This window comes from Mytilus galloprovincialis, chromosome 5 (assembly GCF_965363235.1).
Source record: "Mytilus galloprovincialis chromosome 5, xbMytGall1.hap1.1, whole genome shotgun sequence".
Lineage (NCBI taxonomy): Eukaryota > Metazoa > Mollusca > Bivalvia > Mytilida > Mytilidae > Mytilus > Mytilus galloprovincialis.
Window position 1 is genome coordinate 19,897,220 of NC_134842.1, and position 72,089 is coordinate 19,969,308.

The 72,089-nt window shown below is 32.8% G+C and overlaps 6 protein-coding genes and 1 long non-coding RNA gene across 7 annotated transcripts in view; 6 read left to right on the forward strand and 1 right to left on the reverse strand.

Moving 5' to 3' along the window:
• LOC143075350 (uncharacterized) overlaps nucleotides 1-1,297 on the reverse strand; it is a 3,225-nt gene extending 1,928 nt beyond the window's left edge. Inside the window, exon 1 of the mRNA XM_076250740.1 lies at nucleotides 1-1,297. This exon is cut by the window's left edge and continues 1,928 nt beyond it. Coding sequence (XP_076106855.1) covers nucleotides 1-1,046 — 1,046 coding nt within the window. The 5' untranslated portion in view covers nucleotides 1,047-1,297.
• Nucleotides 1-5,363, forward strand: part of LOC143075351 (uncharacterized) — a 10,875-nt gene extending 5,512 nt beyond the window's left edge. Inside the window, exon 2 of the mRNA XM_076250741.1 lies at nucleotides 3,874-5,363. Coding sequence (XP_076106856.1) covers nucleotides 4,152-5,336 — 1,185 coding nt within the window. The 5' untranslated portion in view covers nucleotides 3,874-4,151 and the 3' untranslated portion in view covers nucleotides 5,337-5,363. The remainder of the gene's footprint in view (nucleotides 1-3,873) is intronic.
• An 11,930-nt stretch (nucleotides 5,364-17,293) lies between these two features.
• On the forward strand, nucleotides 17,294-19,701 carry LOC143077021 (uncharacterized). The gene is given in 2 exon segments (XM_076252909.1): nucleotides 17,294-17,297; nucleotides 19,088-19,701. Coding segments are annotated over 2 exon segments (618 nt in total).
• A 441-nt stretch (nucleotides 19,702-20,142) lies between these two features.
• Nucleotides 20,143-22,808, forward strand: LOC143077022 (uncharacterized). Its single transcript, XM_076252910.1, has 2 exons — nucleotides 20,143-20,151; nucleotides 22,032-22,808. Exons 1-2 carry the CDS (start codon nucleotides 20,143-20,145, stop codon nucleotides 22,806-22,808), a joined length of 786 nt encoding a protein of 261 aa, XP_076109025.1.
• Nucleotides 22,809-28,418: 5,610 nt separating this feature from the next.
• Nucleotides 28,419-32,371, forward strand: LOC143075352 (protein rolling stone-like). Its single transcript, XM_076250742.1, has 4 exons — nucleotides 28,419-28,553; nucleotides 30,579-30,813; nucleotides 31,431-31,541; nucleotides 31,873-32,371. The coding sequence occupies exons 1-4, from the start codon at nucleotides 28,476-28,478 to the stop codon at nucleotides 32,343-32,345; spliced, it is 897 nt and encodes a 298-aa protein (XP_076106857.1). The 5' UTR covers nucleotides 28,419-28,475; the 3' UTR covers nucleotides 32,346-32,371.
• An 11,339-nt stretch (nucleotides 32,372-43,710) lies between these two features.
• LOC143074383 (uncharacterized) lies at nucleotides 43,711-55,010 on the forward strand. Its single transcript, XR_012977826.1, has 4 exons — nucleotides 43,711-43,873; nucleotides 53,332-53,566; nucleotides 53,988-54,098; nucleotides 54,445-55,010. It is a non-coding gene; the product is annotated as an uncharacterized LOC143074383 (long non-coding RNA).
• An 8,640-nt stretch (nucleotides 55,011-63,650) lies between these two features.
• The window catches only part of LOC143075355 (DNA repair protein RAD51 homolog 4-like), a 15,435-nt gene continuing 6,996 nt past the window's right edge, over nucleotides 63,651-72,089 (forward strand). The window contains exons 1-5 of the mRNA XM_076250743.1: nucleotides 63,651-63,817; nucleotides 68,391-68,509; nucleotides 69,477-69,558; nucleotides 70,743-70,868; nucleotides 71,888-71,989. Coding sequence (XP_076106858.1) covers nucleotides 63,674-63,817; nucleotides 68,391-68,509; nucleotides 69,477-69,558; nucleotides 70,743-70,868; nucleotides 71,888-71,989 — 573 coding nt within the window. The 5' untranslated portion in view covers nucleotides 63,651-63,673. The remainder of the gene's footprint in view (nucleotides 63,818-68,390; nucleotides 68,510-69,476; nucleotides 69,559-70,742; nucleotides 70,869-71,887; nucleotides 71,990-72,089) is intronic.

Consider the following 72,089-nt stretch of genomic DNA (forward strand, 5'->3'; position numbering starts at 1 on the left):
CTTTTGCCAGATAACCATATAGCACTGTCATCTGCAAATTGTGACATAGCACAGTATTTTAAATTATTGGATATATCATTTACCATGATGTTAAATAGTGTAGGACTTATACAACTACCTTGTGGTGTACCATTCTGAATTATAAATATTTCAGAGTAAGTATTATTAACTTTAACTTGTATTGTTCTGTCACTAAGAAAATCCTTTACCCATCCTAACATATTACCTCTTATACCTAGTGAGGCCATTTTTATTAATAACCCTTTTTTCCAAAGCATATCAAATGCTTTTTGGAAGTCTATAAATACACCAACTGTGAAATGTTTTTTGAGAAATGCTTTATGAATATCATTATCAATTCTAATTATTTGTTCCATAGTATTTCTATTTTTCCTAAATCCACTCTGATTTGGTGTGTAGAAATTATTTTTTTCTAGATACCACCGTAATCTATTATTTACCATTTTCTCCATAATTTTTACAAAGTTAGATGTAAGGGCTATTGGTCTATATGACTGTGGGTCTGTGGGGTTTTTTCCAGGTTTAAGTACTGGAGATATAATGGAATGCTTCCATTCACTTGGAAGTTTTTGTAAAAACCAAACTCTATTAATAAAAAGTAATAACACAGACAGTGATTTGTCTGTAAATTGTTTGAACATGGAATACGTAATTTTATCTTTTCCAGGGGAGGTATCAGATGTATCACTGATAGCATCTTTTAATTCTTGCATAGTATATGGTTCATTATAACTATCAGAGTTATCCTTATAGTAGTGCAATAATTTACTGTACTCCTTTTGTTCTATATCTTGTTTCTGACTTTTAAAATTGTCAGAGTAATTATCATCACTACTGACTTGAGCATAATTTGTAGCAAGTATATCTGCTTTGTCTTGAGTACATTCATATTTGGTATCATTATATAATAGGGTTGGTAAATTTAATTTTTTAAATGTTTTACCCAACATTGATTTTACTTTTTTCCATACATCTGACAATTTACTATCATTATTTAGCGAGTTACAATAGCTCTCCCAATACATAGCTTGTGCAGCTTTAATAGTTTTTCTGCACGCTCTTTCTTTTTCTCTATATATAGTAAAATCAGTACCAAAACCTGTATGTTGGGCACGGTTTTTACAAATATTCCTTTCTTTAACACTTTTAGTGCATTCAGGTGTCCACCATGGTACTTGTGGTTTTTTGGGTTTATTATTTTTTAATTTGACTGGGATGCACTCCCCAGCTATTTGGAGTATTTTGTTTGTTAGTCTTGAACATGTTTCTTCTATGTTGTCAGAAATCATGTCAGGACTCAAATGTTCATTACATTTGCTGGAGAATGCCTCCCAGTCTGCTTTCTTATAATTATATACTGATTCAGAATCATCAGTTAGTATTTGTTTATGACTAAAATTAATATTTACAACATGATGGTCACTGCCATAAGAACTAGTGAGGTCAACTGACCATGTTATTTTACTAGCTAGACTAGAATTACAAAAAGACAAATCAATAGGTGCCAGTTCTAATGTACTGGGGTTACACCTTGTACCTGTACCATCATTAAGAAGTACTATATCTTTATATTCAAGGAAAGAGAACAACTCTCTTCCCTTAGTATCTGTATGTTTACCACCCCACATAGTGTGGTGGGCATTAAAGTCTCCACACAGTAAAAATTTTCCCTCTATTTGGTCAAATATATTATTATATTGTGGTAATTTGGTATCTGATTCTGTGTCATAAAGATTGACCAGTGTAATATCATTATTATCAAAATTAAATTTAATGCATGATATTTCTAAATTACTATCAATATTCTTTTTCAGATATGGGAGGTTTTCTCTGACATATATTGCTGTACCTCCATGTGATTTAGTATTACGAACAGAAAAATCAGCTATTTTATAACCCATTACATGTGGATGGTCTTGCTCGTTTTTACACCATGTTTCCTGGAAGCATATTATATCGGGCTTTATTTGCGACATAGCTATATACTCTGCAGCATTATTGTGAATACCACGACAGTTCCAATGAACAATACTGAACATTATGTTGTATATTAGTAAACTAGTAAAGTTAGCCATTATAAGCACAGATAGAACATATAACATTACTTCTGTTAATATTTTATGATTTGTATAATACATTATAGCATTTCTGTTGTTACTCTATTGGCCAATTGAAGACCTTTCGAAACATCATAATCAAATCCAAACATTTGTTTGGTTGCCATTGATACGAAACCAATAACTTTTTCTAAATTAAGATCACTTGTTGGGGTTTGGGATGTAAGTATATTAAGCATTGCAACACTTATAATTGGGATTACTTGGTCTATTATATTGGTGTTTTTGTAACCTTTTTTCATATCAGTATGTTCAGCTTCTAGTTGCTGAACAACTGGTCTTGCTTTAGCCTTAGCTTTCACTTGTTTATTTGCCTCATGCAAGGTGATGTTGTCTCTTTTAACTACCTTGAGAGCTTGTTTTTGTTGCTCCCTTGAGGGACAAAGTTTATAGTTCGATGGATGGTCACCTTTACAATTTACACACTTTGGGGATTCTGTGTTACATTCATTGGATTGGTGGTCCTCACCACATTTCCTACATTTTCTTTTATTGCTACAATTACCTGCCATATGCCCATATCCCTGACATTTGTAACATTGGATGGGATTTGGTACATATAGCTTTATTTTGTAACTATTGAATCCAATATTTATGGTTTGGGGTAGTATTGGAACATCAAAGATCAATTTGACTGATCTTGACGTTTTTCTTGTATTACTATTTTTATCATAGTATGTTAAACGTGTTGCCTTACTAACTTTTTGACCTTTCATGACTGATTTTAAGTCTTCATCCTCAATATCGATGTCAAGCGGCACGTTGTATATCACTCCAGCTGATGATGTAGTCGATTTGGGCAAACTTGACCTAATCGACCATTCACCAATGGAGGTTCTTTGTTGGATGTCTTTCCATTGGTGTTTATCTTGGCACTCGATTAGTAAATTGCCGTTTGCGAGTTGCTTTAGATTTTTTGCAACTCCTACCGAATCCGATAGGGCCTTTTGAATTTTAATGGGGTTTTGTCTTCCAAGTTTAATGGATGGGTTTATACTAGCTATTATGAGCAAATATTTGTTGGGGGCATTTTGGAGGGAGGGTACTCTAATAACTGTGTTGTTATGGGTGGTAGCGGGGGAACCTGTTGCTACTCTTTTACGTTTTTTAACCTGGGTTGTCCATGAGTGACCCTGTTGACTTTCATTGTCAGTAGTTTCTAGGTCACTACTGCTCAATGCGTTGTAAAAATCCTCAGTTCGGAACTGAGTATTTTCTGACTCGTCCATCATGGCGGACAAGACAAAGGTAAACAAAAAAAAAACTATATATATACTATAAATAAGGTTAAACAAAATAAATTAGTATCTATTATTGAAAAGATTATATTAATCTTACTTGTATACAACAAAATATAGTCGATACTCAATCTGAAAATGTGAAAATGAACAATAAATAAGTATAGTGCGGTGCTACAAAAAACACGACCGTGATGATCCGGGACTCACAACCCGAATCTTTTGTTTTAAATATAACTCTGTACAATATATATATGCAATATTTCCCAGATCTTCTTTGACACATTATAAAAGATTACTCTAGTTACTCATTCTTTGCACTAATTACTCATTTATTTACACTAATTATTCATTTATTTACACTAATTATTCATTTATTTACACTAATTACTCATTTATTTACACTAATTACTCATTTATTTACACTAATAACTCATTTATTACCACTAATTAGTCACTATAAGAACTAATAACACTCAAATTTTTCTTAATTGCAGTGTCCATAGAGGAAACCTGTCGTCCTTGCATTGTGTTTTGTGCCATCGGGCATAGCATGGACTAAATAAGTGTTGATTGAACCAGGAAAAGGATATATATACTTAGTCCTTGATTGTACCAGGAAGGATATACATTGAAGAGTACGTATGTTGAGTGGGTCATTGGTACAGTCCGTTATACGTTAACAGTCTGACTGTCCGTTAAAAGTGTTCAGTAATCTTTAGAGTTACCTGTTATAAGAGCCGCACATTAACTGCAGTAGCTCTTACAATGAGAAATGTTGAGGCGGATTTTTCGTTGTCGAACCAGCTGTTTAACAGCCCTTCTAACTCTCAACGTCATCGTAGTTACTATACTCATACTGCTACAGTCAGGCGTATTACGGAGCTTATCTGATTCTATGGATAAACCAAGAGATTTACCAAATGAGAACAAACGCCCTAAAGGACAACCAACGTTTAAGTATAACGAGGAAATAGTGGGAGTTCCCCTTAGTTATGACGACATCGAAGAAAATCGCATGAAACAAGCAGGCGGTATCGATACAAACAGATATGACCCTGCAAAACCGATTGATTTTATTCCACCAGTACCAAAATTCTCTGTTTCTGATATCGTTTACCGGTTGTCGGATAGAATACAAAGTAAAAATCTAGAGCTTGATAAAACGATATATTCTTATAAAATATTGATATTGACACCGTTGCATAATAGTGAGAAGACGTTGTTTAGATTTGCCCGTGAAATCCGCGAACTACAATATGCACATGAATTAATATCGATAGCTTTTGGTGAAGACGGTAGTACGGACGGAACAGTAGAGGAAGCTAAACTTGTCATAGAGGAGTTGAGGACGTCTGGGTTTCGTAACATAAGTTTTTACCATTTTGACATTGGGCAACAAGTGAGTGGTGACTGGGAAGATATTCATCAACGTATTCAACAATACAAACGTAGACAACATTTAGCTAAAGCTAGGAATTTATTGTTAAAAAAAGCTTTATCCGACGAAGACTATGTATTATGGATAGATAGCGACATAGGCGACTTACCTCAAGATATAATACAACACTTGCTATTCGCCAAGAAGGATATCGTCACACCCACGTGCTTGATTAAGCAAGGACTAACTGTCAGAAATTATGACAAAAACATATGGCGAGAAACGCCCCTTTCTCTAGAGAATCAAAAACACATGCGCCCTAATTATCTGGTAATCGAAGGTTATGGTTCAACGTCTCGGATATATTTACCCGATCTACGTGGAGAAGGGCGTATTGTTCCCCTAGATGGTGTTGGTGGTTGCACTCTTCTTGTACGGGCAAAGTGTCATAGAGAAGGTTTAGATTTTCCAGAAACTTTGTTTGACCACCATATTGAAACAGAAGGTTTAGCTAAAAAGGCAAAGACAATGGGATACTCCGTTTATGGCATGCCATTTGTAGAAGTGTTTCATTTTTAAATTAAAGTTCCTTAATATTCAAATGTTTATATTTTTATCTCTGTTTTATATCGTCTAAACTCGTCAAACTAAATATTATCGTTATATAAATATACATATACCCATTCATGGATCTACAATCAGTCAGGTTTACTCCTGGTTTGCCCACTTTTAATTCTACCAATTATCTATTAGTTAAGAAAACAAAAAAGACAAAAGGTTTAATGAGCAGACAATTGTATAGTCTGTTCCAACTTAGGTATATAGTTTGTAAGTGTTTTCCAGTTATTCAGGTTGTTTTTTGTAATAAGGGCACTACATGTAAAAGGATGAGAAATACAACCTTTTATATTTACATCAAAAATAACAAAACATTTAATATATTTACAAAGTCACAATTAGCAATAATTCACTTCATTGTTCAGTTCAAATGGAAAAGATGGGATGTTGCGTCAGAGTAATCTACCACGTTGATTGGTCCTTGTTGGTATCTGTATATGAGTCTGGTGTCTATTACTCTGAATGGTCGTCTTTAAGGTGGGCGGGTTCCTCCTGCTGCATACTGGATAATGTTGCATTTTGTTAGTGCCTTTGTCTTTTTCAGTAGCTCAATGATCTCGTAGATGTTTGGGTGGGCGTGTTTGAGTCGCTTATGTTTGTTGTGCCATCCTTCCAGGTGATTTGTGCATGATGGGGGGTCCTTCTGTGTAATAGTGGTTCCATAGAAAGCGGTAGTTTTCAACCAAAAACTCTGTCACCTAATCTATAAATGGAACAAGAGGTACCAATAGTACTGCGGCTCGTCGTATCAGTTAGGTAATATCTTCATTTTTTTTTATAATAGGACTGTAGTCCATATTTCTGTGCCTTTCGCTATATACACTGTGTGAAGTGGAAGAAGCAGCCTTTCACGGTTACCCCTGGACATACTGTCTGTGTTGCGTTGTTTATTGCTGTCTCGTAGTCAATAGATAGTGTTTCTGGTTGAAGTTGTAACTGGTGTTGTTGATCAATGGCTACTGAACAGTTGCATTTATATTCTAGTTGTTAAATTTAATTGGATAATTTTATATTTTACTAAATTTTGAAACAGTGTATTGTATTGAAATTAAAAACAAAAATAAGTTGAATAAATCAAAAGATATTCAAATGAGATTTATTCTATTAGATATTTAGTTTCATTATTTTACTTTCAACCTTTTTTTCAGAATGTACCAATAATTAAAAATATTTGTTGATAACTTGAAATATTTATTCATTTTAGTACATATTTTTCCTTCCTTTTTTTTTTTAATAAAATACATTATCGTGCCAAATATATATAAAATATAGAAAATTTTTGCTTTTCCTTGATTTAATAGCAGAATATAATATTCCTTTTTAATTTTACAGGTAAAATAAAAGGTAAAAAATATGACTATAATTCAGAAATAAACTATAATTGTTAAAACAACAATTCCCTCTTTGTTTACATATACATGTAATTAAAAGTGGGCAAACCAGGATGACACCATCAGTCGATACATGTGTCATGGCATTGCACAAGGTAATGTTTTCACTGACTGTTTTTGATGTCGTTACACTAAATCCATTGGATGTGAGATATGAACTGATTGGTAATTTAAAGTACTCTCAGATCAGTACTTTATGTTGTTGGGATATACAAGTACCCGGCCACGTCCACTTAATGTTTTTGTTATATGTGTACTTCTATTTATATCCATCTGGTGAGTTAATACTAAGTCTTTTTCAACATATTTGTATAGTTCGTTCTTTTGTTGTACAGTTACACTTCTGTCCCAGGTTAGGGGAGGGTTGGGGTCTCGCTAACATGTTCAACCCCGCCATATTCTGTATGTGTGTGCCTGTTCAGAGTCAGGAGCCTGCAATTCAGTGATTGTCGTTTGTTGATGTGTTACTTATTTGTTTTTGTTCATTTTTTGTGCATACATTTGGCCGTTAGTTATCACGTTTGATTTGTTTTTATGTTTGTCATTTCGGGGCTTTTTATAGCTGACTATGTGGTATGGAATTTGTACATTGTTGAAGGTTATACGGTGATCTATAGTTGTTAATTTCTGTGTCATTTGGTCTTTTGTGGAGAGTTGTCTCATTGGCAATCATACCACATCTTTTTTCATATAGGGGGACGGTTTAAATCTAACAAAACTCAGTTTAACGCCACCGCAATAAAATTAGCGCTTGTCAGAAGTATTGTGGTTATAAGTGTCTTAGTCTTATTAAACCTTTTAGTTCTAGACGGTTGAAAATATCTGGTCTACTCGGCTACCCTCATGAACTTCCATCGTATTGTCAATACATAATTACTTATGCAATCAAAATTATGATTCATGTACATGTGCATGGACATTTAAATAGGGGATCCCAATGGTAAAAATGAAGTTATCATAAATGGTTTACTTCCCTTCTCTGTACATCATCATTATCTACGTGTGCATGATTATCTGACTAAATCCCCAAGTTCGGACAACCCTTTTCCTAGTTTGCTTCTAGCAAATATTTATCAAAAGTTTAGTTACATGTAGCAAAATATAATCTTTTCTTTCAGACTGAAGCCGCATATTTATGTACATATATCTGAAGGCATTTTATTTTGAAACATCGTCCGATTTGCTGTTCAAAGTAATGTTCATTGATGCCATGAAGGTCTTGAGATTCGCCAAAATCTCATTCTTGTCAAGTGATAGGTTTTTGTATTTGGGATTATCTGCATCTCATTTATTCCTAATTATTTTACACAACACTCGTAGTAGCACGATTTACATACAAACCATTATTATATGAAGCTTTTTCCGCAGGAATAACAACATACATATCTTGGAAAGGTGATATACATTTTACAGCCACGTTGTCTCTGAAAAAAGACTTTGATCGATCTTTCAAACATTTTTACGACTTATGCATGCGACGTTTTTTCAGAGACATGATTGTTTTGACTCATTTTGACAAAGTGTCCACTCAATCTTCTTGATATTACCTTTCTGAGATATTCATGCTGAATTATGTTTAGATCCCCAGTAATAACATGGCCACAGGGGGCTTTTAATATAAAGGCGAGTGTGAACAGCCTCGCCGGATAATGGTGTGGATTGACAAAGGTTGTCATTAAATTTTCTTTCAGATATTGTAACATCTATATTTGTAGGTTTATACCTTGAACTGAATACGAAATGTCTTGATTCAAAACCATAGCTGAAGTTTAATTTGATTTAATTTGTTTAAATACTAAATTAATCTCAAGGGTATCATATCAGAAGGATATAAGGTTTTGTTCTTAATCAAGGTAATACAATGCTTTCTTATAGTTGAATATTTTGGGTGCCATTATTTTGATGTAACTGTGGAGTACAACAGGAACAGACTAATTTTAAAAACGAAGTGTTGGTTTAGATGTTACATCCTTATGATGTAGAACGTCGCTGATGTTGATTGTGTCAATTTGGTTATTGGTAAACTGAACAGGAAGGAATTTACCCTTTTCCTCATGTAAAAGTTTCCGATCTTACTGGTTGAGAAAGACGGAAAATTAGCTAAATCACAAATTATACTGACAAAACTATATATTGGTTTAGATGTATTTATGCTTCCTTTGTCAAGTGCATAATCTCTGAACTTTTTTTTTTAAATTAACAGGCAGTGAAAAAGAATAGTTCTAATACATATTACGATGGATTATATAATTCAAATGACAGCAATATCAATGAATATTGGAACACATATTGGCTACAAAAAAAATTCCACATCAATTTAGAGTATCAGCAAGTCCTCTTTTTATTTAAAATATTGAATTGTTAAGAAATTTCAGTAGTTTCGATATATCAGACTGAGTTATCAGTGTCGTTTTAACAAAATTATTTGACCGCATCAACCAAAACTGAACTCATTTACACTTTATCATGTAAATATATATGGCCTCATTGTAAACCAATAATATTTCTATGTGAGGACGGATCGTATGATAAAATGACACACTTTGAAACACAAAACACCTTATCGCTAATCCTGGCTGACCCGGCCTCTTGTACTTTTGAAGCATACAACAATCACTTTTCCATTGTGGCGTCAGATATTTTGTTTTATGACGTCAAAATTTTATGGGAACCTGTGTGATATCCAGTAATGGCAGACAAATAGTGACAAGGTGTATTTATACCATATCTAAGAATTTAGCGCGCCGTTATTTCATCTCTGTATCCATAATAATGAAACGTCCCTAAAGTGACTTTTCAGAGGCAGATTTAGGGGGGACAGGGGGCCCGGCCCCCCTTTTTGGGAAAAAATTTGGTTGATTATATAGGGAATCACTGAAGCGTGACTGGAGCGGGCCCCCTCTCAGGCAGTCAATGGGCCCCCACTTATGAAAATTTCTGGATCCGCCACTGCTTTTTAACATGTTTAAGTCAGTATTTTGGGATGTTTTTTTTTTTAAATCAATAAAATTGAGAAAGGAAATGGTGAATATGTCAAAGCGACAACCACCCGACCATAGAGCAAACAACAGCCGAAGGCAACCAATGGGTCTTCAATGTAGCGAGAATTCCCGCACCCGTAGGTGTCCTTCAGCTGGCCCCTAAAATATGCATACTAGTACAGTGATAATGGACGTCATACTAAACTCCGAATTATACACAAGAAACTAAAATTTAAAATCATACAAGACTAACAAAACTATTTAACGGCATCATCCAACACTCACATGACTGATTCATATACTTTATTTAAAAAATAAAATAAAAAGTACAATCATGTATGGGAAGTTCTCTTCTTGGAATAGTATACTGTTACTATAATTTGAAGATGGCAAAGAAAAAGCATGATTTTGTTTGTAGCCGAACGTCCAGGGGCAAATATTTCATTCATGTTCGGATCGAGTATATTTTTCTGAGTTCCAGACTCCCAGATATCCTTTATAATCGTTATGGATAAGTCTGGCTAAATTGACGAGATGGTGCAAATGTATAATAATTATATAGTTTTTTTACGTTGTACAACACTTTTTTCATTAATATCCCATAATTCATCCACTGTTCAATTTTCGTTTGAACATTTGTCAAAACAGAATCTTAAATGAATGTAAATCCAAGACAAACAAGGTAAAATACAATTAAAATTCGCTGAATTAAATGCAGAGTTATATTTGGGAAGAAACTGTTAAAAACGGGGAACGAAGAAACGTAAACAATGATGTTGCGGCGTCACAGAATATAAGTTCCGTCATAATATTCATGTCCAAAGATAATTTATTATGTAACAAAAGTTCCAATTGGAATTATTGTTATGTGATATTCATTCCATCAGCATAATAAAAGGACCGATGACTCAGAATTGTTATCACATAATAAAAATTTCAATAGGAAGTTGTATTACATAATAAATTATCTTTGGAATAAATATTATGGTGGAAATTTTATCTTATGACTGGTATAACATTTTGACTTTTATTATTTTGACATAAAAATTATCATTCATTAAAATGAAAGAAAAAAAAATGAAAAGAATCTTTTGTAATTATTCCGATTGGAAAAATTATTATGTAATATTTATTCCTGTTTGGAAAAATATTATGTAATATTTATTCCAGATTGGAAAAAGTATTGTAATATTTATTCCCGATTGGAAAAAATATTATATAATTTCTTTTCCGACCCAAAAATATAATTATATTCTATCCATTACTACTGCCGAAATGGTAAATTGGTATTTACAATTATTACGGTATAAGAACAGGTATCGTGAATATGGGGAATAATTGAATAATCATTTCTGAATTATCGACAATTACCGGTATACATTTTTGACCTTTAAATGATACTTTTCTCATTATAATTTTAAATTTATATTTCACAGCTGAACTTGTTAACGTGTTTTACTTTCCTTCAACATATGTCACATCATTTAAAAACATACATATTTTCTCATACTCATCAGCCTCCATGTTTTAGTATACATTGAGGTGTTGTGTACAGGTGAATATATCTAACTCATAAATACTTTTCATTTTACATAATAATCAAATAATTAGCATTTAATCTGTTTTGATTTAGAATATAATCAGCATTTAAAACATGTTTTGATTTATATAATAGTCAATCAAGTGTAAACTAAACTTCAGCATAATAGGAACATTAGTTATACTCATCAACATATAAGATAAGTTCCTAATATCAGTGGAACAAATATAATACAGAAGGAAAAAGTATTCCATGACATAATTTCAGCAGAACAAATATTATTATAATATTGTTTCCCTCAGGAACAAATATTATTAGGAATACATATACGTTGAAAGCTGTACGTATGCAATCTTATAAAAATATTTCTCCGATGAGTTGGATAACCTTCTATTCGATTCGATATTTGTACATGTAACGTTTGATCAGTAAAAAAATATAGAAAATCTGTTATTATATAGCAAAGTAATTGGAAGTGATTTATTTCTTCTAAATTCTAAAGTGCCTTTTCTGCAGTGACGTCATTTAGAACTGTTCTACAGTCCTGACTGATTTAGTCAGTTCTGCTGACAGTTCTACGGTTAGAAGTGATTTGGACAGTTCTACCTAGAACTGATTTAGACAGTTCTACCCTAGAACTGATCCTGACAGTTCTACCTAGAACTGATTCTGACAGTTCTACCTAGAACTGATTCTGACAGTTCTACTTAGAACAGTTCTAGGGTAGAACTGTTCTAGGTAGAACTGTTCTAGGACAGGTTAGAACAGTTCTATGACAGATATTCTGACAGTTCTAATGAGAGGTTAGAAGTGATCTCAACTGTACATCCTAAAATTATATATTAATTGACGGTTTTGATGTCAAGTACTCATTGGTGATTACTTATCATAATTGAATATAACATTTGCATACAAATGATGTCAGAAAGAAACAACCCAAACTGTAATGTCAGATGTAAACAGCATAAATCATATCGCCGTAGACAATAAATAATTAAGGTGAGACATATTTGTCGGTGACACACAATACAATTGTAACTGAAAGTGTACTGCCAAACGTCAAACCAGTATTCATATTAAAACGGATCTTTTTTATACATAAAACCCAATAAAAATAAATTCATAACGCACATTAAAGTGTATAAGACAATTGATAACAATAACTGTCCAGGAAATCACATTTAGAAATTACCTAGACAGCGACACAGGGAGATAATAATCATATATAATGTCACGGTACTTTTCTATCCCATATTCAAGTATTTGGGTTTAATGTTATATTTGTTATTCTCATCGGATTTTGTCTAATTCTTAGGTCGTTTCTGTGTGTGTGTTACATTTTAATGTTGTGTCGTTGTTCTCCTCTTATATTTAATGCGTTTCCCTCAGTTTTAGTTTGTTACCCCGATTTTGGTTTTTTTCCATCGAGTTTTGAACAGCGGTATACTACTGTTGCCTTTATGTAGTAACGTTAGGGCTTGTAAAACGAGACAAACTGGTAAATATTTTCTCACGAAACCCTAGAATCATTGTTAAAGAAAAACCTTTCGCTAAAGGACGAGTCAGAAATATACCGGCGTGTTCTGCTGATGACAGACAAATTGAAAGATCTCTTTAGTGTATTGGATTTTTTATTCATAAATTCCATATAGAATGTGTCTTTGTTGACTGTTTGTGGACCGATGTCGAAACGGGGTTATAATTGTAGTGTGTGACCAGACCAATAAAACCCTTTCTTAGATTAATGTTTACAGGCAAATATAATGCTACTGTGCTACATGTAGGGCAAAATATAGGTGGTAAAACATAGTTTTCAAGAAATGTCACAGATCGTTCACAAACTAAAGCAATGTCCAAACGATTGGGTCTGTCGACAATGCAAAAAAAGTAAAATCAAATTTGATTGTACGGATAATTTTAGAAACAATCACAAAGAACCTTATTATGAACAATCGGATCCCAATAATGCAGATACAGCTGAAGACAGAAAAGAATCCAAATCTAATTCAATAATTCATCCATTAACTTCGATATCATTCAGTACGAATCAGGCTCAAGGTAATAAATAACCTGTAAATGAAAATCAAGAAAAGACCTAGCAGATCTTGTAAAGAACCGTAGTAGGAATAGAAATTTTAAGAAAAAACAAAAGCAAGAAGACAAGTTAAACTGAAGGAAATATTGAACCGTATTTTCGTGGATACATGTAAGTATCTAAAAAACCTATTTACACAAAGTAAAAAAACACTGGAAAAAGAAATGCAATTACCCCCAATATATATCAAACATTAAGAAGGTGAACATATACAAAAGACTAAAACTTCAGTCCAGAAACAATAAAGATATGTCACACAGTTATTAAAATAAACGATCATGGTTCTTTATTGTAATTTGGGTATTTAACAAAGAACAGGAGAACCGAAGTGCAACAAAATTAAACACCAACACACATTAAAACGAATTACTTGATAACAATTGCCACATTTCTGACTTGGTTTAGGACATTTAAAAAAAATGGTGGGTTAAACCTGGTTTAATGGCTTGTGACAACTCCCACTTTTTGACAATATTAAAAAAATATCGCTAAAACACTACGTGACAGAAATGCAACACAGACACACGCAACAACATTCATAACAGATAAACTCTTAAACAATCAATATAATAGTCAACACAACATGCAAACCACAGTACAACAACAAAAATAGTTTATAAAATACAAACACCACAGGATATCAAATATTGTCACAATATTCGACCAAACAATAGTCATGACAATGATGATATGGAAAGTCAATTTATAACTATTTGGACTTCAAACGATAAGACATTACAGATTATCCAAACGAAACCATAACAAAAAAAAACAACATCAAAAATAAGTATATGAATGTAATATGTACAAAACACCGAGACATGCCGCAAAGCAATGAAAATATATCTTTAATATTACAGTCATATATTGGAATATGACAATGATGGTATTGAAAGGCAGTTCTATAATCATTTGGACAACAAACGATACGACATAACACAGTATTCAATTGAAACCGTAACAGAAACATAAAAAATGATTACACGAATGTTGAATGTACGAAATACAAAAACACGTCGTGAAGCAATGTAAATTCACTATCGGCATAACAGTCATAATCGGGAATAGGTTCGCTACTTAGCAGACTGACAATATAGATGTACATCCACAATCTAAGACGTGGTAAAAATGTCATTAGTTAGTTTAGACATAGAAACATCATTTATATCAACCAATTCGTGCTGGTGTCCTTAAAATTTATTGAGTGTCATTTGTAATCTTTTCCGATCATAACAGATATAGGAAGATGTGGTGTGAAGCCAATGAGACAACTCTCCATCCAAATAACAATTTATAAAAGTAAACCATGATAGGTCAATGTACGGCCTTCAACACGGAGCCTTGGCTCACACCGAACAACAAACTATAAAGGGCCCCAAAATTACTAGTGTAAAACCAATTAAACGGGAAAAACAAACGGTCTAATCTATATAAAAACGAGAAACGAGAAACACGTCGTATAAATAACATAAACAAACGACAACTACTGTACACCAGATTCCTGACTTAGGACAGGTGCAAACATTTGCAGCGGGATTAAACGTTTAAATGGTACCAAACCTTCTCCCTTTTCCGAAACAATAGCATAACATAACAACATAGAAAAGCACACGATAAAATATCAATTGGCAGGCTTAACTCAATCAGACACCACTGCGAAATATTTAACCCTTCGAAAATAATCACTTTTGAAAAGAAACTGTTTTAATAATACAGGTAAATCTTGAAGTTTATACAAATATAGTACGAATAAGTGAAAATTAGAAGATATTCCACATAATCAAAGCTGGTATATAGACCAGATCCATATTAATATAAAATAACAAAAACGAATTATAAACAGTATCAACAGGTCGAATTAACAAGAACATACGATTTGAGAGTACTCGCAGTTACTGACAGCTAGTTAAAAGCCAAGAACAATAAATAATAAAAAAAATCATGCATCCGAGACTAAAATCAACTAAAACACATCCCAGGGATTTAGTATTTTAACGTCATGAACAGTCAGAGAAGACATGACTTGTGCAATGCCAAAAATAAATGAATCGACAGGTAGTAGGATAGTGAGGAGCGACCTATATAGGGATAAACGTGTCTGTGTCTCTATACATCCCGCCTCAAAAGAAGATACAATTTAGTTATGTTTTAATTTGCTAATGACAAAATCGATATTAGTGTCAATATAAACTGTAGTCAGAGATCTAATTATAATATTGGTACGATAACCCTTACTTATAAGTTTGTTTAAAGGTTCGATGAGTTTACACGGGTCACATATTGATTTCCTCGCTTTAAGTACAATATTACCGTAAAATTTAGGATTTGAAATACCATTTTTAATAAGTTTTCTACAGGTACAGCCAAATTTAATAATCAAATCTTTGTATCTATGAAAGAATTTAGTAAAAGTTTTAAGTAATTTATGGTATCGAAATCCCTGACACAATAATTTCCCAGTGATGCATTGATTACGTTCGTTAAAATTTATGACACCAGAACACACACGGGCAAACCGAACGAGTTGGGATATATAAACACCGTATGATGGAGTCAGGGGCACATCGCCGTCTAAAAAAGGAAAATTAACAATAGGAAATGAAAATCGTCTCTTTTGTCGTAAATTTTAGTATGAAGTTTCCCGTTTGAAATTGAAATGTCTAAATCTAGTAGGACAACTGCTGCTGTTTATGTTAGATTTAAATAAAGTAAGTTCTTTTGGGTAAATTTTGGAAGTATATTTAGAGAAATCTGGATTATTCAACGAAAAAATATCATCCAGATAACGGTAGGTATTATTGAATGTATCAACCAAATATAACAATGATGGGTCTTTACTGAGTTTGGTCAAACACTGAGATTCATAGCAATATAGAAATAAATCTGCTACCTGACGATACTCTTTATCGCCGAAACGTTCATAAATGTTATCTAGCAGAAAATTTAAAGCTTCAATCATATCCTCACATTTCCAGTAAGTGTATCTAGCATACTTTCCTTTTTCGTTACAGAAAAATGCTTTAAAAGAGTTACAGCAAATAAAATTACAATGAGATTTTTCGAAAGACTATTTTATCAAATACAAAAACTTTTTTCTTTATAAGATTGTGTGGAAGTGTAGTGTACAGAGTATAAATATCATAACTGTCAACAGAATTATAAAGACCATCAAAAGCATGTATTTTATTTAAAACCTCTAAAGGATTTTTAAAAAATAACGCTTTTTGTGCTGTTTCGTTATAAGAAGCACACTCCTTATATGAAATTAGTTTAGTTTAGTGTGAACATGCACGAGCATACCGTATCTATTGAGATATTACACACCATACAGAGCACAGTGTATGTTACTGGTGAGAAACGGGATATTGATAATTGGGAAGTTAAAATCATCCCTTTCGAAATAGTTTGTAGTGTGAAGTCGTCCATCTGTGTCAGTATTAAAAAAAAGATTAAGGTATGAATCAGTCCCTTTTCAGTAGTATCCTTAATTGCATGTGCACTAGGATATATGAGATGCAAGTACTAACTGAAATATTGGTTATACAGTGATAAGACATCATCAATATATCTGAACGTAAAATTAATGAACTTTGCAAAAACGTGGTTTTTTTTCTGTTTGGTCTTTTAGAAGTTTCTGAATTAATTCTGCTTCACACGAGTACAAAAACAAGTCGATCAGACGGGGTGCACAATAAGTGGATTCCATTGGAATATCGACTGTTTGTTGAAAGATCAATCCTCTTAACTCAAAAAATATATTGTCAATTAAAAAGTCCAGCATTTTGATAATATCATCTCCATTGTATTCTCTGATAGAATCAGTTTCACAGTGTTTTTTTACAAAATAAGAATTATCATAACTCAACTCAATTTATATCTAAGATTCCCATTTATAGAACAAGCTCTGTGTAATGGGTTTGTGCACTCGATCTATCAAAAGAGTATGAGGATAAGTAGTGTAAAGCGTAGAAAATCAGAGTTCCAAATGTTGCTGTAAAATTGCAGATATTATGATAAAAGATTTATAAGTAGAATTTTAGAGTTTTTAAGAATCCCTATCTGATTGACACCACTGGTTAAATATTTATCATAACCACATTTTGCTTTTACTGTAGAAAGAATATTAGTCATCACTTTTGAACATCTTGGTGCGTAAAGCTATGTATCGTTTTTTATACTTACTTTGGTGAAGTTTTGGTATCCAGTACAATGACGGTAGATTTCTCCGTTTTCTTTGTAAGTATTTCTAAATGAAAGAAGAACAGATTTGTGATATTGTAAAATGTCATCCTATATAAAGGTTGTTAAAGAAAATGTAGGATTACCAGTGGAGCTGTCTATTCTAAGCTCTATTTAAGACATTGCAAATAAAAGTTTTTACATATACGAAGACTCTCTTATTAGAAGCTGTATCCTTAGAACAACGACATTGTTGTCATGCAAAGAGGATAAAGCATCCACAATTCCCTGGTTCTTGAATGGGCTGTAACCCCTTGTGCTCGTAGAACATCGTAGTTTCTGAATGCATGATTGAATAGCTATGTTACATTCAGACAAAGTGACCAGTTACGGTTCATCTGGTTTGCGCTTTAACCATTTTTTAGCATAGTCCCCAACTGCATCCATCAGTAACCTTAAGTTTTTTTCAATTGATGGGCTGGGGAATTCTGTATGTTTGTCCCTTGACTAACAACTCTCTTAGTTGTTTATTTGTAACGATGCCAAGGTCGCCAGTAATAACATGACCAGTTGGACTATAATTGTATTTTGACGATGCACATAAGCAATCCGGGGTTTGAATTTTACATCTTTGAGATGACACTTTAATAGAATATAACTATTTTCATTGTTACACATTTAATTTCACCAAAGTACAGTAACTCATCATTTACACTAATAACGCATGTATTAACACGTATTAGCCATTAGTAAGACAATTTGTTTATATTTTTCTTTATTGCAGTTTTAGATTGAGGAAACTAGTTCTAGGCATACCAAAGATAATTTAGTAGGTAAATGTTGACTGAACGGAGAGAGTTATACTGAAGAATACGTTTGCAAGGTCGTTCGTTTGTAAAATCCGTATACCGTTAAAAACCTGACTGAGCATTTGTAGAATTTTAGTATTCTACGCCATTAATCGGTATAAGAGCCGTACATTATTTGTATTATCTCTTTCAATAAAAAATGTTGAGACGGATTTTTCGTCGTCGTATAAGATGTTTAACAGCCCTACTAACTATTTACGTCGTCGTAGTTTCAAAACTCAAAAGCTTCTCTGATTCTATAGATAAACCCAAAGAGCTTCAAAATGTAGACAAACGCTCAGAAGGACCAGTGTTAAAGTCATTCGTTACAAATCGGCCAATTCCGTACCTTCATCGCGGAATCACCCGAGGGTTGCCGATTTTTTAAAGAATAACTAGAAAATAGTTGGAGCTGGGGTTCATCTTAGTTAACACAATACAGAAGCAGGTGGTATCGATACAAACAGATATGATCCTGCAAAACCGATTGATTTTTTTCTAACAGTACCAAAATTCAGCAGACGACATGAAAATCTTAAGCTTGACAATACTATATATTCTTATAAGATATTAATATTAACACCATTGCATAATAGTCCAAAGACGTTGTTTACATTTGCACATGAGATCTGCGAACTAAAATATGATCATGCATTAATATCGATAGCTTTTGGTGAGGACGGGAGAACGGACGTACAATAGAGAAAGCTAAATTTATCATAGATCAGTTGAAGGCGTCAGGGGATTGGCGGAATATTCATCAGAGAATTTAACAATATAAACGAAGACAGCACTTGGCTAAAGCTAGGAATTGATTGTTAAAAAACGCTTTATCTGATCAAGACTATGTGTTATGGATAGACAGCGACATAGGCGACTTACCTCAAGATATAATACAACAATTGTTGTTTGCCAAAAAGGATATCGTCAATCCCTCGTGTTTATTTAAACAAGGACGAACTGTCAGAAATTATGACAAAAACCTGTGGAGAGAAACGCCCCTTTCTCTAGAGAAACAAATGAAAATGCCTGCTAATTATCTGGTAATCGAAGGTTATGGTTCAACGTCTCGGATATACTTACCCGATCTGCGTGGAGAAGGGCGTATTGTCCCCCTAAATTGTGTTGGTGGTTGCACTCTTCTGGTACAGGCAACGTGTCACAGAGAAGGGTTAGATTTTCCAGAAACTCTGTTTGACCACCATATTGAAACAGAAGGTTTAGCTAAAAAGGCAAAAACAATGGGATACTCCGTTTATGGCATGCCATTTGTAGAAGTGTTTTATTTTTGAATTAAAGTTCTTTGATGTTTATAACGTTTATATTGTATCCCTTGCATATCGTTCAAACACTGGATTTTTAGGGAATTTATTTCTTTATAGCTTCGACTGTAGTGCACATTCACAGATTTAAGTTGTATTATATAAAATCATGTAGCATGTCTGCCACAAATCGAATAAAAATTAAATCACAAAAATACTGAACTCCAAGGAAATTTTAAAATGGAAAGTCCCTTATCCGGCTTATCGATTGGCAAAATCAAAAGCTCAAAAACATCAAACAAATGGACAACAACTGTCATATTCCTGTCGTGATACAGGCATTTTGGTATGTAAAAATCGTGGATTAAACCTTGTTGTAAAGCTAGCTATACTTCTTACTTCTATGACAGTTGTATGAAATTCCATAACATATAGTTTAACATATACATATGTAAATAAAAACGCGAAACCATGGTACTGGTATATAATACTAAGTAATTTGGACTGGAATAATTGTGAAACATGCATGAGAATACATCCTTTTTGAATCGTTTCCAGAACTATGTCCTTTACGATGCTTGTTTACTAAATGTACGTAAAAAAACATCGCTTTTTGCGTCTTTCCTTCTCTAAAAGTTAAGTAACCAGTGGTTTCTACTTTGAAAGCAGTAGAGTTGTTGTGGCCATCACCCTCTTTTAAAGGAAATTTGTTAGGTCACGTGAAATATCGTCGAAAATTAAACTAAAACGATCCCCTTTAAGGCTTTTGATATGTGGAAAGTTAAGAAACCTTCTTTTTTTTTTAAATATTTCTTGAAATAAATTTTACTTTTCAGTATTATTTTTTTTTTTAAAAGTGGAAACCAGTTACATGTTATTCACGCAAATATCCTTATAAAAGATTGAATATGTTAAAGAGAAGAAAAAAAAGGTCCACACCGGTCCTCTAATTCCAGCCCAGCGATTGTAGAACTACCTCGATCTTTCTAAATCGGAGCATGAATTTAATTTTAAGATAACAGGTTAAATATATATATAGAGTTATTATCACAATTGTGGAAGGTCCTGAATTCATGTGGAGCAGAATCTGTTTACCCTTACGGAGCACTTGATATAACCCTTCATTTTGTCTATGTTCGTGATGCTCAGTCGCTAGTTTTCTTAACCTTCTTTAATATTTCTACCCGGAACATAATCAATTGATACTATAATATAATAATTTTGCTATCATGTCACATTTTCTTGTCGTTTCCTTCCTGTATTTTCATCTGAAGAAGGCATCGAGGTGTTCCTAATTGAATTGTTAAAAAGAAAAAGAAAGATGTCCATTTTCTAGAATAGTCCTCAACTGCATCCATCAGTAACCTGAAGTAATTTTTCCAGTTGATTGGCTGGGAAATTCTGTATTATGGTCCCTTGGCTAACAAATCTCTTAGTTGTCCATTGATAATGTCAGGATCGCCAGTAATAACATGACCCCCGTGACTATAATTGTATTTTGACAATGCGGAAGTTTGAATTTTACCTCTTTGAGGTGACACTTTAATAAAATAAATTATTCCTACACATTTAATTTCACCAAAGTACAGTAACGCATCATTTACACTAACAACTCTTGTATTAACATTCATTAGCCATTAGTAAGACATTTATTCATATTTTCTGTTTTGCAGCTATCGATTGAGGAAACCTGTCCTAGGCATAGCAAGGATAAGTTAGTAGGTAAATGTTGACTGAAGGGAGAGATTTATATTGAAGAATACGTATGCCAGGTTATTTGTGTTTGTACAATCCGTTACCGTTAAAAGCCTGACTGTCCGTTTGCAGAATTTTAGTATTATACACCATTAACCGTTATAAGAGACGTACATTAATTGCATTATCTCTTTCAATAAGAAATGATGAAACAGATTTTTCGTCGTCGTATAAGATGTTTAACAGTCCTACTAACTATTAACCTCGTAGTAGTTACAAAACTCATACGGAGTTTCTCTGATTCTATAGATAAACCCAGAGAGCTTCAACATGTAGACAAACAGTCAGAGAAACAAATGTTAAAGTCATTCGTTACAAATCTGCCAACTCCGTACCTTCATCGCGGAATCTCCCGAGGAGTGTCGATTGTTTTAACGAATAACGAGATAATTTTTGGCGTTGGAGTTCATCTTAGTTATGACGACACAGAAGAGAATCGTGTGAAACAAGCAGGTGGTATCGATACGAATAGATATGATCCTGCAAAACCGATTAATTTTATTCCACCAGTTCCAAAATTCTCTGTTTCCGATATCGTTTACCGGTTGTCGGAAAGAATACGACATGAAAATCTTCAGCTTGACAATACCATATATGCTTATAAGATATTGATATTAACACCGTTGTATAATAGTGAGAAGACGTTGTTAAGATTTGCACGTGAGATCTGCGAACTCAAATATGACCATGAATTAATATCGATAGCTTTTGGTGAGGACGGGAGTACGGACGGAACAGTAGAGAAAGCTAAACTTATCATAGATGAGTTGAAGGCGTCAGGGTTTCGTAACATCAGTTTTTATCATTTTGACATCGATCAACAAGTAATTGGGGATTGGGGGAATATTCATCAGAGAAATCAACAATATAAACGAAGACAACACTTAGCTAAAGCTAGGAATTTACTGTTAAAAAACGCTTTATCTGATCAAGACTATGTGTTATGGATAGACAGCGACATAGGCGACTTACCTCAAGATATAATACAACAATTGTTGTTTGCCAAAAAGGATATCGTCAATCCCTCGTGTTTATTTAAACAAGGACGAACTGTCAGAAATTATGACAAAAACATTTGGAGAGAAACGCCCCTTTCTCTAGAAAAACAAAGGGAAATGCCTGCTAATTATCTTGTACTTGAAGGTTATGGTTCAACTTCTCGGATATACTTACCCGATCTGCGTGGAGAAGGGTGTATTGTCCCCCTAGATGGTGTTGGTGGTTGCACTCTTCTGGTACGGGCAACGTGTCACAGAGAAGGTTTAGATTTTCCAGAAACTCTGTTTGACCACCATATTGAAACAGAAGGTTTAGCTAAAAAGGCAAAAACAATGGGATACTCCGTTTATGGCATGCCATTTGTAGAAGTGTTTCATTCATGAATTAAAGGTCTTTGATGTTTATAACGTTTATATTGTATCCCTTGTATATCGTTCAAACACTGGATTTTAGGGAATTTATTTCTTTATAGCTTCGACTGTAGTGCACATTCACAGATTTAAGTTGTATTATGTAAAATCATGTAGCATGTCTGCCACAAATCGAATAAAAATTAAATCACAAAAATACTGAACTCCAAGGAAATTTTAAAATGGAAAGTCCCTTATCCGGCTTATCGATTGGCAAAATCAAAAGCTCAAAAACATCAAACAAATGGACAACAACTGTCATATTCCTGTCGTGATACAGGCATTTTGGTATGTAAAAATCGTGGATTAAACCTTGTTGTAAAGCTAGCTATACTTCTTACTTCTATGACAGTTGTATAAAATTCCATAACATATAGTTGAACATATACATATGTAAATAAAAACGTGAAACCATGGTACTGGTATATAATACTAAGTAATTTGGACTGGAATAATTGTGAAACATGCACGAGAATACATCCTTTTTGAATCGTTTCCAGAACTATGTCCTTTACGATGCTTGTTTACTAAATGTACGTAAAAAACATCGCTTTTTGCGTCTTTCCTTCTCTAAAAGTTAAGTAACCTGTGGTTTCTACTTTGAAAGCAGTAGAGTTGTTGTGGCCATCACCCTCTTTTAAAGGAAATTTGTTAGGTCACGTAAAATATCGTCGAAAATTAAACTAAAACGATCCCCTTTAAGGCTTTTGATATGTGGAAAGTTAAGAAACCTTCTTTTTTGAAATATTTCTTGAAATAAATTTTACTTTTCAGTATTATTTTTTTTATTTAAAAGTGGAAACCAGTTACATGTTATTTACGCAAATATCCTTATAAAAGATTGAATATGTTAAAGAGAAAGAAAAAGGAAAGATCCACACCGGTCCTCTAATTCCAGCCCAGCGATTGTAGAACTACCTCGATCTTTCTAAATCGGAGCATGAATTTAATTTTAAGATAACAGGTTAAATATATATATATAGAGTTATTATCACAATTGTAGAAGGTCCTGAATTCATGTGGAGCAGAATCTGTTTACCCTTACGGAGCACCTGATATAACCCTTCATTTAGACAAACGCACAGAAGAACAAATCTTAAAGTCATTCGTTACAAATCGGCCAATTCCGTACCTTCATCGCGGAATCACCCGAGGATGGCCGATTGTTTTTAAGAATAACGAAAAAATAGTTGGAGTTGGAATTCATCTTAGTAATGACGACACAGAAGAGAATCGCATGAAACAAGCAGGCTGTATACAAACAGATTTGACCCTGCAAAACCGATTAATTTTATTCCACCAGTGCCAAAATTCTCTGTTTCTGATATCGTTTACCGGTTGTCAGATAAATTACGACATGAAAATCTTAAGCTTGACAATACCATATATTCCTATAAGATATTGATATTAACACCGTTCCATAATAGTGAGAAGACATTGTTTAGATTTCCACGTGAGATCTGCGAACTCAAATATGACCATGCATTAATAATATCGATAGCTTTTGGTGAGGACGGGAGTACGGACGGAACAGTGGTGAAAGCTAAACTTATCATAGAGGAGTTGAAGGCGTCTGGATTTCTTAATATAAGTTTTTATCATTTTGACATCGGTCAACACGTAAGTGGGGATTGGGGGAATATTCATCTGAGAATTCAACAATATAAACGAAGATAGGTTGTTATCGCTTTGACACATTCACCATTTCCTTTCTCAATTTTAACACTTAGCTAAAGCTAGGAATTGATTGTTAAAAAACGCTTTATCTGATCAAGACTATGTGTTATGGATAGACAGCGACATAGGCGACTTACCCCAATATATAATACAACAATTGTTGTTTGCCAAAAAAGGATATCGTCAATCCCTCGTGCTTATTTAAACAAGGACGAATTTTCAGAAATTATGACAAAAACATGTGGCGAGAAACAACTCTTTCTCTAAAGAAACACATGAAAATGCCTGCTACTTATCTGGTACTCGAAGGTTATGGTTCAACGTCTCGGATATACTTACCCGATTTGTGCGAAGAAGGGCGTATTGTCCCCCTAGATGGTGTGGGTGATTGCACTCTTCTGTTACGAGCTAAGTGTCGTAGAGAAGGTTTAGATTTTCCAGAAACACTATTTGACAACCATAATGAAACAGAAGGTTTAGATAAAAAAGCAAAGACAATGGGATTCTCCGTTTACGGCATGCCATTTGTTGAAGTGTTTCATTCATGAATTAAAATTCATTGATGTTTATAACGTTTATATTTAATACCTTGTATATCGTTCATACTCCTCTGGTTGTACTGAGCACTAAATTATCGATGTAGCTAACGTTCGAATGCTAGAGAACTATGAACAAAGAAAACAAATGACAAACGGCAATTTCTTTAAAATGATTCGCAGATTAGATCGATAATGATACTACGAAACTAAGGTATTAGTGGTGAAAGTTTTTTAATGGCACTACATGGATAAAACCAGAGGATTCCGAATATTTGGCAAAAATTCAAAAACATGAGAAGCGAACGTCCTTAATTTTATATATAGTCATTTTCTTAATTTACTAGTGTTTTACTGCAGGTGTTCTAATCAACCACTCGAGACATTTTTGGGGGTTTTGTTGTTGTTGTTTTTTCTTAATTTTTCTTTTTTTTTGGGGGGGGGGGGGGGGGCATGTTCACGGCGATAATAAAATCACTCTGAAATATCTCACCCTTACATTAAAATAAAAGTCCAATATGATGCAGTTTACTACCATACTCAACTTTATGGATTTGTTTTAATTTTTTTTAACAACATTATATAATTATTCATCAAATATGCTTGTTACATTGTTACACCAAGAAACCAAGCTTTTCTTGATGCATACTGTAATATTCCACCGATTGCCCAGGTTAGCAATCAGCTGCTGGTATATATGTATATATTATAATAATATGTATAAATTTCTTGAAATACAATTATACAACATTTTAATACATTATGTTTTATTCTATCAATCGTCTAAACTTCTGTTTAGTGACTTTAGTAATGGATTAAGTTTCACTGTTCTGTTTTCGTTGTATCTTTTTATGTATTCTCGAACAAAAATTTGATAAACATTTACCTTTGTCAATTTCTGATTAGATTTGTATATGGAAAAACCTAAGATTGTGAGGAAATAATTCAGACCAAAATAATTTTTGTCAAAAATTTTATATCCAAAGACTAATTGCTTTAATGATACTCTAAAATTTAAATTTTATTTTTATAATTAACTCGTGAATACTTTTCCAAAATTTTTCTAAAAATCGACAAGAAATAAAAAAGTGGTTATAATCTTCTTCTTCGTTACATACATATCATAGATTGTCATTCGTCTGTTTCCATTTAAACAATAATTGTTTTGTTGGTAATATGAATGGTAAAAGTTTTCATCTATATATTTTTAACTTGTTTTCTTCTAAATAATGAAACATGAAACATATAGTTGGTTTTTAAAAATTCTGAACTCCGAGGAAATTTTAAAACGGAAAAACCCTTATAGAATTGCAAAATCAAAAGCTCAAACACATCAAACGAATAGAAAACAACTGTCATATTCCTGACTTGGTACAGGCATTTTCTCGTGTAGAAAATGGTGGATCAAACCTGGTTGTATAGCTAGTTAAACATCTTTCTTGTATGACAGTTTAACATATACAAATGTACATATATAAATAAAAACGTGATACCATGGTACAGGTATATAATTTGGACTAGAATAATTGTGAAACATGCATGAGCATACCTCCTTTTCGAATCGCTTCCAGAACTATGTTCCTTTAAGATGCTTGTTTACTAAAAAAAACATCGTATATCGAGTATATATTTGCTTCTTTTTTCTCTAAAAGTCAAGTGATCTGTGATCTCTTAGACTACTTTGAAAGCAGTAGTTATTATGGCCCTAAAATATCGTCGAAGATTAAACTAGAACGATCCCCTAAAAGGCTTTTGATAGATGGAGAGTAAAAATACCTCCCTTTTTAAAAATATATTTGGAAATGAATTTTACTTTTTATTATTATTTTTTTATCTAAAAGTGGAAAACAGTTATGCATGGTATTCACGCAACTAGCCTTATAAAAGGTTGATCATGTAATAGGAAAGATCCACACCTGTAATTTCAGCCCAGCGATTGTAGTACTACCTTGATCTTTCTAAATAGAAGCATGAATTTTATTTTATGATATTAACATGTTATAGAGTTATTATTAGATTCGTGGAAGGTCCTGAATTCATGTAGAGCAGAATCTATTAACCCTTTATTACGGAGCACCTGAGATCACTCACCCCTACTTTTTGTCTATGTTCGTGTTGCTCAGTCGCTAGTTTTCTTAGCCTTCTTTTATGTTCCTACTTTTAACATAATCAATTGATACTGTAATATTACTTGTGATTAGGGAAGTTCGCTTGTCAAGTTTTGGAATTTTGTTAGATTTTCGGAATTCTCTGGTTTTAACCATTTGAATGCCTTAAAAAAAGTATGCCCATTGACCCCCATTTTTCTTTTTATAAATCTTTTACATGTATAATTATAACCCATCTGGAAAAGTCTTATAAAATGTTTATTATTTAAAGGTAGAATCCTTAGTTAGCTTGCTTGTTAGCTGAACCGTGAAGTCATTATTAGGTAAGGTATACTACCCTCCTTTCGTAGTAGTCTAGTGTTACATACATATAGATTGGTTATCTGTCGGACTAGTCTACTCTTAAAGGAGGGTAGTTTACCTAACCTAATAATGACTTCATGGTTCAGCTAGCAAGCAAGCTTACCAATGATTCTACCTTTCCTATACACTTAATGAAATCGGCTGTAATATTTTTTGAGAACTTAAACTTATCAATGATTTTTGCTCTTTTAATCAATATATTCTAGTGTTATGAAAAGCTTATCTTCTTCTTCTTCTGGAAGTCCACCTTATCTGCAGGGTCACCGCATTTAAAAATTTTGTTTATTTTTAAAATTGCGTTATTTAAAATTCTATCTACTGGTTAAAATTTAAAATAATATTAGCAGTTAGAATAGGATAAAACTAAAAATTAGTTAAAACAGGAACTTGTTTTAACTAATTTTTAGTTTTATCCTATTCTAACTGCTAATATTATTTTAAATTTTAACCAGTAGATAGAATTTTAAATAACGCAATTTTAAAAATAAACAAAATTTTTAAATTTATTATCATTAGCGAACTTCCTTAATTTTGATATCATGTTATATCTACTGATCTTTTCCTTCCTGTATTTTCACCGGAAGAATGTATCGAGGTGTTCATATGTGACTTGTTAAAAAAATATTTGTCTCTACTAACTAAGTGACAATTTAAATTCCCTCTCTATTATTTCTGTCTCTACTGGTGTTTCTTTTCAGAACTTTTTTGCAAACTGTTTTTGTATTTAACATGTTTAATGTATGAAGTGTTTTTTACCCCTGGACGTTCCTTTTTAAAAAATAAACAATTTATAAACAAATACATGCCTCATTGACGGTAACATCACGGTTGGTGATTTTTATTTTATAAACCAGTAACGATCACGTTTGTTTGTGTTATTGTGGTAGCACATATAATTTAAATGTGTCACCGTTTGCCCTACAAATCATCATAGGTCAACTTATAACGTATAAAATATGGGCTGGAAAGATTACTTTTTGTTGAGTGAGTTTAAACTTGATTACTCCAAACCAAATGATTTTATTAAATTTCAGGTAAGTCATTTTCTTAATTAACTAGTGTTTTACTGCAGGTGTTCTAATCAACCACTCGAGACATTTTTGGGGTATTTGTTGTTGTTGTTTTTTTTTTAATTTTTCTTTTTTTTTGGGGGGGGGCATGTTCACGGCGATAATAAAATCACTCTGAAATATCTCACCCTTACATTAAAAATGAAAGATGCATAAGATAAAACAAAACAAAACAAAGTGCGGTTACCGGTATGATAACATTGGAAATGGAAGTAGGCAATCTGTCAAAGGGACAACAACCCGATCAAAGAGCAGATGTCCACTCCCAATGATCTTTAGTTATGAGTTATGGTATTATCTTTTTATTATGAATCTATTATATATTGTTAAACTATTTGGGTTATAAACACTGTAACAGTTTTGTTTCAAGAAGAGAATCCATTTCATCCACATAAAATATCTCTTCCCAAATTATGTACCAATATACATTAGTGGGGGTCATTAGTAAATCAACTTTTAGTCACGTTCATGGAATATTCTTTATCATTGATCTGATTTGAATGTACACTTCTTTTCCCAATATTCAGAAACACTAGTATCCAAGAAAAAATCAAGTTGTATTAGAGTAACAGACTGTTGTTGTTACCCTGCTATGGAAATATTTCAAAAAATAACCTCCCAAAGTTTAGTATGAACAAATTGCATTGAAATCGTATAAGGACAACATTAAGGTTCATGTGGACTCTATGGCTAAAATGGCTGTATTTTCACCTCAAAATTTACTCTGAGTACAGACAAACCTGCGCATCTATAAAAAAATTCAGGCATAGCATGCCCTAGATATATAAATTTCAAACATGTTTTATGTTTGAGCAAAACAAAAACTTACCAGGATTTTGCCGTGCACTTTTTTTCATTCCTCCAGAAGGTGCCAAAATTAACTAAGTTGAGAAACTTCCCCACAGGTAATAATTGACGTGAGCTGTATTAAATGACATGGACAATAGATGGACAATAGATACCTGACAATAATACTGTGTACCTGAGTGGACCATATCAAGGTAAACTCAACTGTTTGTTAATTTTATCATCTTCTGCAGGGACGAAAAAAAGTGTACGTCAAAATCCAGTTAAGTTATGAATTTTCTACATCATACAATGCATTTGAATTCTATTTATCTAGGGCATGCTATGCCTTAAAACTTTTCCAGATGCACAGATTTGCCTGTACTCAGAGTAAATTTTGAGGTGAGAATACGGCCATTTTAGCCATAGGGTCCACATGAACCTTAAAGACACCTCAGTTCTCTTAATACAAACATTTGATAATAATGTAAAATTAATGGGAATGTATTTATAAAATGGAAGTGAAATGTTCGATCTGATCCTGTAATTGGATTGGTTACCTTGATAGGGCATACAACAACGTTCAAAATTCCGTCAAACCGGTACTAGGTGCCGTCTTATACTTTTAGTGAAGTAAGAGTTTTGCTCATTGTTGTAGGACTCAGTGCGACTTTAATATAAATAACAGCGACGTATATATCGCGGGAGCATTTATTCGAGAAAAGAAGATATTACTAGTAGTAGAGATAAATGTCAATCAAACAGCAACTAATATATTCCTAGAACACCGACACTCTTAAGGGAGTAGACCTTGGTACAGGGAAATAACTCTTAAAATCAGTTATGTGTTTGTAAAAGTCAAGTTTCCTCAATGAATTTTAAGCATTTATCTGAAACAGATTGAAAATAATCGATGTAACCTAGAAGCTTAGAATATATTTATGAAAATGGTTGACACAAACGTTCTGATGATTTTAAGAGTTATTTCCCTTAATCTTGGTCTACCTCCTTAAACAGCAGGGTCTCAAGCACGGAAAACAGTCTACTTTCAATTCACTCATTGGCCCAACCGAAAAATATAATTACCTTGACAATTTGATGTTCTTCTACTTCGAATATGCTGTCCTACTGAAAAAGAGTGTTCATTAAAAGCACTTTGTCAATTTTTATATCATTATCATTATCCTAATTTTTTTTTCTCAGTGTGGTTACCACAAGCTTTATCTAGGTTGGCGTATATTTTGGGCGTTGTACCATTTAGTTTGGATTATTTTGACTGGAGTTTATAGTTACCAATGGGCTGGAGATGACCCTGCACAGCAGGTGAAATGGTTTATTTATTTAACAGACTGGGCATACTTTGTCCTGACATTTTCTACCATCATTGACGCTATATGTGTTGTATACATTGCTGTCAAAAGAGATGACATACTTCTAGGTAAGTTTGCTGATAAATTGTTATATAGATAAGGAAGATGTGATATGAGTGCCAATGAGACAACTCTGCATCCAAGTCCTAATTTTTAAAAGTAAACAATTAAAGATCAAGGTACGGTCTTCAACACGGAGTCTTGGGTCACAACGAACAGCAAGCTATAAAGGGCCCAACAAATTACTCGTGTAAAACCATTCAAATGGGAAAACCAACGGTATAATCTATATAAAAAATCAAGAAACGAAAAACACTTATGAACCATAAAACAAACGACTACTGAACATATTCCTGACTTAGGACAGGTGCAAAATTACTGTTTTTATTCTTTTTTTTCTACTTTCAATTTGGCCTTATTCAGTTTCAATCTTGTATTGTCTGATTGAGAATGGTTACTTCAGTATTCATTTGGTAAAATTAATAATCAGAAAAAAGATTTTTCCCCTTTTTCATTGTTATGGAATACTCCCCGTTTTCATTGTTATGGAATACTCCCCTTTTTCATTGTCATGGAGTACTGTCATTTCAAGAATCTTGGATTCACCAAAATCACCAAAAGGACAGCAGATAGAACATTATTAATGATAAAATGAAATTCTTTAATCCTCCATATTCTTTTTCAGGTGCATGTTCTGAAATGCCATGGTATCTGAAAGTTGATTGGGTGTTTTTTAACGTTTCAAATTCAGCAAGTATTTTAGTAACAATGCTGTACTGGGGATTAATTTATTCAAGTAAGTAATTCTATAGTGGATTTTCGATAGTCTCAACCTTTTTAGTCAGCTTTAAATTTGGTCAATTTCTAACTGAAAATCAATCAGGTTTGCAGATGAACTTATTTTTGCTTAATTTCTCGTTTTTAATATAGATAAGATTTTCATGTTTAAATGCTTTTACATAAGTCATTTGTGGGTTTCCTTGTTATTCGGTGTGAGCCAAGACTCCGTGTTAGAGACCTATAATGGTTTTTCTTACAAATTGTGACTTGAATAGAGAGTTGTCTCATTTCATTCATACCACATCTTCTTATATCTATTAATTACACTTTTGTATTTTTATTTTCAGGTTCCAGTACACAAACAGCAGTAAACATAGAAACACACGGATTAAATATGGTGTACGTTTTAATCAACTTATTCCTGACTGGAATCCCTGTGCGTTTCTATCATCTCTTCCATCCAATGGTATTTGGTGCAGTGTATGTCGTGTTCTCTATTATATACAAGATATTAGGAGGTACCAATGCTCAGGAGAAATCATATATATATTCCAGCTTTGACTGGAGCAACACTGGATACACTACCGGTTTGTCACTGATAACTGTACTCGTAGCGATTCCAATTTGTCATATCATCTTATTTCTTCTGTTCCTTTTAAGAATTTTTGTGAACAAAAAATGTTGTTCTCGTACAGAGATTCAAAACACCGCTACATCTGTTGACAATAAATCTTACAGCCCTGAACATCACTTCGAACTAGAAGACAAAAATGAAGTAAAAATAGATATGGATACGCCATTGGCAAACAAGAAATCATGAGCGTGACTTTACAAAGCTAGTTTTCATAACCAAAATACTACAAAATACTAACATCTAGAAGAACCGTAAATACGATTTAGTCAGTATAATATTAATCAATGCACAAGTTTAGGAGGAAATTGTAATTACAGTCGTCCAAAAAAGTTTGAATACATTATAAAATATACAACGAGTACCATGATGACCAAGCACTTGAAGAACGCAATCTCCAACCTAATGTGATTGAATGTATCAGTTTGATATTTTTGGTGTTTTTAAATGTATTTGTTTAACGTTTTTATTATTGTAAGCATATTGGAAACATTAGAAAGAAATTCATGGAGTTCAAGACCAATTAAATAAGGTCTGGATGGGGTCCTTCATTTCTGTATTCTTTAATTGTATATGACATTTTCTATATTTAGGTCTTTCCACTTTTCTTTGGAAAGACCTATTGTTTTTCTTCTGATCATTTTTTTTTCTTCCGCCTAATTTTGTTCTTGAGAATTCAGGGTTTCCGCTGGCGGTCGCCATTTTCGCAATTTGCGAAAAAATAGTAATTGTGGCGATTAAAATTCGTCATTGGCGAAAGAATTTGGCGAAAGAAATATATATATAACGATTTATTTTCAGCCATCTTGTTTATTTACTTTTTTCGGGTTTCTCGGACTTTATCCGATCAGACAATACTCGGAATTCACCTTGAACTCGTTAAGATTTTGACAGAAAATCAATAATCAGCTGATTGCATTTATAGCTATCGACATCAAAGGACTAATTAATAAAGGTGTTGATTGTATTATATAACAAATTGATATGGTATGGTTATATGGCGTCCGTTACCATTCACAAACGGGATTTTGCCACTTTGCGACGCACGTGTTGAAGCAAAATGTTGACGCTTCCTCTCGATCCTTCTTTTAATGATAGTCAAGAAAAGAAAACTGTTGTTATGACGAAAAATCTTCAAAAGCAAGAAGGTCTCTGATTTAAAACTTTATCATTTAACTTTGATATAGATAATTGATTTGAGTGGGTACTTTAAAGTCGTTTCAGTGACACCCGTGTTTCAATGTTTCAAGCATTACGATGGTCTAGAAAAGAAAACTGTCGTTATGGAAGAAATCTATTCAAAAGGTTAGGTTGGCATGACAGTAACACTTCAATGTAATGACTACACCTTACACGAGGGATAAATTTCAAGTGGTAAAATGTTTTGTTTTGTTGTAAAAACCACTTCTTGTTTTGGAGGGGGGATGGAAAATTTTAAAAGAAAAATATATTTGTGTTACTTGGCGAAAAAAATAATAAAGTGGCGAAAAATATATTTTTTTGGCGAAAGAGGTGGCGAAAAAAATAATTGACCCAGGGGAAACCCTGCTTGAGATAAATATTTGTTTCTCAATATGTCGCTTAGATATTTAGTATATCATTGTATATGATATCGAACAGTTTATGTGTTTTTGAAATGTATACTACATAAGTGATAGAGACCTAGGATCTTTTGATTTGAGGTCCTTGGTCCAAAAAATTGAAAATTAGGTCAGTGTCAAATGTCAAGGTCATATTCTAATTTTTGAATTTGGCTTATTTTCACTTATTCCCAAAAACTGTATAAGATATCGACAAATTATTTTTACTAAATTGTTAGTTGCGACATGTCGTAACACCTAAATTTTGATCGCAAGGGTATGTTGAACGTAAAAGGGAGTTTTCTCCCCTCTTGTATTAAAAAAAATTCGTATCGTGATATAACTCATTAACCAAATATAATTAAGACCTATGGTCTTTTGATTTGAGGTTCTTTGTTTATGACCTTGAAATTGATCTCAAGGTCATAGCTTAATTTGACGGTCTAGATTTTGACCTTTGCTTTTACCTCATATGAAAACATGATACAGCCATGAGACTTTAGGCAAAAGGTATCAAACCATTTAACCTTGAAAAAAACAACAGGAAATGACCTTGTGTAAACCGGAAATAGCTTTGTGTTGTACTTTATTAATATAAAAGTATATAGAACCAGATATTTTTTGAATCAGTGTCAAGTAAATATTCAAATATTATCGGAAATAATATTTTTCAAACCGGAAGTAACAAATTATCTCCCTTATTTAAAAAATATTGCATAGAAACCATATATTTTTGGAATCAGCGTACAATAAGCTATCATTTGACGATTGAAATGATATCTTAAACTTAATTTTACAACTTTTGTCTTTAAATACATTGTTTTTGGTGGAAAGACCTTCAATTGTTCTGTGAACAATTGGTTTTAAATCTTCATTATAATTGTTCTCTTTTCTATTACAATCCACTCCGGCTTTCTTGTTTTACCTCTTTTTCTATCTTTAAAATTTATTTTTTTTTTGGTCCATTCTCCTGTATATTTTGCACATTGTTCTGCAATCTGTAAACCCCTTCCATACCCACATGAAATTAGTCTTCCGAGATATGTTAAACTATCGGGAAGACAAGTACAAGTTTTTCAAAAGGCTTGCCTGATTTAAAAACCATTTTGCATTGGTGTTCTGTTATTCATATATTATGCTGATTTTATAGAAAGTAAAATCACAAAAATACTGAACTCCGAGGAAAATTTAAAACGAAAAGTCCCTAATCAAATGGCAAAATCAAATGACAAAACACATCAAACGAATGGACAACCGTGAAGTGAAGGCATGAATACCAGCTTGGTATTTTATAATCAGATTTTTTTTCCATTGATATTTACAACAAATAATTACTAGAAACTATTTACGCCTTCTACTTTGAAGCTGCAATATGAATGTATGTATTATAATTTTTTTATCAGAATCATATTTTAGGTTTTCCTTACCAATGCATCGATTTTGCCATTGCTTTATTTCTGTATCCAAATTCAATTAAACAAAAAAACTATAACGGCCTGGTTTAAGTACAAAACAATAAAACGACAGTCCCTGAATTACAGGCACATATATACAGAAACATGTCTGCAGGCATAAAATCCTCCCTTAATCTAGGACAGTGGTGTAACTGTTTGACATAAGAACTGTTAACAAAATTTTTTATATTTTTGTCCCTCTGTTTTTTGTAAAAAGAAAAGTCTTATTACTAATCGTACCACGTCTACTTATTTTCAAATTCATACAGGAGCTTCTGACGAAGAATAATACACATTCATTTACATCTAACTTCCTATTCCGCTTTATAAATTTAGCCAGAACAGATCTACACTTTGCAAGAAAATATATGTGTTCCCTTTGTGAAATTCTCTTGTTTCGTCATTCGAGGAGCGCTTGCATATGAAATAAATATCTGCCAGAAAATTCATATATTGCGGTTTCCTTAATTTGGGATTGTAGTTAACAGGGGGAATTGTATCTAGATCTCTTAATGGTCAATGATAAACTTAAAGTAATCTCTTTGAAGTTTATAATTTACTTGTGCATTATGGAATATATGAATTACAGATGACAACGGATATGCTCCACTTGCCGCAGCCTCATATCTGTCGTCTTTTCCTCGATTGGGACATCACTAAATACGACATATCGTTTTGATTTGCAACGCGATGGGTGCCCTTTATTAAGCAGGTACTGCTAACAACTATTAAGGTGGTATGGGTGTCTTTGCCATCTTGGATTGTAAAAAACAGAGAATCTAAGGTCCGTATTTTCTATCAAGTTAGCAAAATTTAATGCGGGAATGCAGATATTTTATGTGAATTTTCATTTCTAAGAACCAATTTTTAAGAACATAACTTATAAATATTAATATTGTTACAAGTGTTGATTATTTTTGGTTGTTTTTAAATATTTTCAAATTGGCATTTTAAGGGGAGATAACTCTAAAACAGTGCATTTTCTGAAGGACTATACATAGAATTTTCCTATTTTGTCTTTTAGCCGGAAAAAACGTACGGTGACCCTATCTTTTCTTTTGATATTCTCAAAGCATTGTCTGAAAGCTATCTTTTCCTAGTTTCTATTCACAAAATTGTGTTTTTTCCTGTATAATCCATACAAAATCTGTCATTTTGTCACAACCTGTAGCTTGAGAAAATGCACGGTGACCTATCATTTTTATAATATTTTTGAACATGTATCAATAGTTACTACATTTTGGCAAAGTATGAACAAATTCTATCATTTTTTTTTAGACTCCCATACCACCTTAGAACAAAGAGTTCATTCCCGGTTACCGGTGACGTTCGTGCTGTACAAATGTTAGTTTTTTGTGAAGTGTTAAATATACTGTTGTTTGTCCGATTTCTTTTTTGCTGTTTGGTTGGGTTTTTTTTTTCGACATCTGATTTGTATTGCCCCTTTTTATATTCCCCTTATTTTCTATGTATGCCTAACTGAAGAAAAGTGTATCTGAACCATGTGTTAGACTTGGTATATTCCCCTTATTTTCTATGTATGCCTAACTGAAGAAAAGTGTATCTGAACCATGGGTTTGAAACAGCGGTCAGCAAAGGTAAGTTTGTCGAGAATGTCTCCTCGTCGAAAATACATTGCCAAACTAAATCAATATGTAAACGGAAAAAATGATTAACCGCTCACGGAAAGTGCATAGTGTTTGTGCCATGTGTTCAACAATTTTGTGTTTTATTGGTATACTTACAACATGTACAATGTCCATAGTGTTTGTGTCATGTGGTCAACAGTTTTGTGTTTTATTGGTATACTTACACTATGATGTCGCAGAATTAAAACCAGAGATAACAGTTTGAAGTTCATTAAAAAAGAAAAGAAAATAAAACACATGTAAAAAAACGACTTAACTGAAAGCTACAACCAACATCACATGATCAAATTATTGTATCAGCTTCTTTCAATGGATGATAAATCTTAAAATTACAAATTCTAATGTATGTCTACATTAAACAATTGATAGACTGCCAGTATTTATGTTCTTCTGACAAATGTTCTTGCAATTTAAATATCACGTCAGGGAATAAACATTGTCAAAATACTGCAATTCGAAAGTTTATGCTGATGTTGGTAACTGACATGTTACACTTGTTTCTATATACGTCGTTTCTTTAATGACCAGTGTGTCTCCGTTGGCAGTTATGAATTACTGACTACCGTCTATGGACTATACTACCATATGGTCTACGTAAAAAGACTTTTTCCAAGTTGAAAAACAGAGCCTTCAATTCTCAATGCTGTTGCTCAATTTTCAGTTTAAAAACGTTGTGTTGATTTTCTTTAGGATTTTATTCTGAACATAACGCAAGTTTATATGATCGGCATGCACTGCAATTATGTTGTAATTATTGTATGAAAAATTGCATTAATCTTTGAAGCTATTTCTACATACCAATCGAAAAAAGCTAGTTGTTCTCCTGTATACCATATTTAAACCGCATATTATCACATTTTTTTCAAAACTGAACTGAAATAAGCCTCCTACATTACAAGCTTTAGCCTCCTTAATTAACTAGACAAGAAACCTTTGAAATAGAAATTGCGATTTGTTTTTGCATTTACATATATTAAACATAAATATTGTTGGGTATTTTATCTTGATAGTGATGAGAACTATTTTGTGTGTAAAAAGAAATTGTTTTCAGTGTTTTTATTAAAATAAGGTGTACTGTCAGCTATGTTTCTTTCAGTGCAAATCTGATTCTGTCAACAGTTTATATTTTTCTACTCTGTGTACTACACAGTGACACAATCTTAGTAACAACAACTGATAAAATGGTTTTAGAATAGACCTAAGCCTGTATGATAAAATATTTACTTCAACAGAGATGATTTGAGCTTCAAATTGTGAACTTCCGGCCTTTCCATGTAGAAAAATTACAGCAGCACTATCATACAGAGTATCATATCTGACATATGATACGAAATTGTAAGGCCTGTATTTCTTGTCATGATTTCATTGAATAGAGGGTTTCTGCGCATAATGAAGCTATCAAGACAAGATTTTAGAGTGGTGAAGTTAACATCATACCTAAGACTTCATAAATTTTATGATCGCATTCAGGAGTCGGTTGGCCGTTAAGAAATACCCGTTTCAATTATGAAAACAGATATGTTAAATACAATCCCGTGCCGTTCTTAATTGGAGGGAGTAATTGGTGGTCTGACAATTAAAAACCTTAGTATAACATACCTCAAACAACATGGTCCAAATATTGTATAAGCTTCCTACAATGGATGATAAACCTTAAAATTACAAATTCTAATTTATTTTTGCATTAAACAATTGCTTAACTATCAATATTTATGTTCTTCTGACAAATGTTCTTGCCATTTAAATATCACGTCAGGGAATACATATTGTCAAAATACTGCAATTCGAAAGTGTATGCTGATGTTGGTAACTGACATGTTACACTTGTTTCTAAAGAGTTCAAAATTCATGAAACGTCTTTTCTTTAATGACCAGTGTGTCTCCGTTGGCAGTTATGAATTACTGACTACCGTCTATGGACTATACTACCATATGATCTACGTAAAAAGACATCTTCCAAGTTGAAAAAAGTGCCTTCCATTCTCAATTCTGTTGTGTTGATTTACTTTAGGATTTTACTCTGAACTTACGCAAGTTTATAGGATCTGCCTGCACTGTAATCATATTGTAATTATTGTATGAAAAATTGCATTAATCTTTGAAGCTACTTCTACATACCAATCGAAGAAAGCTAGTTTTTCTCCTGTATACCATATTTAAACCGCATATTATCACATTTTTTCAAAACTGAACTGAAATAAGCCTCCTACACTACAAGCTTTAGCCTCCTTAATTAACTAGACAAGAAACCTTTGAAATAGAAATTGCGATTTGTTTTTGCATTTACATATATTAAACATAAATATTGTTGGGTATTTTATCTTGATAGTGATGAGAACTATTTTGTGTGTAAAAAGAAATTGTTTTCAGTGTTTTTATTAAAATAAGGTGTACTGTCAGCTATGTTTCTTTCAGTGCAAATCTGATTCTGTCAACAGTTTATATTTTTCTACTCTGTGTACTACATTGTGACACAATCTTAGTAACAACAATTGATAAAATGGTTTTACGATAGACCTAAGCCTGTATGATAATATATTAACTTCAACAGAGATGATTTTAGCTTCAAATTGTGAACTTCCGGCCTTTCCATGTAGAAAAATTACAGCAGCACTATCATACGGAGTATCATATCTGACATATGATACGAAATTGTAAGGCCTGTATTTCCTATCATGATTTCATTGAATAGAGGGATTCTGTGCATAATGAAGCTATCAAGACAAGATTTTAGAGTGGTGAAGTTACCATCATACCTAAGACTTCATAAATTTTACGATCGCATTCAGGATTCGGTTGGTCGTTAAGGAATACCCGTTGCAATTATAACAACGGATATGTTTTACAATCCCGTGTCGTTATAAATTGGAGGGAGTAATTGGTGGTCTGACACCTAAAAACCTTAGTATTACATACCTCAAACAACATGGTCCAAATATTGTATAAGCTTGTACATGTTTGTGGGCTGACCAAAACAAAAATATACTGTCTCCAGATTTTATTGGTATCCTTCTTGGACATCATATCTGAATATTTGATGAAACGATGTTAACTAACATATATACTTTAAACATTCTAGACAATTAGATTTATTTTAATTTATTTAATTCTTGTTCTGACTTTGTCGCTTCATAAATATACGGGTTGTCAGTTTCCCTATCGAAGGTCTACGGTTTCTTCCAGTAGTAAAAACTAACCGACACGAAATAGCCAAAAAAACGGCGCTTAAAAGTGACGTTAAACACTAACAATCAATCAAACGATTTTAAAGATAAGAAAGGCTTTCATACATAAACTAAATAGAAAAACCTCCTTGAACGCATGTTCAACACAAAGATCAGTGAAAAAAGCTTCATAGGATGTTTTATCTAATCTTTTTGAATCGAAAAAGCAAGTACAAGCTTTAAACATAGTACAAACGTTTTATACAGTTATTAAGGTACTATAACAAATACGGACCATGATTAAAATTAAAAAAATATACATTTCGCTCTTATTTTCACCCAATCTTAGTTTTTACAAAGTCAATAAGTAAAACTCAATGGAATGTGGTGTTTAAAGTGCAGTACTGATTCTGGTATCTGTTTTCATACACCCGTCTATATTTATTTTTTCTTAAAACAACCCAATTCTCATCTATTTTTGTATGTTCTAGCCTTTAGTCCACTAAGCAGGTGCCAATCAAGCCAATTTTTAAAAGGGTATTCCAACATTTTCAAGTCAAATAGAAAATGGGTGTCCCAACCATATGTCCCTATACAAAAGCATTAGTAGTCAAACAAAAAGGGGGGATCAACCCCCGGAACCTCCCACTCCTTCCCCGACACTGACTAATGATCACTGATTAGAATATAAGTTTTAATCAGAAATATCTCAGTTATTCATTCGTCTATAGAAGAAAGTGATTATATGAAATTGTTTGAACGATAATTTGCTTCGTATACATGTTCAATAATTATATAATAACACAATATTCTAATCAGTGAAATGGTTAACCTTTAGATATTTCTGATCAAAATCAATTAATTGCAACAGATTGCAAATCGATGCCGTTGCATTTAATTGTATGTGCATGTTTTTATATTATAGAAAAGAATATAACAACTTGAATGGATATAAATTATAAAATATTGGGTGCGAGTTGGTAGAAATAAGAGTTGGTAAATATTGGGTACGAGTTTGCGAAGGTACGAGTTGACATGGCTCCACAGCGACCTCGTGTGTAATATTGTGAATCTATTTCATTCTAGACTTGTAAAACTTCTCAAGACTTGTCAAACTTCTTGATTTGTAACATGTTGATTTGTAACTTGTAGTTTTTCTTTAGAAACTGAACTTCTCATTGACTGGCAGCGGTAACGATTATACAGGCGCGATCTCACCAAACGTGACTAAAGTTCTAATTAACTACATTTCACAAATTAAGAAATTTAGAAATTCATGTAAAGAATGAAAAAAAATACGTGAACAAATTAAGACTTTGTTTTTACATTAAGAATTTACATTTCACAAATCAAGAAATGTAGAAATTCATGTAACGGATGGAAAAAAAATACATGTTACAAATTAAGAAATAACATTTTACAAATTAAGAAATTGCATATGTTACGAATTAAGAAATTGCATGTTACGAATTAAGAAATTGCATGTTACGAATTAAGAAATTGCATTTCACAAATTAAGAATTGAATAATTATGGCGGATATTCACTTCCATATCAGTAACATACTTAAAGGTGCACTTCCTGTCAAAGTCATATTCAACGATTTGACTCAAATTCTTACATTTTGATTTTAAACCATGTGAAACACTATGCATTTATCCAAATTCTAAAATTCTAAAAGTCTAAAACGATAATTTATAAGACATGCATGGTTCGATAATATGTAGCTTCGTTTCGTGTGTATTTAAGTCTAGACGCCATCTAATTAACTGTCGAGTTAACCTCCGAAAACCTCCGATGGTCAAATAAGCGATATAAACATAAATAAAAAGAGAAAGAGAAAGAGAGCTCATGCAATTGGATTTTTGTAGGTCTTGAATTTCATATTATGGATTACAAATATATGTAAATCGTCGTTTTTACCTGTAAAAGAATAACTGTTTTGAGTATCGAATCAGTCAGTCAGATGATTTACCATTGTTTCACTTTCAATGTTGACATTATTTTCCTTTAAGTAATCAAACACGCACATTGCATGCATTATCAATGTCTAGTTAATGGGTTCAAATAAAGTTCACATGAATACCGATTCAATGAGGTCAGTCTCTCAGATTATTCACTTGCAAGAGAATAATTGATCATCAATGATTCTTAGCTTAATTTGACAAAATTGAACCATACTGGCTGTTAAAAGCGAACTGTTATTTCACTTTTTCACTTTGATTAATGATTAAACAAAAAATAAATACTGTGAGATTATTTTATCTATCTCGTAGCTAGTGCTCCTTTAAAAAGACAACTCTTTTTCATTGCGTTTGTAAAAATCAAATGTGTCGAATGTATTTTAAGTATTAACTTGAAACAGATTTGAAATAATCGATGTATACTAGAAGCTAAGAATATATTTATGAAAATGACATTTCCCTAAACCTAGGTCAACCTCTCTTAACAATGTATGTTTTGGAGATTATTTCTGAATAGCTTCGACTATACTACAACTTTACAGATTTGAGTCGTATCCTGCAAACGTTTTTATTTATGGTTTCCTCAAAACATGCAGCATGTCTGCAACAAATCGAATAACCTATAGTTTAACATATAAATCTGTAAGTAAATACGTATAGGCTGACCGAGGGGCCTGGGGGCTTTGGGTCCCCGCGCCCCCTTTGTTGAAAAAAATGGTTGAGTCTATAGAAATCACTAAACATGACGTACTTGAGCGCCCATTTTAGTTTAGTCAGCGCCTCTCCCCCTCCCAGTATGAAAAGTTCAGGATCCGCCACCAAACAACATATATAATAGCTGTTTACGTCTTTTTTCTCTTACATTTAGGTTATCTATGGTCTCTACTTTGAAAGCAGTAGTTATTGTGGCCATCACCCTCTTTTTAAGGAAATTTGTTAAAAGTGGAAAACAGTTATGTTATTCACTCATCTACCTGTATATAAAAAAAAAAAAAAAAAAAAAATATCCACGTCAGTCACTTAATTCTAGCCCAGCGACTGTGAACAACCTTGATCTTTCTAAATCGGACCATGAATTTTATTTTAAGATAACAGGTTAATAAATTATTATCGGATTCGTGGAAGGTCCTGAATTCATGCGGAGCAGAATCTGCTCACCCATCCGGAACACATGAGATCACCCCTGCTTTTTGTCTGTGTTTTTAATTGTTGCTCAGTTTCTAGTTTTATTATTTACATTCTCTAATGTTCCTACCCTTAACATAATCAATTGATATTATAAATATTACTGTTGTTAAAAAAGGACATTTTGATACCGTGTTACATCTACTTGTCTTTTCCTTCCTTTTTTCATCGGAAGAAGGGATCGAGGACTTCATAGGTGACATGTTAATTAAAAAAGTTGTCTCCTTTTAATAAGTTAAATGGGCACTTAAAACTCCTTTCTTTTATTTCGGTCTCTTCTGGTGTTTCTTTTCAGAAATTTTGTGCCAACTTTTTCCGTATTTAATGTATATAGTTTATTTGTCCCTGGACGTTCCTTTTAAAAATAAACAAATACATGCTTCATTGACGGTATAATCACGGTTGGTGATTTTTACAGGAATAGGTAATTTATAAGCCAGTAACGATCACGTTTTTCCCGTGTTATTGTAACCCGAATAATTCAGACAGTCGTTATATTCCGCTGATCTACGATTACTTCTCGCAAGTAGGAGAGGTCGATTACGAGGAGGCCAGGGACTGAATTATTCGGGTTGGTGTTATTGTGGCAACACGTATAATTAAAATGTGTCACCGTATGCCCTACAAATCATAATAGGTCCAGTATGGGCTGGAACGATTACTTTTTGTTGAGTGAGTTTAAACTTGATTACTCCAAACCAAATGATTTTATCAAATTTCAGGTAAGATGTTTTTTTACTAGTATTTTACTGCATGTATTCTTTTCAATCATTCGAGACCGTTTGTTTGTCTTGATTTTATTTGGGGGGAGGGGTGCATATCAGTATTTTGTGGAGAATAGTTCAGGTTCGTGTGGACCCAGTTCAGGTTCGTGTGGACCCAGCATTGATTTCCTTAAAAAAAAGTTTATTTATGTAGTTATTTGTTTAAACAAATATAAACATGGACCAAATCACGTACACCTTTTAGGGTGCACTCGACTTTAGTCAGTTAGTTACTCAGCACGATGTGTTTTGGAATTTACAGGTTGCTTAATAGAACATTTTGTAAACAATAAACGGTAGCACATCATAGAAAAGCAAGTGAGTAATCTGTGTTTCAAATTTTATAACAGAAATCTCTGTATTAAAGGCTGTGGATTTTCTATAAAAATCTTGGTCTATTTGCCACAAAATTCTCTATTTCTATCAAATGCAATGAAACAGTAAATAATAATGATTTGCATCATGTTTCCCCTTGGTATATGTACAAAATGGCCTATCTCTATTATTCATTATATCTGTAGTTTTGATACTATTGAACTTTGAATAGTTGGGGAAAAAATGGCTACAGAAGCACCCTGTATATTAACCCCGATACAGATGAAACCGGACGTTGACGCGTTCGAATCGAACACACCATGTAACACTGAGTTCCGACAGTAAGAAATTAATACTTTTAAAGAAAATCCAATATCTATTCTTCGGATATTTTGCTCCAATATATTCTTTGCCATAATACTCATTAGTTACTAAAAGGTTTTTCAAATGTGTGACATTTTTATATACAAATATCAAAAAACGCACGACGATATTAATGATAAAACGTGCTTGGTATTTTTAAATATTCAAAACTTAATGTTTCTCGTACCTCTTATTTTTTAAAACATACATTTTTGAAAATTTCATAGTATAAATTAACAAACTTATAAAGATCGTTTGTTTATGTTGTATCTAGAAACAAAAAAATACACGTTTTAAAGTGTCTTTATTTTCATGTTGTGTACGCTTCGTTGTCGTTACAACTTTTTATACTGTACGCTTCATTGTCGTTACATCTTTTTATACTGTACGCTGCGTTGACCCAATATTGCGTTTGTCAATGATTTTTGCATGTATTAAATTATGCTTTGGTATGATTATAACCAATATGCATGTATGAAAATAATAATTTCCCACCATAGCATGCAGACAGCAACCCATAATATCCATTATATTGTGACGTCGAAACACTCTTGGAGGAAATTTGTACATGTAAAAAAATCCTTATGTATACGAAAGTGTAACTTGATTGATAGGAATAGTTATCAAAGGTAGGAAAATACAATAACTCGACAGATGCAAACATGGCTAAGCATACAGATACACACGTCCAATTTCTAATTTGATAGCATTTTTGAACGTTTTTACCATACGACATTTAATGTACGGTTAGGTGGTGGATTTGGTGCTCGCTAACATTGTTTAATCCCGCCATATTCTGTATTTCCGTGGTTATATATATTTTTTTTGTTCACTGTTTTGTGCATAAATTGGGCCGGTAGTTTTCGTATGAATTGTTTTACATTTGTCATTTCGGTGTGTTTTGTAGCTGACTATGCGGTATTGGCTTTGTTCATTGTTGAAGGCCGTACAGTGACCTATAGTAATGTTGTTCATTTTTGTTTCGTTTGGTCTCTTGCGAAGTGTTGTTTAATACCACAATTTTTTTTAATATAGACAGCAATCAAAAACAATCAATGGATAATAGGTTAAGCCTTTTGGTCTGAATCTCAGAGGCGGGTCCTAGGGGTCAAAGATTACAATAGAGTTACATTAAGGCTAAAGAATATATGTGTATACAATAAACATGTAACTGAAAGCCATCAATAGTAATACAGTTACTTTTATGTGAAGATATAAAGATGAAGAGATAATTCTTAATTATAACTGGTTTGCTTTTTATATTATGTTTTTTGTTCGTTTAATTTTCAAGGTAAAACGATTATGCTTAATTTCCTCGAATATTACAGTCTTTCTACTGTGGTGACAAAATCTTAATGATTGGTCATTATGGTTATTATAAGCACCTTAAAGTCTATACCCACCCATTTGCATTTCATTCAAATTTTCACTTATTTCGGAGAAGACCAAAGGAACCATATTTATATTCCCCAGTTACCCTGGGCGTCATGGGTAAATTATGCAGATGACCAAAGCATCAATCATCAATCTAACCTTAGTCATTTGCTTTGTTTCTTCTTTCATGTCTTAAAAGTTATCAATTAAAATTGAAACGTTTCGCAGTTGGTACTGAACAATTTCTGGGCCCTTTTATTTGTTTATGACACGCGTACGTAATAGCTGATTGTTAGTAACTTGCTTAACGTTCACTTGCAAATATGTCATGTATGTTCAGGATGAGCACAAAGTAGCAACACATACTACATGTAGGTATTGGAAGGAGGCCCTCCGGAATTACGTTAGGGAAGTTTGGACTGCCACTGGATAAAATGAGGACACAAATGTTGCCTTTCAACAGGTCATTTATGGACCTCTCATAAAGTTTTTTGCAGTGATTCGTACAGTGTAGTTAGCGTAGTACTCTCTTTACACAAGACATTGGATCTTGTATTCCCATTCGGACTGGACGAGACTGCGTACTTTTACATCATCCCACACAACTAAACGGTTGGCCAACTTCGGTCAGGTTTTACTGCCGGTCGGAAAAAAACCCAAAGTGACCATATGTAATAGTATATTTCCCAGTCATCCTTTACCAAATTCTTTCATGAATAAAAAAAATTTGGCTACAATATAGAAAGTTATGCTGTACCGGTTAATCACTTAACATTATTACAATATAGGCACACTTATGAGAACTCATAATACCGTACATCCTCTCGATACTGTTTATATTTGGCATTGTACAAGTCCATGCGTTTTATTACGTCTTTACATAAAAACGTTGGATGTATACTGATTAATACTTTTATAGATACATGATTTACCTCTTAGTTGTAATTCGCTTTGAAATAACTATCAGTTACTAAAATTACTCCTTTGTCGATATTGTATATGTTTTTTCTACCTTGTACCGACATTTTGAGTTGAGCAAATTGCAACTGTACAGGTTTTTTTTATCATGTTGTGCTGTTACACCAGTGTCCCAGGTTAAGGAGAGGGTTGAGGGCTCACGTGTTTAATCCCGCCGCAATTTTTTTGTGTCGGTCCAACGTCAGGCGCCTGTAGTACATACAGATCTGTCATTTATTCTTCTTCTTTAATACATAATTCATAAGTTATACAAATATTACCGTTAGTTTTATCGTTTTAATTTTTTTTATATATTGGGGCCTTTTTTAGCCGACTTTATGGTATAGGTTTTCCTCATTGTTAAATGTTGTACATTGGACTATAATAATTGCTTTATACACCCACTTTATTTAAACTGTGGTGGAACGTTGTCTCACTGACCACCACATCACATCTACAAAGCTTCATATATATAAAAAGAAAATTTAAAAAATAAAGCAGTTGGAATGCCATCTATGGCATTCGGCAAATTAAGTTCAACGAGTTCCTATGTCTGCTTTCGTCTAGGCGAATTTGGACCAACATCGGCATTTAGAAGAGTCTCAGAGTGAAAAGTAAGTCATTAAAGTTTTATTGACTGTACTATACTTTTTGAAACTTTATTTCTACTGGAATTTACTTATTAGCTGTTCATATCATCTGGAATAACGTTGAAAGTCCCAATTTTCAATAGAAGCATTCCTATCAGATGTCACGCTGGTTAAATATTGCAATTTTGGCTTTGAATGACAGATATTTTAAGTTAAACTACTTTGACTAAGTTAACAGATAAACATTTACAATAAAATACAGAAAAAGGGTCGACGACACCATCTCGAATACCTTGACAAGAAAGTGATTTGTGACGGTTTTTGTCAACGAACTGTACAGTGATTATTTAAAAACGCACAACGAACGCGACACATTTGATTGAACGAACAATACAGTAAGAGAAAATGTATTAAGTATGATATTGCGTTTATTCTAAGTTTTAGGGAACATTTGAAGACACGTAGTAATTCAACGTATAGTTATTTATTATTGCTTAAGGTATTAATATGCAAAGGTGTATGCACGAAAAGATATTCAGCATTGTTTACCTCATAAAACGTATGAAATTGCACCATGTCTGTGCGTTTTGCATCTAGCAGTTTAATCAAACGTTCTATGCAATATCTAAAACTTACAACAACTGTATAATTGAATAAATAAACTAACATGCACATTGACATATTTATATATACTCAAATAAGTTCTAGAGAGGCATTCGAAATTGTTGTCATACCAAATGATGTCCTGATTATCGCTTCGAACGCGTCAACGTCCGGATTCATTTGTATCGGGGTTATACGGGGTGAGAAGGGGTTATAAACCTTTATTGGTTGCGTTTTCACCACAGGCACTCGTCTCAGAATTTGTTTTCCTACATACCTTTATATAAAGAGGCTTTTGTTTTCAATTTCTACTGTAGAAAGAAAACAAGTTCTTTGACACCATTTTTTCTTTTTTACTTTCTTAAAACATATCTTCTCACAATTTATTTCATAGAATTTTTTTTGGCACACAAGTGTGTGTGGTTTTTTTTAATGAACAATCTAACCAAATCTAGGCAATTTTCAACGACTCGTAGCTTGCTAATTATCACGGTGACCCATACTTTTTATTATATTTTTGAAAAAAAGCATAATACAATCTTCACTTTGGCAAAGTATAAGAAAATTCTATCTCCAGAATTATATATATCTATGATCTACCTTAACTAGTTTAAAGATTGATTTAACAGAAGATCTCAACATTGTGCCAGAATATCACAACCGATACCAGAATATCTCAACGTGACATACTTTATAACACATTCAGCATAATGAAATTGTATTCGTATAGAAAAAGAACAAACTGTAATTTTATGTTGATAAGGTTTTAGAAAAATACCAATTTACTCATATATGTTAGCTTTAACGATGATCGCACTGTCATTTTGTCAATAACTGACGGTACTGGCGACATTTACCTGCTGGAGAAAAGTCATTCTGATGTCATTTTAAATCATATTGGTCCGTGTTCTACACGAAACAAATCATAATTCAATTATCTATGGCATGACATTCTCCTATTTTACAAAAAACTCATCGATTTTCAGTATATTGACGAAAAGTCGACCTACCCTGTGTTTATTTTGGATATTTTGAACCAGAAAGGCTCAACAGGAAGTGCTAGAATACATTTTTCTGTCTCAACCATTTGGTTGAGATTAGATGGTTTACCAAGCGTGTTGATAATGTCCACTCAGGTATACAGTTTAAATCTCCAATTATTGTCAGGTATCTATTGTCTATCTTTTGTCCATGTCAACTTCAATTATTACCTGTGGGGAAGTTCTCAAACCTGTTTCCCAACTTAGTTTGTTTTGGCACCTTGTGGAGGAATGAAAAAAAAAAGTGCACTGCAAAATCCTGGTAAGTTTTTATTTTTCTAAAACATAAAACATATTTGAAATTTATTTATCTAGGGCATGCTATGCCTTAAAAATTTTACAGATGCGCAGGTTTGTCTGTACTCAAGAGTAAATTTTGAGGTGAAAATACGGCCATTTTAGCCAAAGGGTCCACATGAACCTTAATATTGTCCACTCAGGTACACAGTTTAAATCACCAATTATTATCAGTGGGGAAGTTCTCAAACCTGTCCATGTCAATAAATTTAAGATTTCAAACCTCTTTCCAAACTCAGTCTATATGGGCACCTTCTGGAGGAATGAAAAAAATGCACTGCAAATCCTGTCGATTTTTTCATTTTTTTTAAACAAAATATATTTAGTTTTATTTAACTAGGGCATGATTTGACATAAAACCTTTTCCAGATACACAGGTTTGTTTGTACTCGGAGCAAATTTAAAGGTGAAAATTTTAGCCGCAGGGTCCACATGAACCTTAAGTAGTAATGATCATACAAAATTCAAACCGCGAAACAAAATCATTCTGAAATATCTCATCCTTAAAAATGAACAATACATACGATATAAAAATAGAAGATGCAGTATGATAAAATTGAGAATGGAAGTAGGGAATATGTCAGAGACAGCAACCCGACCAGAGAGCAGATGTTCAATGATGTTTAGTCGGGAATTGTTATCTTTTCATTATGAATATGTTATATATTGTTAAACATACTCGCATGAAGATTTGGGGCACAAACATTGTTTTGATTTAAGTATAGAATATTTTTCAACCACCTAAAATGTCTCTTCCCAAATAATGTACGAATATATAATGTAGAGTACATGCATACAAGGAGTAACTACCACTGAATCATAAATTCAACAATTTGTAAATCAAATCTTATTCACGTTCATTGAATATTCTTTATCATTGATTTTATTTGAATTTACACTTCTTATTCCATTATTCAGAAACACTAGTATCGCATGATTAAGAAACACTAGTATCTCATGATTCAGAAACACTAGTATCTCATGACTCAGAACCATTTATATCCCATGATTCAGAAACATTAGTATCCCATGATACAGTAACACTAATATCCCATGACTCAGAAACACTAATATCTCATGATTCAGAAACACTAGTATATCATGACTCAGAAACACTAGTATCCCATGATTCAGAAACACTAGTATCTCGTGATTCAGAAAAAAAAGTATCTCATGACTCAGAAACACTAGTATCCCATGATTCAGAAACACTAGTATCTCGTGATTCAGAAAATAAGTATCTCATGATTCAGAAACACTAGTATCCCATGATTCAGAAACACTAGTATCTCATGATTCAGAAACACTAGTATCTCATGACTCAGAAACACTAGTATCCCATAGTTCAGAAACACTAGTATCCCATAGTTCAGAAACACTAGTATCCCATGATTCAGAAAAACAGTATCTCATGATTCAGAAACATTAGTATCTCATGATTCAGAAACACTAGTATCCCATAGTTCAGAAACACACTAGTATCTCATGATTCAGAAACACTAGTATCTCATGATTCAGAAACACTAGTATCCCATAGTTCAGAAACACACTAGTATCTCATGATTCAGAAACACTAGTATCTCATGACTCAGAACCATTTATATCCCATGATTCAGAAACACTAGTATCTCATGACTCAGAACCATTTATATCTCATGATTCAGAAATACTAGTATCTCATGATTCAAAATCACTAGCATACCATGATACAGTAACACAAGTATCCCATGATTAAAAAACACTAGTATCCCATGATTCCGAAGCACTAGTATCCAATGATTCAGAAACACTAGTATCCCCTGATTCAGAATCACTAGTATCTCATGATTCAGAAATACTAGTATACCATGATTCAGAAACACTAGTATCTCACGATTCAGAAATATTTCATGATTCAGAATCACAAGTATTCCATGATTCAGAATCACTAGTATCTCATGATTCAGAAAAATTAGTATCTCATGATTTAGAAATACTAGTATCCCATGATTCAAAAACACTAGTATCTCATGATTTAGAAACACTAGTATCTCAGGATTCAGAAATACTAGTACCTCATGATTCAGAAACACTAGTATCCATGATTCAGAAACACTAGTATCCCATAATTCAGAAACACTAGTATCCCACGATTCAGAATCAATAGTATCTCATGATTCAGAATCACTAGTATCTCATGATTCAGAATCATTAGTATCTCATGATTCAGAAACACTAGTATCCATGATTCAGAAACACTAGTATCCCATAATTCAGAAACACTAGTATCCCACGATTCAGAAACACTAGTATCTCAGGATTCAGAAATACTAGTACCTCATGATTCAGAAACACTAGTATCCATGATTCAGAAACACTAGTATCCCATAATTCAGAAACACTAGTATCCCACGATTCAGAATCAATAGTATCTCATGATTCAGAATCACTAGTATCTCATGATGCAGAATCACTAGTATCTCATGATTCAGAAACACTAGTATCCATGATTCAGAAACACTAGTATCCCATAATTCAGAAACACTAGTATCTCATGATTCAGAAACACTAGTATTCTATGAATCAGAATCACTAGTATCTCATGATTCAGAAACACTAGTATCCAATGACTCAGAATATCACTAGTATCCGATGATACAGTAACACTAGTATCTCAGGATTCAGAAACACTAGTATCTCAGGATTCAGAAACACTAGTATCTCAGGATTCAGAAACATATGTATCCCATGATTCAGAAACACTGGTATCCCATGATTCAGAAACACTAGTATCCAATGATTCAGAAACATTAGTATTTCATGATTCAGAAACACTAGTATCTCATGATTAAGAAACACTAGTATCCCATGATTCAGAAACTCTAGTATACCATGATTCAGAAACACTAGTATCCCATGATTCAGAAACACTAGTTTCTCATGATTCAGAAACACTAGTATCCCATGATTCAGAAACACTAATATCCCATGATTCAGAAACACTAATATCCCATGATTCAGAAACACTAGTATCCCATGATTCAGAAACACTTATATCCCATGATTCAGAAACACTAGTATCCCATGATTCAGAAACACTAATATCCCATGATTCAGAAACACTAGTTTCTCATGATTCAGAATCACTAGTATTTAAGAAAAGATCAAGTTGTATCAAATTAACAGACAGCTACTATTGTATAGTGCTTCCCTCATTTTGTGTTACCCTGCTCTGGAAGTATTTAAAATAATAACTTTCCAAGGTTTAGTATGAACAAATAGGATTGAAATCGTGTAAGGATAACATCAAAGACGTCTTAATTCTCTTAAATATAAACACAAAACATTTGATAATAATGTAAAATTGATTGGAATGTTTTTATAGAATGGGAGTAAAATGTCCCATCTGATCCAGTAATTGGATTGCGTGGTTACCTTCACAGGGTATACAAAACCGTTCAAAATTCCGTCTAAACCTTGCATTTAATTGAAGTAAGACTGTTTGCTCATTGTTGAGGGCCTCACTGCAACTTTGATATAAATAATAGAGAAGTATATATGGCGCGAACATTTATTCGTGAAAAGAAGATATTACTCGTAGTAATAAATGTCAATAAAACATCAACCGTACAACAAAACAAACAGATTTTAAGTGAGCAAAATACAGTCTTTTTATAATTGTCAAGTGTCTATTATACTGATGTATTCCAAGAACACCGACACTCCTAAACAGCAGGGTCTCAGACACGGGAATAAAGTCTACTTTCAATTCACTCATTTGCCAAACCGAAAAAAGTATATTAACCTGGAAAATTTGTTTTTCTATAACTTTGAATATGCTGTTCTGCTGAAAACAGATTTTATATCATTATCATTATCATTATTTTTTCTCTCCCAGTGTGGTTACCACAAGCTTTATCTAGGTTGGCGTATATTTTGGGCGTTGTACCATTTAGTCTGGATTATTTTGACTGGAGTTTATAGTTACCAATGGGCTGGCGACGACCCTGCACAACAGGTGAAATGGTTTATATACGCTACAAACTGGACATACTTTGTCCTGACATTTTCTACCATCATTGACGCTATATGTGTTGTATACATTGCTGTCAAAAGAGATGATATATTTCTAGGTAAGTTCAATTTGCTGATAACTTGTTATGGCTGCTTTAATTATTTTTTTACTTTCAATTTGATTGTAAAAAGGAAGATGTGGTATGATTGCCAAATGAGACAACTCTCCACAAGAGACCAAAATGACACAGAAATTAACAACTATAATAACTATAGGTACCGTACGGTCTTAAACAATAAGCAAAGCCCATTCCGCATAGTCAGCTATAAAAAGTTTGCATCTTGTTGTATTGTATTATTAATAATGGTTGCTTCAGAATTCATTTGGTAAACAGTTAGTAAAACGAATTTCCCCTTTTTTTCATACGCCCCCTTTAAAAAAAAACTTGAATCCACCAAAATCAGCAGAAAGAATTTAGAGTAGAACATTATTAATGATATAAAATAAAAAAATCTTTTATTCTCCATATTCTATTTCAGGTGCATGTTCTGACATGCCATGGTATCTGAAATTTGATTGGGTGTTTTTTAACGTTTCAAATTCGTTAAGTATCCTTGCTCCTATGGTGCGCTGGGGATTACTTTATTCAAGTAAGAAGTTCTATAGTTGATTTTCAATAGTCTCAACTTTTTTTTAGTCACCTTGAAATTTTCCTTTGTAACTTAAAATCTCATGTGGATCAATCAGGTTTTCACATGAACTTATTTTTCTTAATTTATCTTTTTTAATATAGATTTATTTAGACCGTTGGTTTTCCTAAATGCTTTTATACTATAAAAAAAATCGTAATTTTTGGGGACCTTTAGCTTTATAGCTTGCTGTTCGGTGTGAACCAGGCTCCGTGTTTCAGACCGTACTTTGACCTATAATGTTTTACTTTCACAAATTATTACGCATGGAGAGCTGTTTAGTACACTTTTGTATTTGTATTTTCAGGTTCCAGCACAACTACAGCAGTAGACATAGAAACACACGGATTAAATGCGGTGTACGTTTTAGTCAACTTATTCCTGACTGGAATCCCTGTACGTTTCTATCATCTTTTCCATTCGATGATATTGGGTATCGCATATGTTGTGTTCTCTGTTATATACAAGGTATTAGGAGGTACCAATACTCAGGAGAAATCCTATATCTATCCATCCTTTGACTGGAGTAACACTGGATACACTACCGGCTTTTCACTGATAATTGTACTCATAGCGATTCCAATTTGTCATATCATCTTATTTCTTCTGTACCTTTTACGGATTTTTGTGAACAAAAAATGTTGTTGTCATACAGAGATTCAAAACGAAGCTACATCTGTTGACAATAAATCTTACAGCCCAGAACATTACTTGGAACTAAAAGACAAAAATGCAGTAGAAATAGATATGAATACGCCATTGGCGAATAAGAAATCATGAAATAGATATGAATACGCCATTGGCGAATAAGAAATCAGTAGAAATAGATATGAATACGCCATTGGCGAATAATAAATCATGAGAATGACTTTACACAGCTAGTTTGCACATGGTCATTACCAACATATTACAAGTACTTAACATTTTATAGAAGATCAATTTGGTCAGTATAATTCTAGTGACCTAATACGGTATATATGGGGTCAGTAAATTACATATGGGGTGAGAGCTGTATTACGTCACTAGCACACTATGTAACGAATTTATCTTACCGACTATCTTAACGTGTGAAATTAAGACTAGTGATTCTCAAAACGAGCAAGTCTTCAATACTGTTAGCGCTAGGAAAATACTTCCATTGATCCTACAAAAACAGATGCCAACAATAACGACTAACACTTGTAAGGTTTAAATGTTTTATGAATTTGTTTCAATCTAAATCATCAATTTCTTCGTCTGTTGGAACTTTTAAGATTTTTTCTCAGTACCGTTTTGTTTTTTTACAAAGGACATAACACCATTACTAACCGTGTATGAAATAAGCCCCGCCCCCTTCTTACCTAATAAGGAATATAAAGGGACGTAACTCCACTACTAACCGTGTATGAGATAAGCCCCGCCTCCCTTCTAACCTAATATCAAATATACACGGTTTGCACGCGGACGCTTTTAACCAATCATATTCCTGGAAATGTATAGGAGGTAAGATAATATTAGTTACATAGTGTGCTAGTGACCTAATACGGTATATATGGGGTCAGTAAATTCCATATGGGGATATTACAGTCGTCCCAAAAAAGGCTCAACATAATACAAATACATATAAATAATGCAACGAGCACACTGATGGCCATGCAAGCAACTGGAAGAACGCAATCTCCGTGCTTATATAAATGTGTCGTTTTGATAATTTTGGTGGTTTTTTTTTAATTTTTTTTAATGTTTTTATTATTGTAAGCATATTGGAAACATGAAAAAAAAATCGCGGAGTCACAGTGGCGTAGCTTGCATGTATGCTCAGATGCTCAAGCATCCACATCATTTTGCCAAAAAAATAATAAAAAAATAAATATATATATATAGATAATTGCATATGTTGTGTCTGAATGTAAGGGTGAGGATATGTGAACATCGTCCAATCATTTCCAAAGCAGTATACGTGGTCTTTCCTTTAAGATCATTTATAGTTTATGTAAACAAGATGGATAAATCGCAGAAAAGAGCTGTCAACTTTTTTGTAAAAGGTCTACGTCTTAGCGCGTCGTCGGCAACGGCAAGCGCAGAGGATGATAATACGTACGTAGACCTGCAGACATGTTTGGTCTGAGATTGAACCAAGCGGAGCGATGACATAGCAACGTTACTAGTTAACAACGAACACATCATTACCTGATATTAGTATGGAAATTAGTATGGCGTTCATTATCACTGGACTAGTATATATTTGTTTAGGGGCCAGCTGAAGTACGCTTCCGGGTGCGGGAATTTCTCGCTACATTGAAGACCTGTTGGTGACCCTCTGCTGTTGTTTTTTATTTGGTCGGGTTGTTGTCTCTTTGACACATTCCCCATTTCCATTCTCAATTTTATCCTGTGACATTAAATACGACTAGTATTTATTATGGAGTGTGATCATTTCTGGGCTAATAAATACCCGTTTCAAACTTGGTACAATATCAACCTTATTTTCAAAAAAAGAGTTCAAAAGTCCCCGCAGTGCACATATTTATCTATTCTTATAATATACAAGGGCAGTTACTAAAAAAAAATGCTTTTTTTTTAATTTAATTTCTAAAGAGAAATAAAAGCTTCAGGCCAAATGCAATGGTAAATCAATTATGATTTATATTTCAAAGGGGGCAAAGTTGGTTAAATTATTTGATCAGGACTTATTTTCGCGAGTTTCAAAGACATTGTTGATGATATAAATTTCACAAAAATCTGGCAACACATGACGAACGCCCGGCATTTATGTCCTCTGCAACGCGTTAAGACAAGTAATAAAACAAATCCCATGTGGAGGCTCAAATTCCGGGATAGGGGTTATCACTTCAGAGCCTATATTTCGAAGTTCCATATATATGTTCCAGACCATATGAGTATTTGGACCGTACGCGTACGGTCCGGACCGTATACGTATACTCGTACGGTCCGACCATACGCGTACGGTCGGACCGTATGAGTATACGCGTATGGTCCAGTATGAGCTGACCATACATGTTATTGGATAATATAGGTTACATCTATACAAACATTTATCACAATCTTTATTTTTAGTTTTACAAATTGTTATTATTACATAAGATGGATAAAATGAACTACCTAACAATTTAATTAGATATCTGTTTAATTGTATATCTGAATCCTATTTTGAAACTCTCGCCAAAGGTGACACTCGCTACCAAAAGTATATTTTTAATATTTACATTTTTTTAGTTCATGCATGTTCCTTTCGATTAGCATTTTTTTTGAAAAGTTGCTAAATATTCCAAAGCAATAGTCCTCCCACATTATTTTAATTCAATTTCAGTGAGAATAATTGTCATAATTCAATTAGTGTATTATGTATTACTGATCTACATGCTAAATACTAGAGATTTACAGATTTAATTAGCGTGAATTTTTTAAATAGTTAAAATGTAAAGTTTTTATTTCAATTACAATTGATTTTTTTTCTATTTATTTGAGAGTTAAGTTATGTTGATCTGTTACATGTATTTGCATCTAGTACAATTGATCAACTCCTTGATATTAGTCAGACCGTACGCGTACGGTCCGACCGTATGAGTATTTCGAAAAAGTACGCATACGGTCCAGACCGTACGCGTACGGTCCAAATACTCATACGGTCTGGAACATATACAAAAGGGCCTTTGTAATGGGTCCATTTTGAGATTTCATATTTCAATTGGATGTGAAACTTTAACATCACATATTACTGTATCTAATGATGGTAGTTACGAGAAAACAACAAAATTCTGTTAGAAACTTATATATTGATGGGTATTTTGAAATTAAACAAAAATCTAGCCATTGTCGGATTGTAGGGGGAGTACACATGTATACAGGACAGGAAAAACGTCTGAAAAAAAAGTGCATTAAAGGTCCTAAAAAAATTTTCGCCTCGCTCCGCTCGGCAAACAGTTTCGCATCCACATCATTGTAACCCTGGCTACGCCACTAGGAGTTATAGACCAATAAAATGAAGGTTTGGATGGGGTCCTCCATTTCTGTATTCTTTAATTGTATATGACATTTGCTATATTCTTCATGATAATTGTTCTCTTTTCATTAAATTTTAACACTTCATTACAATCTACTCCGGCTTTCTTGTTTTACCTTTTTTTCTATATTTTTTTTTTAAAACTTTTTTCTGTAGATTTTGCCCATTGTTCTGCATTCTGTAAACCCCTTCCATACCCTAATGAAATTAGTCTTTCAAGTTAAGTTAAACCATCGGGAAGACAAGTACAAGTTTTTCAAAAGGCGTCCCCGATTTATAACCATTTTGCATTGTTTTTCTGCTGTTATTCATATATTATGCTAATGTTATAGAGAGCATGAATACTAGTTGGGTATTTGTAATTAGATTTTTTTAACTTATACTTTGAAGTAGTCCAAATAATTATGACGTCTTGAAAGGCTATTATAATTTTTTTTCGACGAAGTAAGGCGTCAAAGAAAAAAAATTATAATAGCCTTTCAAGACGTCATAATTATTTTGACTAACTTTGAAGATGAAATATGAATGTATGAATTATACTTTTTTATCCGAATTTTTAGGTTTTCTTACCAATGCATCGATTTTATCATTGCTTTATTTCTGTATCCAAATTAAATTAAGCGAGAAAACTACAACGGCCTGGTTTAAGTACAAAACAATAAAACAACAGCCGGCGCTGAACTACAGGCACATGTAAGGTGTCAGACCACCAATTACTCCCACCATTTTAGAACGTAGCCATACTCTGACACAAAATAGTGCTTTTGATGTCCTTGTTTACTTAAACTAACCAACAAATTTGCAGAAATTAAACTTTTAGTGAAAGAGAAATATATCTCGATCATTTTGAGCCAAAATTTACTTGTCTATGAGTTTGCATTAAAAATTGAGGATTAATGCGCTCCATAGTATACTAATTTTAGATTTCCAGAAAACCAGGTTTTTGTTTTGGAGTACCTCTGTTTGATGGTCAGTTATTTTGTTAGAAGGCTTTAAAGGTATGGTGAAAATTGGTATGTAGAAAGCTGATACATGTACAATTAAGGATATACCTGGTTTCTATGAAGTTAAACTTAAGGTAAAATATTTAGAAAGCTGTGAAAATTGCAAAATTTGGTTGAACAGATAGGGATTTTTAATTGGTGGTCTGACACCTGTATACAGAAACATGTTTGCAGCCTGGGAAATAATATATATGCTCCCTTTGTGAAGTTATTATGTTTCATCATTTAAGAAGCACCTGCATATGGAATAAATATCTTCCAGGAAACTCGGATATTGTGATTTCCTTGATTTGGGTTTGTTGTTTAAAATATGGGCAATCGCATGAAGACCTTTTGAAGGTCAATAGTAAACTTGAAGTTATCGACGGGTGCCCTTTTAATAAAGCAGGAATTGCTTTCAATTATTAAGAACAAAGACTTTTTTCCTGCAGTTGCCGTTGACGTTTCGTGGTGACGTTCGTGCTGTAAAAATGTTATTCTGTGAAGTGTTTAAATGGACTTTGACTTGTTGCTCTGATTTCTTTTTTCCTATTTGTTTGTTGGTTTTTTTTTCGAAATATGTTTTTTATCGCCCCTTGATATATTTTCCCTTATTTTTCATGCATGTATAACTGAAGAAAACTGAAGCTGAACTTTGTGTGAAACATCGTTCATCAAAGGTTAGTATATATCGACAATGTCTCCTCATCGAAAATACTTTAAAAAATTTATACAAAATCGCTATACCAATTATAATGAAATTGAGAATGGAAATGGGGAATGTGTCAAAGAGACAACAACCCGACCATAGAACAGACAACAGCAAAAGGTCACCAACAGGTCTTCAATTCATATTTAAGTATGCACAGGTGAATTACATTGGATGAAAACAAAACTTAACGTCAAAAGAGATGACTTCAGCTTCCAAACTGAGAACTTCCTGGCATTTCTGTGTAGCAAAATTCGTGTCAGGATACGGAGTGTCCAATGATATATCCCAAAGGATACGGAGTGTCCAATGATATATCCCAAAGGATACGGAGTGTCCAATGATATATCCCAAAGGATACGATTTTCTAGGGCCTGTATTTCCTATCAAGATTTCCTGATAGTGGATTGCTGATCACGATTAAGCATCAAATCAAGAGTTCCAAATAATGATATTGAAATCGTTCCTTCGTAAATTTTACAGACGCCATCAAGAGTTGGTTGACTGTTATGGAATATCCGTCTCACAGATGACAACGGGTCGTAACTATAATACCGTCCCTTTCCCAAATTCTCCGAGTGTGACATGACGTATTAAACTAATCATGAACCGATTGAAATTCATTTTGTACTAACATGAGCAACACGCCGGATGCCACATGATGAACAGGATCTGCGTACCCTTCCTGAGCAGGGATACATGTTGCTTAGACTTTGGTTTTCTATGTTGTGTTCTGCGTATATTGTTGTTTGTTTGTCGTTTTCTTTTAGTCATGACGTTGTCAGTTTTTTCCCAATCTAGACATGTAGTATAAAACGTAATCCGAGATCAATATTTTAATTAGATTGTTTTTTTCCCCGACTCATGAATTTGAATGTCCCGGCATATGGTATCATTTGGCACTCTTTTAATACAAGTGAGAAGTTTAGCTAGCAATGAAACCAGGTTGAATCCACCATTTATTGAATGAGAAAAAGCCTATATCAATTAAAAAATGTGGCACTTTATTTCCATTCGTTTGATATGTTTTTGCTTTTAATTTTGCCACTCGATATCGGACTTTCCATTTCGAATTTTCCTTGGAGTATTTTTGTTATTTTACTCTTTTTACAATGAAATTGTGTGTTATGAGTAAAATTGGAACCAATTGGTTTTGCACATGACAAGTGTTGATTTGTACAAAATTTTAAACGAAAAACTACTTGCAAATTTATATTCATTTGGTCAGCCTAACACAGCTGTTGATAAAATAATAGGGCCGCAATTCTCGAATTGAATGATGAAATAACCAATGCTGACAATATTAAGCCAGGATTGTTTTTCATAGCTGAGATGAGAGAACACATATAAAATAAGGATATATTTGTATGATTATTTACTAGCTGGTGCACCAGTACTCAACAAACACATGACAACATTAATAAATAACACCATAGTGAGTTTCCAAACAGACTCGAAGAAGCTCAGGTTGTACCATTACACAAAAAGAATGATCCACTGGATAAAAAGAACTATAGACCTGTGCTCATTTTACCAACAATTTCAAAAGTATATGAAATGGTTATGTCTGACCAGTTGACTGGATTTTTTGAGAATATATTTCATGCTTTTTTATGTGCATGCATTCAGAAAAGGTCATGCATGTCAGACAACTTTGCTGAGACTCCTTGAAGATTGGAAAACAGCTTTGGATAATAATATGTATGTGGCAGCTATTCTAATGGATCTTTCGAAAGCTTTTGACTGTTTACCACATGATATTCTTTTAAGTAAATTATCTGCCTACGGTCTTTCTTCTAAATCAGTGAAATTACATGTACTTCAAATTATCTTACAGATCGTAGGCAACAAATCAATTTTCAGGGAGTACTCAGCAGTTGGGCTGTCATCCAGAAAGGGGTACCCCAAGGCTCAATCCTGGGGCCCCTATTATTTAATATTTTTATAAATTACATATTCTATTTTATTGAACATGGTACCCTGTATAATTATGCCGATGATAATACTCTGTCATATGCTGACAACAATTTTGAAAATTTATTATGTACACTTGAAAGAGAATTTGCTGTTTTAATTAACTGGTTTAAATTTAATTGTATGCAGGAAAATCCTGACAAATTCCAAGCCATTACAGTTGGAATTCAAACATTTGCAAAAAGGCCTGTTTTTAATATACAGACAGCAAAAATACCCTGTGATGAGATTGTCAAACTTTTAGGTATTGATATTGACTATTAACTTAATTTTAATCACCACATTAAAAATATTTGTCGTAAAGCATCCCAACAACTGAATATTCAGTGGCGGATCCAGAACTTTTCCTAAGGGGGGCCGCGCCAGTCATGCTTCAATGATTCCCTATATAATCAACCAAATTTTCACGAAAGGGGTGCCCGGGCCCCCAGCCCCCCCCCCCCCCTGGATCCGCCTATGATATTTTAAAGCGCATTGGCTGCTACCTTACTAAATTGAATAAATTGACCATTTTCCACACATTTATTTTATCTAATTTTAATTTTTGTCCTTCGTGGCATTTTTGCAACAAAAATAACACCACCAAATTGGAAAAAAAATCAGGAAAGGGCTTTACGATTTATATATGAAGGCTATGCTAGTTCATACGATGAACTACTTTTACGAGCAAAGGTTCCATCACTGGAAATAATACGTATGCGTAACATGGCTATTGAGGTTTTTAAAATTTTATATAAATTGTCACCACCATGCTTACATGATTTAGTTGTATTGAAAGACTGTAAATATAATTTTAGATATTCTAATATTGTAGATATACCTAGGGTCCGAACATCAACCTATGGTAAGAACTCTTTTAAATACACAGCTGCTGTTTTATGGAATGATCTACCCGTGATGATTTTAGAAAAATTGCTAATTTTAGTCAGTTCAAAAATATTTTAAAGTCATGGAATGGAAATGATTGTTAGTACACAGTTTGTGCAGACTTTTAGTTTATATATTATGCAAATTTATTTACTATCTAGATCATACCCCGTTTTTCAAATATTTTATGCTATGCATTTTGCCAGTTTTTAATTCTAGTTTACACTTATACATGTTATATGCTTTTATAGCTTTAATACCTAGCTTATGCTTATATTCTGCTTTTAGTGCTTCATTTTTGTGCTGTGAAATTTATTGCATGTGTATTTAGTATGTGTTGTATTGTTATAAATGTTGTATTGTTAAAAATCAGTGTCTCATATGTCGGTTGTAAAAGCTCATTAGACTGGCCGCTGAGCTTATGTTTGTCTATGTTTGTATACCTTGCCGACTCTAAATAAAGCTTATTTATTATTATTTATTATTTATGATTGCCAATAAGACAACTATCCACCAGTTCAAATGAAGAAGATGTAAGCAATTATTATAGGCATGTGTATCAGTTTCTCTGTTTGTGTAAATATATAAGTCGACTTTGAATAAAATTTACTAACTTACTTACTTACTACAATTCACTGTCTATGTATAGCGCACCACCATTGGATTTTACCTTGATGTAATATATTTTATCCCTGTTTCTTCCCCCTTTTTTAATATTTTAATATTACCCGTTAAGGGGTGTTCCTTATAATAGGAAGCTTATACGAAGAAAAAAAGAAAGGGTAAATTCATCATTTTGAATTGATGATTTTATGAAATGATCCAATCTGTCTACCTAGGCCAGAGACATATAATACGTCTCTGCCTAGGCGTATAAATACTATACATAAATATTATCATTGCATTCACCGTAAAAAGGCGAAGTAAATAGAAAGACTATCCGGAAAATACACCGTGGTGGACTCAAAGTTTAGAAAATTCATTTCCGGTCAATGAAGAGATGTCAGTTTTGAGATGTGGTATTTGTTCAGCATTAACAGATGATGTTGTAACAACATTAAAAGACAATGGAATCCGATCTGTTGTAGATCTAATCACTCAAAACCTAGAAGACTTATCGCAGAAAACAAAACTGTCATACAAGGTTCAGATAATAATCATATTGTTTTCCGTTCTCTAAGACTTTAAGTTTGCCTTTAATAACCAGAGACATATAATACAATTGTATTATATGTCTCTGCCTTAACCAAATGTTACGAAACTTATATACTGCTTATTACCATAACATACAGATCAAGTTTGAATTCCGGTGAGGTCAAGGAAGCAAGACAACTTGCCCCAGGGCCACTGGCAAATCGCACCACTGACAAATTGCCCCACTTTTGTTTACTACATTTGTAACTCGCCCCTCTTCTAAAAGATCAGCCCACATTGGTTCACCAACATGACCAACTCACTCTACTTATAAAAATATGTTAAATCCCGTTATTTTTACCCCTTCCAGCAGGCCCCCACTTAAATGAAAACGTACATGGAACCTATCTTATTCTAGTACACAGAATAAAAATGGTTTGGTTACTTTTGTCATTTAGGAGTAATTTAACAGTAACAAGTAATCAGCAAATGATCAGTGAAAACCAAATGTCACTTTCATATAGATATGGACCATAATTTGCTATTGGGCTCGTTTCCTATAACTGTAGAAAAGTGATAAAAATGTGTATTACTGTAAGAAAAGTTGTAACTACATCTAAAGATGCCTTTATTTTTATCAACATACAAGTGTATGCTACTCTTCCCTAGAAAAAAAATTGAAATTAACAAATTTTAAAGATTATACGACCGTATTTTTGTGTAGTTTCTCGCGTTACTTTTCGCTTCCGAAGTGCATAACGCTGACTGATTTATAGATAATCGTCACCGGCAAATTCGTAACTTTTGCTTTCAAATAATAAAGAACATCGACCAATAAGAATAGTCAGATGAAAATGCCGAGAACTATAAGTATTTCTGTAGCAGGTGTAAGAACACTAGCGTTACTTTGGTTTCCAATTTCGTAACGCAAATTTTAGATGATGTAATCTGCTTTGTTGTAATAGAATTCTTTATAACAATATGCAAATATGAACTCTCGCGAGATGTTCAAACAGGTAAATCAGAGATGATTTACATTCTAGTTTTGTTCTTCGTGATAATTAAGTTAGAAAATGACGTTATCGTTATGCGTTACATTTCAAACGAAACAGAAGTCCAGTTATTTCCTTTTTTTTATTAAAATTGTTTTTGTCGTTAAGTTCTAATCATTTCCGGTCATACGTGAAACATGTGACTAACATGTGATCACGCCCTTACGGCCGGATGTATGAAATACTTAAGGTCTAAACATTATTTTTGTTTCCAACGGGATGTTAGCAAACATAATCTGTAGACTTGTTTCGTCTTGTTTAAAAAAGGAAAATACAATTTTCAAAGAGATTGCGCCGGGGGTCTATTATTTTTCCTATGTGCATAATGTTACATACGATCTTGTGTGAAAATAAATGCCCAATGACTTGACAAAATCGATTTCAGATTTGACAGACGTTATAACACACTTTGTTTCCTGATAACCATGTAAAGGGTCCTTGGAAAATTCTTTAGACATTACGTCTCTTATCATTGTGCCGATGATCGTTAGATTGATTTTGCTTCAGCAGTAAATAATACTGGATATTTTAGGTGAATAAAGATAATTTAATAAAAAATACATGTTAATATACCGTTACACTTGGAATGAACAAAGTTGGTATCTTTGTCACAATTTTAAATTATTTTTTTTATTCATGTTCTGCAAACACTTTTCAGAAACGCAATAAACTTGTCAAAGGAGAAGTAAACTTTTACCATGCATGACTTGAAAGGAAGTACTTTATTGATTTTAGCCCACTAAAGTAGGTTAAAATGTGGAAACCATGTAGATGGTGTACAGGTCACAAATATCACATGGTGCCTATTTTAAAGATTTTAATTCCAAGTTAAAAGTTTTTTTCTTTACTGGATTTAAAGAATTTTACATTGCCAATGATTTGGAATACATTGTATATAACTGGAATTTCAAAACCAAATATAAATACATTTTTTTGTCTAAAACATTGAGATACAACGTTAACGATTATGGTATCCTGTATCAATGAAGAAAATATAGAAATTTCTGAATAAATTGTACTAATTGTTTTCAAAACAAGCACATATTTAGGAGTTTTATAATACTGTTACATTTAAGATGGATTTTAAGAAAAAGTATACTGTTCAGATTATTTTAAGCAGATTTTGCAATAAAATAAAACTAAAAAAATGCTTTCGGTTTCTTATGGTTTCCTGTCGCGTTTAAAAAAAACCTTTAATTTAACATTGAAAATAGATTTTAAATATTAACATGAAGCAAGTAACACTAGTAATCATGTTCATTTATGTCTTTTGAAATATATTGTGGAAAATAAAGAAAATAAAGATTGGTTTCCTGTTTGGTTTCCTGTCACGTAAACTTTGAATCAAAATGTATTATTTTTTTCTTGAAAAACTCAATTGTTCCATTAATACTATTCTAACACCAACACAACCCACATAATAAAAGTTAAAGTTTTAGAACTTTTAAAAAAGGATGCAAAAAGAAACCAAAGGCCGAATACCAAATTATGGTCCATATCAACGAGTGTCCATTCATGCATATAAAACAATAAGCATTAAAGTAGTGAACATGGTCAAAGCAGGTTTTGTTGTTCAAAAATTGATGGGTACACAACAACCCAATCAATTTTTCAACAACAGTTTTGTTTATCATGTTTACCATCAGGTTTGAAAACAATAAAATTTTAGAAATATGATGGCTTGGTTTCAAAATCATATAAACACCCACGAATCTTGACTTATCTTTTAAAAGAGGGATTATATATACTTACCAGGGGAAAAAAAAGTAAAAAACTGTTGTTCAGTTGAGTTAACAACATCAATTATAACATTGATGTCACAGAAATGATGATTCTACTTCTTTCTGCTTTAATATATATGTTTATGTCTTTAGTTTATTTCAACCAAAAGAAAACCAATGAAAAAAAAACATAATGTTTTTCTAAGGTTTTCATAGTTTTCATTTAATTTGAGAAGTCGAGTTGATGGGTCTTAAATCAGTACAGTTTTATTCTTTAATTCATAAGTGGGGTGAGTTGGAATACATGGAATATGTACATTTGTATATATTCAATGGGATTTCATCCATTTTCATGAGTTGGGCGAGTTGACATGACTAATTTCCTCTGTATTTTTCTATTTTTTTATAAGCATGATAAGAAGGGCGATATTTTAAAAAAGTGGGGACTAGTTGGGGAAAAAAGTGGTGCAATTTGCCAGTGGGGAGAGGGGTCATGGATTTGTCATCATTTTTTCAGTTCTAGGGTTATGCCCCTTTACAAACGGAAAATGGCTGAATTTTTGATTTCCTGTTTCTAAACTTTAGTTTGGCTTAATAAAAAAATGTTATGAATTCTTACACAAAATGCCTTATACATGTACATGTACATACCACAAAACAGGGATTAACAGTCAGGGCTATAACTCTATAGGGTTATTACAGAAAATAACTTGCATGTGTTATCACAGATAATTTCATGCATTGTCTACTCTTTAATTCTTAAATTTTCTTACTCTGTAATAGCATATATATAGAAAATCATAAATACTTTGGAATTTCTGGGAAGTTTGCTGAGAACCTCATTACATGCTCTGATTATTATTTCTTACAAAATATTAAAATATATATTGTAACTAAGCATGATGAATGTCTGAGCAAATGCTTAGGAGTGATTTAAGGAAACTGTTATGACACCCTTTAATTATAACAGGCATATTTTTTGTAATAACATAGGAGTACGATGCATGATTGACAAACAATTAACTGTTTCCTCTTTTATAGTTAATTATACATAAAGACAAAAGTAATAATATCAATAGAACTTGTATACATTTTAACAAAAATAATGATGCATATTGTCCCTTTGAAACATGTAACATACATGTACATCTAGGAAAAATGGCTGAATTTTTTGTTCCTGTTCTCTAACTTTAGTTTTCCTAAACCAAATGGTATGAAACTTAAAAACAATGCTTTTTTCAACAAAGATCAAGTTTGAAATTGGTGGTGTCATTGATACTGTTCTAGAGTCCCCTTTTCATATGGAATAATTGCTGAATTTTATTCTCTAACATGTCTATAACATGTCTAACTAAAACTTGAATCAACCAAATGTCATTAAACTTGTACACAATGGTTATTACCACAAAACTAAAATTAAGTACAAATTTTGGTAGTAAAATCTTTTTTAATATCACTAAATAATTCTAATGCAATTTTTATGTATTAATTTTTTTCATTGGCTAAAAGTTGCCGTTGAATCCACAGTTGACCAGGTTTTATTAAGGAGGGACCTGCCATTGAATCAACAAATGTTCCATTATTACAATATTTTTGAAAATAAAAACAACACCTACCTCGAATATGCCGTTGTAATGTTATTTTATCAATACCACACGTTGCCAGTAAAACTGTATTTGCGACTGTCAAATCAACAATTGACGGTGGCAAATCTTCAACTACAATACTGTTATTCCTTAATTTGAATTACAGTAACATATATATGTTTAACAATATATTATAGATTCTGATGAATTCATTTTTCCTTCAGGATTTGGTAGCCATTGTAAATGTTTTGTTAGCACAGTATTCTACATTCCCTGTGACTGGTGAGGCATTGTACAACACTGTCCTTACATCTACCTCAATCTTACCTACAGCTTGTCAAGGGTACGTTTATGTTAAAAGTAATCTATGTACATATATATATATGCATAAAAATGTTATTAATTTACGTTCTGTTATCTGTTCTTTCTTTCGGGTTGTTGTCTCTTTGAAATATTCCCCATTTCAATTCTTAATTTTAAAGTTTGAAACTTAAAACATTTTTTGAGAAACCTGTATGATATAATTATATATTGTTGAAAGGTGTATGTTGGCCTCATGGTGTCCTTTGAATTTATTTCTTTTAAGGTTGCCATCTCTTAAAATATACCTTATCGCTAATCCCGACTGACCCGGCCGCTTGAACTTTTGACGCATGCAACAATCACTTTTCCATTGTGGCGTCAGATATTTAGTTTTATGACGTTGAAATTTTACGGGAACCTGTGTGATATCCAGTAATGGGGGACAAATAGCGATAAGGTGTATACGGAAATGTGGTATAGTTGCCAATGAAACAACGTGAATAAGACAACTATTCATAATTGATCAAAGGACAGGGATGAGAACACATATAAGGCAGTATAGTAAGCTATGAAATGGCCCTTATTGAACATTACAAGGCAGTTTAAAGGAAAACCAATGGCCTGAATAATGATAGAAGTGACAAATATAAAACAAATAAGGCTGTTATCAACCAGGAAAAATCGCTAAGACAAAAGGATCCTGACTTCAAACATGCACATAAAGAGTGAAGGGGCAAACAATTTTACCTGGTTCCCTTAAAACATACATGGTACTAAAGGATTACATGTTGTAAATAAAGTACTCACTAACATTTAGCATTGTTGAGACTTGTACAATATAACATGTCACAGTCCCATCTTATTTTATTGCTTTAAATTACAGTTGCCTCCCCTTGTCCATGTATGTATACTAGTAATGAAACAATCCTTAGCATTACACAGGCTGAAGGATGCCTGTGGTATATTTGATTTATTGTTACACTTAATCTTGATATGATTTGATGTAGGTTTGATCAGATATTGGACGGTGGATTGTATACTGGAGAAGTTACAGAAATAGCAGGAGAAATAGCTTCAGGGAAAACGCAGGTTTGTATGTCAAATCTTAAATTATTAGATAGGCATTTTGGGACATGGTATAAATTACACTAAAAGTGTGTAACATCCTACCAACATGTTGAACTTTACACAAACTTTATCTAAAGTGTGTAACATTCTACCAATATGTAGAACTTTACACAAACTTTATCTAAAGTGTGTAACATCCTACCAACATGTAGAACTTTACACAAACTTTATCTAAAGTGTGTAACATCCTACCAATATGTAGAACTTTACACAACCTTTATCTAAAGTGTGTAACATTCTACCAACATGTAGAACTTTACACAAACTTTATCTAAAGTGTGTAACATTAAGCCAACATGTTTTCATATAAGAAATGAGTTGTTAGATAAATATTAATGAAATAGAAACCTAAGTATAACACATACAGAGATCTAAACATCCGAAATAATGTCAATCTATGAAATATTCACAGTGTGCTTCTTTTCACCTTGTAAAAGAATTAAACATAAATGCTTATTAACGTATATATATTAACAAAACACTTTCAGAAATAGTATTGTTATTAATGCTATGAACATAATGATTAAGATGACAAATCTAGCTAAAAACATAGTCTTAAAAATGGGATAAACTAGATGTACAAATATTTACTCCTCTGTAATCTTATAGTTTAAATAAAAAACAATACAATAAATAGATAGTAGTTAAAAATCATAATGATTAAGATTAATTAATACTCATTCTAATGCAACAACATTTGTAACGTTTATTTTGATTGGATAACGTCACTAATTCTCATGTCATCAATTCACAAATGATGCTATGAAAACATAAGCCCATACACAAACAAGGTATGGCAGATTTTAAATGTATTATTAAACATTGTTTTCTATCAGTTTCAAGAGAATGGAGATAAAGATATTGAATTTTAAGCTCTGACCGCATCAATTGGTGATTTGATGGTCCCCAATAAACTTAATTTGCGACCATCAAATCACCAATTGATTAAAATACAATATAGTTATCTCCTAATTTATTGTTACTCAAAGCAACTATTTTTTTTTACTTTGAAACTATGCCTATATATGTCAACCTGAAGAAATGTTTCCTGCTGCACTTATACTTCTGAAACATTTTGTTAAAATTTTTATAAACATTATGAATTGCCAGAATTTATAGTACTTATGTATATTCTTTTGTTTTAGATATGTTTAAGTATGACAGCATCAGTTATATGTCATTCTAAACAGAATGTTATGTTTGTGGATACGTCAGGTGGATTTTGTGCAGAGAGACTCGAGGAAATCTTACACACTAAATATCAACAGGGGGTGAGTTAAAATTGTGTTGAAGGTATCAGATTAATAGTCAAGAATCAACTACACCTGATTGGACACCATATAGATTTACCTTATTATAATTATTGATTAACTTTTTAGCATTCTTAAGGGGGCTCCTGGGTATCAATCAAATTTTTTTTCTAATATAGGATTTCGCTATATTTTTTTTATAAATGAACTTTATCGTATACTTAAAAGAAAAATGAAATAAAAAAATGGGGTCACCGTTCATTTAAGCTCACAATCTGCCTCGGAAGAAGCACACATTTTTGTTAATGTCCTTTTTTTCTGTTGAACTTAAATAGGAGAAATAGAGGTAATATCGAAATAAAAAAATAACCTAATTACAGAAATCGCTTAAATTTTACAATTATTTAGTTTATGTACAGCTTATATGAAAACAATAATAAAAAATATAGGTCACCGATGAGTTAAAAAAGATATTTCAAATTTAATGCCAAAAAAAGGCATTTTTGTATCAAAGGGAGAAAATTTGGAGCATTTTCAATGATATAAACATTTTAAAAGTCATCTGGGGCCAAACCGAATTGTTTTTTGGGTTGATTTTTTTACCATATCATAAAGTAATAACTAATAGTGTAATAAATAAAATTTGTAATGAAAAAATAAAGGTTCAATTTTTTGCTGAAATTTTTGTACCCACTAGCCACCTTAAGGCTATTATTAATTTAGATTGTGAAAATTGTTAGAAACCCCCTGTTTTTTGGACAATCGATTGCCCCCTCCCTCCTCCTTTTATCCTTTTGAAAATGGCTGCATTCGCCCTTGATTAAAGACCATGAAATGACAAATGTAAAACAATTCAAACTAGAAACCTAAAGGTCTGATTACCGTAAGTACAAAGCAATGAACAAAAAACTTATATGATATACAGCAACAAAAGTCAACTACTGAATGTTTGCTGGCGTCAAACACTACATTTAATATGTTCTTTTTTAATTGTTAGCACAACTCATGAAATACATATAGACATTTGGTTTATTTTGTAGGACAACCCTGATGTTTTTAGCCATATCCGATGCATCCAAACCTATGATATATACAGCCTGTTATCTGAGCTTCAACAAATAAAAGTAAACATTACACAACAGGTAATCAATATATATTCATTACAGAGTGTTAATTGTCCTAGACGTAAAAACTGTAGATATAACTTGGGAATGCTATTTTAAGGTTCTGGCTCAAAAATGG

Bases quoted from the DNA above. Each gene is read 5' to 3' on its own strand.
- LOC143075352 (XM_076250742.1), top strand. From the start codon at position 28,476: ATGGGCTGGAAAGATTACTTTTTGTTGAGTGAGTTTAAACTTGATTAC. The intron at 30,814-31,430 runs GTAAGTTTGCTG...ATTCTTTTTCAG, and splicing joins AAGAGATGACATACTTCTAG to GTGCATGTTCTGAAATGCCA. The intron at 31,542-31,872 runs GTAAGTAATTCT...TTTTATTTTCAG, and splicing joins CTGGGGATTAATTTATTCAA to GTTCCAGTACACAAACAGCA.